Source organism: Silene latifolia, chromosome 7 (genome assembly GCF_048544455.1).
Source record: "Silene latifolia isolate original U9 population chromosome 7, ASM4854445v1, whole genome shotgun sequence".
NCBI lineage: Eukaryota > Viridiplantae > Streptophyta > Magnoliopsida > Caryophyllales > Caryophyllaceae > Silene > Silene latifolia.
The window spans coordinates 118,212,862-118,284,950 of record NC_133532.1 but is presented as its reverse complement, the minus strand read 5'-3'; the positions used below and the strand labels follow the sequence as shown (position 1 = coordinate 118,284,950).

At 37.4% G+C, this 72,089-nt stretch overlaps 6 protein-coding genes and 1 long non-coding RNA gene across 7 annotated transcripts; 2 read left to right on the top strand and 5 right to left on the bottom strand.

The window, feature by feature from the left end:
- Positions 1-47,735: 47,735 nt before the first annotated feature.
- Positions 47,736-48,702, bottom strand: LOC141590600 (F-box protein SKIP19-like). Its single transcript, XM_074411176.1, has 2 exons — positions 48,457-48,702; positions 47,736-48,047 (listed from the first exon to the last, which is right to left on the bottom strand). The coding sequence occupies exons 1-2, from the start codon at positions 48,700-48,702 to the stop codon at positions 47,736-47,738; spliced, it is 558 nt and encodes a 185-aa protein (XP_074267277.1).
- Positions 48,703-49,872: 1,170 nt separating this feature from the next.
- On the top strand, positions 49,873-50,563 carry LOC141590599 (uncharacterized). The gene is made up of 2 exons (XM_074411175.1): positions 49,873-49,886; positions 49,933-50,563. The coding sequence occupies exons 1-2, from the start codon at positions 49,873-49,875 to the stop codon at positions 50,561-50,563; spliced, it is 645 nt and encodes a 214-aa protein (XP_074267276.1).
- Positions 50,564-50,647: 84 nt separating this feature from the next.
- LOC141590598 (uncharacterized) lies at positions 50,648-51,037 on the top strand. Its single transcript, XM_074411173.1, has one exon. It carries the CDS (start codon positions 50,648-50,650, stop codon positions 51,035-51,037), a length of 390 nt encoding a protein of 129 aa, XP_074267274.1.
- Positions 51,038-51,116: 79 nt separating this feature from the next.
- LOC141591299 (uncharacterized) lies at positions 51,117-54,133 on the bottom strand. Its single transcript, XR_012520795.1, has 2 exons — positions 53,695-54,133; positions 51,117-51,764 (listed from the first exon to the last, which is right to left on the bottom strand). It is a non-coding gene; the product is annotated as an uncharacterized LOC141591299 (long non-coding RNA).
- A 3,812-nt stretch (positions 54,134-57,945) lies between these two features.
- On the bottom strand, positions 57,946-60,677 carry LOC141592726 (putative F-box/LRR-repeat protein 9). Its single transcript, XM_074413507.1, has 2 exons — positions 60,065-60,677; positions 57,946-58,815 (listed from the first exon to the last, which is right to left on the bottom strand). The coding sequence occupies exons 1-2, from the start codon at positions 60,487-60,489 to the stop codon at positions 58,290-58,292; spliced, it is 951 nt and encodes a 316-aa protein (XP_074269608.1). The 5' UTR covers positions 60,490-60,677; the 3' UTR covers positions 57,946-58,289.
- A 5,695-nt stretch (positions 60,678-66,372) lies between these two features.
- On the bottom strand, positions 66,373-67,763 carry LOC141590596 (putative F-box protein At4g05475). Its single transcript, XM_074411172.1, has 2 exons — positions 67,413-67,763; positions 66,373-66,723 (listed from the first exon to the last, which is right to left on the bottom strand). The coding sequence occupies exons 1-2, from the start codon at positions 67,761-67,763 to the stop codon at positions 66,373-66,375; spliced, it is 702 nt and encodes a 233-aa protein (XP_074267273.1).
- A 2,134-nt stretch (positions 67,764-69,897) lies between these two features.
- LOC141590595 (protein FAR1-RELATED SEQUENCE 5-like) lies at positions 69,898-70,554 on the bottom strand. The gene has a single exon (XM_074411171.1). It carries the CDS (start codon positions 70,552-70,554, stop codon positions 69,898-69,900), a length of 657 nt encoding a protein of 218 aa, XP_074267272.1.
- Positions 70,555-72,089: the final 1,535 nt, after the last annotated feature.

The following is a 72,089-nucleotide window of genomic DNA, read 5'->3' as shown; positions in this document are numbered from 1 at the left end:
TCGTCCAAGACCAAACCCAGACGAAGGATTCTCTCGTTTGAAATGGGCTGTGGACGAAGGAATCCTTCGTCTGGGCCTGGTCTGGGACGAAGAAATCCTTCGTCTGGCCCAATGTTCACGTTTTTTTTTTTTTTTCTTTTTTGTTTTAGAATTTCTCGATACTTTTTTTTTTTTTTGCAAATAATTTTTTTTTCCGTCTTGTTTTGTTATCGTTATAAAGTAATAAATTATTAATAATAATTCTCGTCCGTGCCGAAGTCGTTGTAAATATATATTATTTCCGTCTCGTTTTGTCGACGTAAAATATTAATTAATTATTACTAATAAACCCCTTTTGGGGATATTTTTTTTTTTTTTTTTAATTTACTTAAACTTATATTTATAAATTCTTTGTTTTATTAATTTAAGTAATCAAGTTGTTGTAAAAATATTTTTGTTGCGTCTCGTTTTGTTTACGTAAAATATTATTTAATTATTATTAATAAACCCCGTTCCGGGTTATTTTGTTTTTTGTTTAAATTTTTTATTTACTTAAACTTATATTTATAAATTCTTTGTTTTATTTTTTGAATAGATGGCCGGTGGAGGAAATGACCGTCACGTTCGAGCTCGAAAGGGGCTCCAGTTTGAGTCTGAGGTTGGAGATGGTAGTACCGATTCGTGGACCGATGAGCGGGTGGAGGAGGAGCCGGTTCGGTCCGGTGATGTGATAGGTGAGGAGGAGGCGGGTATTGAGCGAGTGCGTAGGGTGCCACGTAGACGGAATGAGGAGGGCGTTTCCGGCGGGAGGTCGGATGGTAGTTCTAGTAGTGTGGTGGCTCCGAAGAAGAAGTCGGGTAAGGATGTCTCTTGGTTGATCGATCATCGTGTTCCTGGTGGTCCGATGTTTCCCCACGTGATTCCTAGCTTTGGGGGCCACATTGCCAACACCGTATGGCCGACTCCTAATGAGGTCGGTCGACCAGTTTTGACGGGTTACCACCGGTTTGGTAAGACGAGGTTGTTGAGTTGTTGGCAACTCCCTCCGGGCGTTAAGGCTATTTATGACGGTACTGGTCTTTCTCACCTATTAGATTCCATGGCCGAGAATTATAACATGCCCCTTATTTCTGCTTTTGTTGAGAGATGGCAACCCGACACCAACAGTTTTCACATGCCTTTTGGGGAGATGTCCATACTCCTTCACGATGTTGCGCAGATCTTAGGTGTTCGGGTTGATGGTAACTGTTGTAAGGTGGAGAGTAATGACGGGAAGTTGGCGGATCCCCTTATGTATGTTTGTGGCTTCTTTGGGATTTCATCAGAGCAGTTGAGGTTGCCGTTAAACTCTAGTAAGAAGGTCCCTATTTACAAGAGTGGGGGTATATTGGTAGATGCAGTTTGTGAAACGGCGAGAGCTAATTGTGATGTTGTTTTTGCTCAGGGGTTTTTGGCTGTGGTGTTGGGGTTGACACTTTTTGTCGACAAATCAGGTGATAGGTTACGTCCTTAGTTGTTTCCTTTAGTGTATGATAGTGATGAAGTATACCACTACGCTTGGGGAGCCGGTGTACTAGCCTTCATGTACCGACAGTTGGGGGTGGCTTCACTTGCTGGTGTGAAGACTATTGGTGGTTGCTTGACTTTATTGCAATCGTGGATCTATGAGTATTTTCCTATGTTCAGACCCGGTCCACCTTTGGCAATTGACCCTACTCAGCCTCGGTCGTGTTCTTGGAGATCCGTTGGTCCCTTCGCTCAAAATGCGGAGAAATTGTTCGTCGATAATGTTTATAATGTTTTAGTTGTTTTTGTCAATTTGCAGACTGCACGTGCTTTAGTGTTTCAGTTTGCCGAGGCCAAAAGAATTGCCGATGACAAGAAACAGCTCTCCTTCTTCCGCAAGATGATGAAGAACATCGACCCATTGGTTGAGAGGGTCAGATATATCATACGTGAGCGAGGACCTCGTCAAACACCCGGTGATCGTGTTCAGCGTAGAGCAGATGGTGTGTACACTGATAGCGAGGAAGAGGATGATCAGTAGCAGGAGACTAGTTTTTTTTTTTTTTAATTTCATTTATGTTGTACGTTTTTGAAGACATTTTTTATGTTGGATGATTATGTTAGTTAACTATTTGAACCTTGTTTAATTCAAAAAACATGACGGTTTTAAATTCTGAAATTTCTTAAATTTCTTGATTACATAGCAACTGGTGCAAATTCATACATTTCTGGAAATACTCACTACTTCATGACAATGGCCAACATAATGAAAACAAACAAATACAAGATACACTTGAAATAAAACTTCATCATCCTTGCCATTTCCGAAATCTCCTTTTTTATACCTATCACTTGCTCTTTCATGACATTTCCACTTGATGCATCATCAGCTTCATCTTGACATGCTATATTCAACTTTTTTGTTATTGTTAAATGATCTTCAGTCAACCACGACACAAAATGATCGCAAGGTACGCACTTAAAAAACGCTTTCTTCGGATTAGTAGCTGAACCGGAAATCTTGATGATAGCGTTTCTTTGACAACGATTGCAAATTTGATTCTTAAAATCAAGGCCTTCAATTGGGCGGGTTCCCCACATTGAGGATGATGTTGACATAAGTAAAGATTTGAAGAAGAAAATGGAAGATGATGAAGATGATTGGAAAATAGAAAAGGTTGAAGATGAGTGCAGAATTACAACATTATGTAGATGTTTATAAGGGAAAAATGTTACCGTTGTAATTCAAAATAACCGTTACAATTCAAAAATAACCGTTACAATTCAAATGTTACCGTTATAATTCAAAATAGCCGTTATAATTCAAAATAACCGTTACAATTCAAAAATAACCGTTACAATTCAAATGTTACCGTTATAATTCAAAATAACCGTTATAATTCAAATGTTACCGTTATAATTCAAATGTTACCGTTACAATTCAAATGTTACCGTTATAATTCAAATGTTACCGTTACAATTAATAGCTTATAAATAGGCCATTCTATATCAGTTTCAATCACAACATCCAATCATATTCACTCACTACAATACTAATTATTCAATCACAACATCCAATCCTAAAATGGTTCTCACAAATGCTCAAAAAACCAGAGTTTATCAAATAAGAATCGATTTAATTGTTCAAAATTTACCAATTCTAATTGAGCGTCTTGAATCAGTGGTTCCTAGTGACACTGTATGGCACATGCTTGAAGAGCCTCCAATTGGTACCCTTTGTATAATTTTACAAGGAAACCCGGATCATGTTCTAACTCCAGCAGTTAGAGATGAGGTTGTTTCTGATGAAGTACTAAACGAGAAGATGTGGGAGTTTCGTAGGTTAAAAAGTGATATCTTTACATATTTTGAGCGCATTCTCACCGTGATCGATTACCCAAGACTATCAGACTTATGTGCTGGTAGAGTGTCGGGTCAAGGAATTCTTTATCTCTACTTGAATGATTTGTTGACTCAATATATGTCTACCCAACCTGAAGAAATTGAGATTCAAGATCATGAAAAAGATAAGGAATCGTCATCTTCATCATCAGAAGATAATTAAGTTCGGTAGTTATTTAATTATGTTATGTTTTAAGTAATAATCGTTTATGGTATGGGTTTGGGGTTTTGGGTTTGGGGTTTAGGGTTTGGGGTTTAGGGTTTAGGGTTTAGGGTTTGGGGTTTGGGGTTTGGGGTTTGGGGTTTAGGGTTTAGGGTTTGGGGTTTGGGGTTTAGGGTTTAGGGTTTGGTATTTGGGGTATGGTATGTTTTAATTATGTTTTTATTGGTTTATGTTTTAATTATGTCAAAACGCGTTTTAAGGAATGTTTTAATTAAAATATGTCAAATTATGTTTTAAGGATTGTTTTAATTAAATTACGTTTTAAGTCATTTAATCGGATGCAGAGGATAATAAACTACAATAATCGGATAAATAAAATAAAATATAAGGTACAATATTCGGATATATAAAATAAAAGGTACAATAATCGGACAAATAAAAGCTAAGATCAACTCGCGAAATCGCGCCATACACCAAGCTGATGTCGATACAGGCCATTATAATGAGCTACGCTTGCATCATGTACCCAACAAGGGGCTATTGGAGGCATAGGTGACAAGGGGCGTACCCGGAGCCGCAAATAGTGGTTTCCCGCATGTAATACCCATAAGACACCATATGGGGTACGTACTCCGCGGGGGGGGGGCCTCGTAAAGGAAATAAGTAAAACTACCATTCCAATGTCGCTGATCTTCTCGATCGTCAAATGCAGAAATACAACATATCACCCAATTGTACATCGTAGCATAACCATATAGATCGAAACCGTCGGAGTAGAACGGGGAGTAGACGACGGAGTAACAGGAACCGTCGGAGTAGAACGGGGGTTACTAGACGGAGTACGTTGGGAAGACGGATTACCTACGCGAACACGAACCCGTGCATGCTCAACGGCGGACGGATCTCTACGAGTTCCCCTACTCGGACGTCCTCTAGGGTTCTCGTTGACCCGAGGCTCGTTTACATCCTCCTGTTCTGGATGTATCTGAGAGTAAAGGGCATCGAACATGGATGATCTCATACTCGGATCTGCATTCCGAATTTCATCGAATAACTCCTCCAATCGATCATCGTCACAAGACGGCATTGCCTCCGAACCATCGTACTCCAACTTCCTCCAAAATGCATGTAACACATCAACAGGGACCCGAGATCCGTTTCTAGAAATGCGATGAAGTGAACAAGCACATAACAAACCAAGTGTAGTAGCCTTTACACAACCGCAATCGATCGTCAAGGCATCTTCCGTCATCTTGGCACCTCTTTCGAATTCTTCACGCAATTCACTGATGGCATTCTTTGATATTTTTAAAGAAAGTATGGAAAATAATCGCTGAATCCCCGTCAACCGCCTCGATCTAGATAACTCCAACGAGTGTCGGATCTCAACATGTTGCGTTTCCATCAAAGAATGAAACCGACTCCAGATGCTATCAACTGCCAGCCATTTCTATTCACCATCTTTTCAAATTCGCATGAGCCGACTCAACCCGGGATGTAGAAGTATTCCCAAAATGAGTTATCTTGTTCGTTCTATACTTGGCCCATTTTTCCAAGTGCGGGAACCATTGCCTCTCAATATAAGCCGCCACTCCCGCCCATTCCCTTGCCAATTTGCCCCACGCAACATTAAACTTATCTTCGGTCTCCGCCTCGACAACCGCAGTAAACAAGTTAAAAGTTACGTGCTTAGCCCAACTATCCGGTTTCGTGATATCAAGTGCTTTCGTCTCCACGTTAGAATATATATGCCAAAGACATAGCAAGTGAGACGAATCCGGAAAAACAATGGGAATCGCGTTCAACAAACCTCCCTCGCAATCAGTAACAATAGCATTAGGTTGAACGGCATCATTGAGCAGGGCCTTCAGTTTCCGTAGGACCCACATATATTTCTCCTCGGACTCATGCGTCACAAGAGCATACGCGATGACAAAGCTCTTCCCGACAGGTGTGACTCCAACCATCTTAACAAGTGGAAGACGGTATTCATTTGTCTTGTACGTGGAATCGATCTGTACCACATAATAGTATGATCGAAACATCTTAACCGCTTCTGGATGAGCCATGAACACGTGGGTTAGCTCATCGGTCTCCTGATCAGTTACCTAATAATGAACGTGCCTTATCTTTGAACCGCAAGTGCTAACATCTCATTGTCTGCGGTTTCTCCCATCTCTTTCCTCGGCCCTTACTTTACGAGAACGCGTTTGTAGATTTGTCGCCGATTAGGTCTTGACTTTTCCGGATTTCGCTGATGCAAACCCGCACTAATAATTGCCGGTCTAACGTGAGCTCTAACTTGGGCATCGATATAAGCCAACTCCTCGTCATCAAACTTTGCAAAGTATCTGCCGCCACAAATACAACGTTAAACCATGATTATGAAACCCGGATCTCATCACAAGCCGCCACTTATTCTCTTCTAATTCAACAACTTTCATTGAAAATTTGCAATTGCACCACGCGCGTAGCGTGTTACCCTCATTAGAGAATCGGCATCCTTATTTACGGGACCTTTTCCACCCATCCGACAAACAAAATAACGTTGTCTCAAATTCGTGTTACGACCAACTTTCTTGTTGCTTGCTTTTTTTTATACCAAACCAGGTCTGGACGAAAAAGTTCTTCGTCCAGGCCCAGTTCGTTTATTTTTTATTTTTTTTTTCAATTGCATTTTCAAATAAATCCGTCACAAATACTATCATAATTCCGTCTACATTCATGGCATCTATCCTAATTCGGGATTCAAACGATAATAAAACATAAATTTTTAACAAAACTAAATCGTAAACTAACCTCGTTACTAGCTTCATTGTTTGAATCGTTGTTAAAATCGTTCCCGTTCATGTTGTTAATATCAGCAACTACTAGATTGATTAATAATAATACTCCGTAATAATCTAAAAATTAAGAATTATTTCCGACTTGGCATTGATAATAACTAGTATAAGAATAATACTCTGTCCCATTGTATTTATTTACTCTCTTCAATGTACATGCCTTAATAATAGAGTAAGACTAAGGCCCTGTTCTTTTCTTTACGGCTTATTTTCACCCATTTCGATTCGACTCGCTCTCTTGATTCGATTCAGCTCGATTCGATTCGATTCACTCCATTCATTCGATTCACTCCATTCATTCAGATTCGATTCGATTCACTCTTTGATTGATTGATTGATTCACTCCATTAAGTTCACTCATTTCACTTTACTAATTTAAATAATAGTTATTATTAATTTTGTTAACAATAATACTATTTTTTTTAATATTAATATTATTTATTATTTATTATTATTATTATTATTATAATTATAGTTAATAATATTGTTAATAATAATGTTAATAATAATTTATTTATTATTATTATTATTATTATTATTATTATTATTATTATTATTATTATTATTATTATTATTATTATTATTATTATTATGATGATGATGATGATGATGATGATGATGATGATGATGATGAATATTATTATTAAAATGAATAATAATGTTATTAATGTTATTGTTGTTGTTGTTGTTGTTGTTGTTGTTTTTTTGTTGTTATTATTATTATTATTATTATTATTATTATTATTATTATTATTATTATTATTATTATTATTATTATTATTGTCGTTGTTATTATAATTATTATTGGTATTATTATTAAAATTCATAACATTTATTATTAATATTATTAATGAGGCACGCCCAACCGACTTGACTCACTTGCCAATACGGGGTCTTACAAGTCAACAAGCTTGCCAACATGGTTACAAATTAAGCTTGGTATCCTACGAATCACGAATCGTTAAAAGCGAATTCTATCAAGTGGATTACTTAAAATACATGTAACACATTTTCTATAAGCGAATCGCGAATCGGTAAGGCATATTCATAGCGAATATGGTAACCGTGCTTGCCAAACCATCATTTGAGGTACACATAGAAACCTATAAATATCTCACTATTCACCAATCAATGGTAAAAACTTGTCACCAACAACTTCCTCTCTCTAGAAGTAAGACTACTCGAGCTACTACAAGAGGGCACAGAGACCTTAGCTTCAAGCAAGGTCCCGACTATCCACCAAGATCTGTAAGGCATCGAGAAGGACCTTTGGCGTACCCTCTGAGGCCTTTGTTACGCGTGAAAGAGTCATCCGAAGAGAGCAAGCATAGGCTCGAGGTGCCATCTGAGAGGAGGGTGTTGACTCGACCTGAATTCGAGCAACGATTACTTGAGTGTTTTTATTCTAAACAATTATTTTACTAATATCATTATTAATATGACATTATTATTTATTATTGTTATTAAAAATATTATTAGTAAAAATATTAATAATTATAGTTGATAATAACAATAATATTTAATAATATTATTATTATTATTAATATGATTATTTCAGTTCAATTCATTTCAATTGACTTTATTGATTGATTCGATTGATTCGATTGATTTAGCTCTATTGATTCGATTGATTGATTCATTTCATTCATTCGATTGATTCGATTCACTCCATTCGATTCGATTCAGCTCGATTGATTCGATTCACTCCATTCGATTCGATTCATTTAGTTCAAATTTCTAAAAAGCGGAAAAAACAGGCTAGAATGACTTTGTAGCATTAGTTGCGGAGTTATGGGGGGAGAAGGTCAACTAAAGTTGAAAATTCCAGGCTGTACATGAATTGGCACCACGTCTTGCTGCCAAATTAAGACGGAAATAAAATGATAGAAAATGTAGTTGTTCAAATATAAAATTCGATAATTAACAACCCATCTAGTAGATGGGTAGCTTTCAAAAAATATAAAATTCGATAGGCTACAAGAGTAGAACTGTAATGGAAAATTCCACCTGGGTTCTAAATGGGTGAGTGTTCTCACAATTTGTTCATAAATTCATTTATTGATTGATTATTACACATGAACTAATGCCTTTATATAGCCTATAATGATTTGGGGAATAAGAAACAAAGGCAAAATTGCTAGACTACCACTCACTAATGTTTCGGCGGTGTGTATCAATATACTCCGTACTAAACAGTAAACAACGAAGACCCCGATTTTCAGTGAGAATCATCAGAGTTAAATCGCCCGCTAATTCTGACCAGTTTCGGTAATTTTTAGCTGAATCGAAAATTACTACGGTTTCTGTAGTAGTAGTAACTTAATTCGGGTTTTGATTTAACAAACATATTTCTACTTTCTATTTGTACTGGAACAAATTTGATGAGAGAACTTGCCCAACTTTATAGGACCAATTCTTGTTTACAACCTCTTAATTTAAGACGGCTCTCACAACCGATTAAAATAAAGTTGAAAATAAAAAGAGTTTGTGTACTAGTCACTTGTAGCAAAATATCTAGAAACAAGCAAGATCAATTAATTTTATAGTGTAATAATTTTAGGCCGGATTCTAGGCTGTTGTACTAGTCACTTGTAGCAAAATATCTAACCAAATGTGTTTGGTGTGGTGGTTGCTCACCTCATCCCTTAACTATGAGGTCAGGGGTTCGATCCCTGCCAATGGGAATGGAGCAAACTCTTTGGCCAGCCGTTTACCTCTTCGTGAGAGTACGCGCGGCGAGGGGATTATACACTGTTGACGACGGTGGACACCTCGGTTTACACCAAAATTCCATTTTCTACAATTAATTTCGAAGCGATCAACAATACTAACTGTTGTGCGAAAGCGTGCGTGTTAGGTTTCTGCTGCATCCTCGTGTGTAGGTCAAGTCGAATCTTGGGCTCTGATACCACTTATTATGCAGAAGCGTAAATACCTCGTGTTGAGCCTCTGCTGTATCTGTGTGCTTAACCCATAATAGTACGATATTGTCCGTTTTGGGCCAAGCTCTCCCGACTGAACTCGAAACCGACTCGAAAATTTGAGTTTGTGATCAGTATCAGTTCGGAATTCTCCGAGCAACAAATATTATTGCTCTAAACCGGTTTGGATTAGGCTCGAGTTTAACTCGATCTCGGTTACTAAATTATAATTTCTTTAATTTCTTTAACTTTTAAGACAAATTAAAAATAAATATAAAGTTTAAGCTAAATGCAAATATAAAACACTTATCAAATACGGAGTATAATAAAAAATATAATCATCAATACTAAAATAACATTTTATTAAGAACAAAAAAAATTGTAAAATGTCAGAAATAATGATAAAAAAAATAAAATGAGCGTATATGAGCTTTCAATACGATGCTCTACTAAGCTCGGAATCTGCTCGGATTTGGTCAACCACGACTCTGAAGCGGTTTTGACCGATTTCGAGTTGAGCTTTGACCGATCTGATTCCAATATCCCTACGAGCCAGCTCAGATCATTGACAACTCTAATTATGACTTTTAGCAACAATCCGTTGAATGATCCGATAAGAAATATGTTTAATTAATATTCAAATAAGACGAAAATTGACATTTGTTGTGAAAATATTTTACCTCGGAAGCTAGGTAAATGAGATCAAAGTTGACACCAACACATTTATGTATTTTTTCGTACCCATTTTTCGAACAATGAAGGATACCATTGAGAAAACAGAAAAAAAGTTGAGGGATACCATTAAGGGGGATTTGGATCCTCTCCATTTCCTTTCTCTCCATTTCCTCTCACAATCTTTTTTAATAATAATTACCCCTTTCACTCCCATTTTTCCTTTACTTTTATGCGTAATTATCATCGTAACTGTAACCAGCTGTGGTTGGATTGTTTGAAGATGTTTGATCATCTTCATGATGTTGGTGAGATTGATTATGATATGTAATTAGAAAGAGGGAACGAGAGAATTGAGAGAGAAAATTATATGAGAGATTGAATGTATGATTGTATTGATATTATGAATGATGCAGTTACATATGATCAATGAGACATATCTATTTATACTTAAGATACACCGACTTTCCTCTATGATTTAACTAACTATGGTTGTTAGACTATGGTCTAACTAACCTATAACTAACTCAACTAACTTTCTATTCCAACACCCCCCCCTCAAGTTGGAGGGTGTGATGAACAGACCCAACTTGTCTTGCAATGAATTGTGCTGAGGACCAGTCAGAGCTTTAGTGAACAAGTCTGCTGGTTGCTGTTTAGTTGGAATGTAGGACAAGCTTATCAGTCCATCCATCAGTTTTTCCCTGACAAAGTGGCAATCTAAGTCAATATGCTTAGTTCGTTCGTGGAAGACAGGATTTTTAGCAATGTGAATGGCAGCTTGACTGTCACATTTGACAGGTATTGGAGCCAGATGTGGAACTTCCATTTCAGAAAGCAATCTGCTCAACCAAGCTAACTCTGCAGTAAGCCTTCGGAGAGATCTGTACTCAGCCTCTGCCGTGGATAAAGAAACTGTCTGCTGTTTCTTAGACTTCCAAGATAACAAGCTGCCTCCCAGAAAAATAACAAAACCACTGACTGACTTTCTTGAATGTGAGCATGATGCCCAGTCTGCATCACAGTATCCCTCTAAAGAGTAAACTTGTTTGCTATTGAATAGAATACCCTGTGAAATGTCCTTTGCAATATATCGCAGGACATGTGTTGCAGCTGTCCAATGTTGTTGTCTTGGAAAAGCCATGAATTGGCTTAGTAGTTGTGTGGCAAAAGCGATGTCAGGCCTGGAGTTGGTAAGGTAATTCAATTTCCCAACTAACTTTCTATATTCTGATGGATTGTCAATGAGGTTACCAGATTCTTGATCAAGTTTAATGCTACTATCCAGAGGACTGTTGACAGTCCTGCATTTGTCATATCCAAATTCTGAGAGTAGTTCCTTTGTAAATTTGGCCTGGTGCATGGCCAAGCCTGCTGAAGTTTGTACAAACTGCATACCCAGGAAGTAGTTCAGGCTTCCCAGATCCTTGATTCTGAATGTTGCATCTAGAAACTGCTTGAGAACTGTGATTTCATGTTCATTGTCACCCACAACTAATATATCATCCACATAGACTGCCAAAAATACGACCTTGCCATCTGTCTTTTTAATGAAAAGAGAGTAATCATTTAAAGATTGCTTGTATCCTCTTGATCTTAAAGCATGTGTCAACTTAGCATTCCATTGCCTTGACGCCTGTTTTAATCCATAGAGTGACTTCTCCAATTTGCAGACTAACTTCTTGTCTTTGACATGTAAACCCGGAGGAACCCTCATGTAAACCTCCTCATCTAGGTCTCCATGCAAAAATGCATTGTTGACATCCAACTGAGTCATAGGCCAACCTTTCTTTGTTGCTACTGCTACAAGACTTCTTATTGTTGTCATTTTTACCACAGGTGAGAAGGTCTCATTATAATCAATTCCCTCTTTTTGTGTGTATCCCTTGACAACCAATCTTGCCTTGTACCTTTCTATTGAACCATCTGATTTATGTTTAATCTTGAACACCCATTTGCAGGAGATGGTCTTCTTGCCAGTTGGTAAAGGAACCAGTGACCAAGTCTTATTGGCATCAAGGGCTTCAAACTCTGCAGCTATTGCTGCTTGCCATTCAGGAGAGGCAGCTGCCTCATCATAATTTTGTGGCTCCTGTGGCTGGCTCATAGCAGTAGCAGCCAACAGAGGAGAAACAGGAACAACAGAACAGCAGATGGAAGAAGCAGGTGTCTCACAGAGTGATGTTAAAGTATTACAACAAATTACAGCATTGCAGTTTTTGTTTTTAGAAGTACAAACATAATGTTGTAAATAAGATGGTGGCTTAGAAGCTCGAGTAGATTGCCTAATTGTTGTATTATTTGTAGTAGTAGTATTAATGGGATTTGGAACATCTGATGTATTAGAATTTTGAGTAATAGAAATATCATTATTATCTGTATGAACACTGTTATTAATAGGAACTTCAGTATAATTAAAATGAAGATCATCAGTAGGACCTACAGTTGGAGACAAAGATACATCTTCTATAGGGACAGGCAAATAACTAGAAGCAGTTTGATGCAAATAAGGAAAAATGCTCTCATGAAAAACAACATCCCGAGAATTAATTATCTTATGACTGTCAATAGTAAGTAGTTTATAGGCTTTCTTGCCATAAGGGTAGCCTAGAAAAATGCAAGGAATAGCTCTAGGACTGAACTTATCTCTTCCAGGCTTTGATGTACATGCATATACTAGACAGCCAAAAGACCTTAAATGAGACAAATCAGGAGACTTGCCAAAAAGTATTTGAAAAGGAGATAAATTCTGTAATTTTCTGGAAGGGAGTCTATTAACAATGTAAGTGGCAGTAAGGACACATTCTCCCCAGTACTTAGTTGGTAAATTAGATTGAAATTTCAGAGCCCTAGCTGTCTCTAACAAATGTTTATGTTTTCTCTCAACTACACCATTTTGTTGTGGTGTATGAAAGCAAGAAGTCTGATGGATGATACCATTATCTAATAGAAATTTAGAAGTGATGTCACTTGAACCAAGTTCAAAAGCATTATCAGATCGTATGATCTTAACCTTCTTATTAAATTGTGTAGCAACCATACTTATAAAAGTTCGAATGAAATCAAAGGCATTACTCTTACAGGAAAGTAAATGAGTCCATGTGCACCGAGTAAAGTCATCAACAATTGTCAGAAAGTATTTGTAGCCATTGTAAGTTGGGGTATGATAAGGTCCCCAAAGATCTATATGAATGAGTTCAAAAGGATGCAAAGAAACAGACTCACTGACAGGAAAAGACAGCCTATGTTGCCTGGCTTTTGCACAAATAGAACAAGCATTGATTTCATTATTACAAGTAGAACTTGAATTATTCAGCTTTAAGAGCTTTAGCTTATACATTGGTAAATGTCCTAGCCTAGTGTGCCACACTGTTTCAGCAACACTTGCAGCTATTACAGGAATAGAACTATCATCATCCTTATTATTATGTGTGTTATTACATGAAGAATTTCCAGCAGTTTGTAATTGCAGCAGATACAAGTCATTGAAGTTTTTACCAAGGACCAAGGGCTTCTTGGAAAAACCCTGCAAGTAGCAAGTACTAGGTGTAAAGCTAACTACTGAGTTTAGTTGCTTGTTAAGTTTACTAACAGAGAGCAAATTAAATTGAAAACAAGGCACATATAGCACATTTGTCAAGAAGAAATCAGGGGAAAAGTGAACTGTTCCAACAGTGTTAATAGCAACAAGCTGACCATTTGGTAAGGTCACAGAATATGGTTTAGATATATGATGCATATCAGTAAATAGGGCTTTATTAGAACAGAAATGATTACTAGCACCAGAATCTAAAATCCAAGAATTCAAAAAAGCATTAGAACTTGGAAATGAATTAGTGAAGGAGTTGTTATCTGCAAAATTAGCACCAGAAACAGCAGGTGTATCAGCAGTATTTAGAAAACCACCCTGCTGATCAGAAGAAGAACCTGAAGCTTGCCCATTGTTGTCTTCAGTGAAAACATTCCCAGCAAAGCACCTATTTCGATTCTGCAGGTGATGACAATTTTGGACAGTGTGACCTCCTTTCTTGCAGTATTTGCAGAAATTTGGTTTGAAGTTGGTGTTTTGACCTTGAGATTGAAAATTAGGATTTTGTCCCTGAGAAGAGAAATTAGTATTCTGACCCTGTGAATTGAAGTTGTTGCTGGACTGTCCAACAGACTGGTTAGTACCAAAATTCCTGGTATTCTGAGAAAAATTCCGATCATTTCCCTGATAACCCTTGTTGTTGTGATGATTGCCCGAAGAATTATTGGAATCAGATTGAAAAGTAGACTGACTATAGATCTCCCTTTGTCTTTCTTCTTGAATAAGACTGTTGTAAATGATAGCAAGCTTGGGCAAAGGATTTTGCATCAAAAGAGTTCCTCTGATGACATTGTAGGAGTCGTTCAAACCCATTAAGAACTGAATGATCTTCTGATTTTCTTGAAATTTAGCCTGTTTTTCCCTAGCTCCACAATCACAGTCACAAATGCATCTGGGATTCATGCCCATGCCTTCAACTTCGTCCCAAATAGCCTTTAACTTGGTGAAATACGTGACAATGCCATCATTCCCCTGACCAAAATTATTAAGCTTCTTTTGGATTCCATAAAGCTGAGCTCCGTTGGATTGACCGTATCTTTCTTCCAATTCTTCCCAAGCAGCCTGAGCAGAAGTACTATATAGAATTGAATCTGCAATTTCGCTAGAGACAGAATGAAGAATCCAAGAAAACACGATGTCATTACATCGCTGCCAATTCTTGGAAGTAACAGAAGTAGCAGACGGCTTTGGAATGGTACCATCAATAAAACCCAACTTATTTTTCCCTGAAAGCGCAATCAACATTGACCTCTTCCAATTTCCATAACCAGATCCTTCAAAAGGTTTCGCAACAAGTTTTACACCTGAAAGATCTGTGTTATGGATATAGTGAGGATCATCAACTCCAATGACGGTTTCTGTTTCTGGCATGGTGACGTAGCCTGATTATATTGATAGAGATAAATTTTGTAGAAAGAAACGATGAAGATGATCAAACTAAAAAAAAAAAAAAACAAAACCAAAGAAATGATGTGCGGAAGCGTAAACTAATCACGAGACAGAATCAAGAAGCTGATCCTGCTCTGATACCATGAAGATGTTTGATCATCTTCATGATGTTGGTGAGATTGATTATGATATGTAATTAGAAAGAGGGAACGAGAGAATTGAGAGAGAAAATTATATGAGAGATTGAATGTATGATTGTATTGATATTATGAATGATTCAGTTACATATGATCAATGAGACATATCTATTTATACTTAAGATACACCGACTTTCCTCTATGATTTAACTAACTATGGTTGTTAGACTATGGTCTAACTAACCTATAACTAACTCAACTAACTTTCTATTCCAACATTGTTATAGTCCTCAGTTGAGTCATTTGGATGTCGCAAGTCCTTAATCTGTTCTGATAATCTCTTCCCTAAATCTCCTACAAGATACAAAAAGTAGCACGCGCGTAGGTCAAGGGATTGAAGACGAGGGAAGGCATCGAGGATTGCTGTTAGACCAACATTTGTCATATTATTTCCGATAGCTGATGGTGGCGCAGTTGAGGCATGCTTGCTGCGATTGCAAATGCCGCCTCATCATTTTTCAAAAATGGACTTTTTGAACCTCGATTGTTGAATCTGAATATAGTGAGGAAGGGAAAAGACTTAATGACAAAAAATGCTCCTTTGTTTCGTAAGTTGATGCATAACGTAAGTTCTAGTTCTTTTAAGGAAGATAGCTTTGCAAGTTCTACCCAGGCCTTTTTAGATATACCGTCACATTTAGCAAGCCGGAGGCGTTTAAGTTGGCTCGATCTGCAGTAAAAATTGAGTTTGTTCAGTTCATTGAATCAACTAATGTAATTATGTAAATTCAAGTTCTGACATATACATATAAAGATTGTATGTTCTGCTTCAAAATCTTAACCCAAAAATAATTTGGGATCGACAAATATGATAAAAGTTTTCACACGATAACAACTACTGAAATCAAAAGACAACAAAACAACATTATTTCAATAACTAAAGTGCAAACACATACTGAGATGCAAGGTAAGAGCAAAGCCTATCAGATCCAAAACCCTCGATACTGAGATCAATCAAACCACCAGCACTGCGACAAACAGCATTAAACATCATTTTCTCGTGTCCAAAACTCTTAAATGGTTTATCAATGTTCCGGGTATTGATGACATAATTTGTACTGTGAAGATTTGATGAGATAATGGTCTCCTTATTTATAGGAGTAATTTGCATATCTAAATTTTAAAAGCTAAACAATTGTGCACACGCTTTGGAAATGCATAATTCTAATGCAACAGAAAATCTAGGGACTAGGATGTTTTAATTAATTCACTTTCATGCATTTATCCCACATTTCATATTCACTTTTTCTGAATGGTCACAACAATCACATTAATTCATGGAATACAAACAAGCAAGTAGGTTGGAACCATTTTTTTCTTTTTTGAAGTCTTTAACGAAACAAAAGCATGGTATTGGCAGTAAATTTCAAGCTTGTAAGTTGTGACTGTGATATACTGTTTACGATACGTTTAAGAAAAATTCAGACTTGAAAGTGTGACCACTCTTTTATTTCATACGTATTTTAAACGAAGCAGCCAGGGAAACAAAAAACACGGCGTAATAAAATGAGAAGATGCGTAATACTGTAGGAGTTGGGACTTGTCACATACAAATAAATACTCTGATTCTCTGAAAACAGTTCTGGAACAAGGCAGGTAGTCCGAAAATACGAAGATGAAACATCGGTCGATGCACAACAACCAACATTTTAACATGCACAACAGTTTGAAACATCAGCTACCAAGTTAAAGATGCCTTTACGCAACCAGCTAAACATCCTCTCTGTGCCGTTTTTTGGTGTTTTGATAGGCCTTTTCCCCAATTCAGTAACAGATGAAACGTAACCTACACGAGTCACGCCGCCTCTTTTTCTTGGGCTTCGTAATGGACTTCTCAGCGGCCTCTTCAGACATATCATCATTATGGATTGGGCTGCCATTGTCGATGGAGTTGCGAGAAGTGTTGGCAGTCTCATCTTGGATTGGAGAGCGGAGATCAGAATGGCGAGGGCTGTTAGGGCTGCAGCACCTCTCTACTAATTGTCTCTTGTTCCATATAGCGAGCTCATTATTATAATGCTTTGAAAGGTTAGGGCCGCTCTTCCCCCTATTAGCCTTAAACTTGATCAATTTAAGATCATCTCCGACCCCATCCAAATTCAACCCCTCGAATGCCTTAAATTGTCTAGCTAAACGATGTGGAAGATGATGTTCCACAAAGTTATAACAGAACAAAGGCGATAGACGAGTTCTATAAGGAATCTGGTCATGGAGCTGAGCAGGCAGCATTTCCGCGGTATATGGGTGCCAATCCATGTCCTGTTTTATACAAAAATGAAATAATTACAAAACAGTTAAACTAAAAAATGATCAGCTTGCAAATTATTACCGTGTCCTGGAGATTATCTAAAACGGAAACCGTTTTCTGCTCATATGTTGCATAATGGTCTAGGCCTATCTTATGTAAGGCCTCCACAACTGAAAACAAGGGGGCTGGCGGTTGCGCTTGCTTGAGGTTAATATCAAGCTCTTCCCGCAGTTTCGGGATGTGGTATACGAAAAATCCCTGTATAAAAGAAAATTAAAAATATCAACAAACTGGAGTCATGGTCTATGTTACTCAGACACGAATTTAGGTGCGGGTACACGTCTTTTTGATGGAAATAAACGTATGAATCTTAATATTTCGAAATCCCCTTTTTTATTTACTAGTAAGAGAATAAAAATTCTCAAAAGTTTTCCCTCCAAATTCCATCAACTTATATAAGGAAAGAAGTGAGATTTTCCCATTAAACTATTATCTTTACGCATGATTTTTTCATTAAATTATAAATTATAGTTACAATGTCTTAATCAAATAAAATAAAAGGGGTTTAAAATTATAAAATTCAAAATTGTTAATGTTTCTTAGAAAATAACTTGATGCATATTTACATCGTTTAAAACAATAAAATAAATTAATATTATTAACTTCGTGAAACATACTTGTATTCATTAAGAAAAGTTATAAAATGAAATCGTTAACTTTGTGATAAAAAAAAAAGATTTCATAACATAAGTTTTTTTATTAGTTTGCATTTTAATTTCTTTCTCATATCAGAATACATGGGTGCGGGTACATGTCTTTTAAATGAAAGTAAATATATGAATCTTAATTTTTCGGAATGTTACTTACCAACAGAACCCACATGTTGCCGTCGCACGTTTTCTTCCCTCTTTTAGCGTAATGCTTCATCCCATAGTAGAGGAATGAAAGCAATGCAGCGCCCCACGCATAGCTATTTACATCGTCCAAATTCTCGATGAATTGGACGTATGAAGGGCGACACAAATGTCCATCTCCTGATGGTACTATCATGCAAGTTATGACCATCAATAACAGCGCATAAATCTTAGTTTTGGTTGGCGACTGTCCAAGTGCAATCTCTTTTAATGTACAAAGACTAAGGGTTGTTTCATCCATCCCGAATAATCTCAAAAATGCACCCTCGTCTCGGGTACAAGCTGGGAAAACGGGTTTCCCATCAATGGGTAACCCGGTCAAAAAAAGAACGTCTTCAAGGGTGATATTCATGCATTGGTCATTAATATAAAAGGAATAGAAATCCAACTCTTGGACGTTGATTTGGTATTTTTCCATCAAAATTTGGCATAAACGGGTTGGAATACCATTTCTTTTCTGCCCTACCTTCAGTAAGCGGAGCAAGCAACTAGCTTGACCATTTGAGGCTATTGTATCCTCAATTAACCCCTTTACATGATCATCCAATCTATCATATGTATCTGCTAATGTATCCAACTTCCCGTAACCTTTAAAAGCCATACCTACAATATCGAAATAAGCAAAATTCAAAACAGTTAGAATCCAAGGATATAATAAACATATTTTGTAGTATGAATTATGAAAATTGGATGACACAGTCTCCTCATTTAAAGGAGAACTTCGTGTATCTGCATTATAAACGACTGTGCTTGCTTTGGAAATGCATTAAACTACTGAACCAAAAAAAAAATATAGTTTGTACCCACGAGCACTTAGATCAACTGACAAGGGATTGTTTTAGTTTAACCAAAGGTCTCGTATTCGAGCCCTGGAAATGCAGCAGTGTTAAAACTCATGAGGGAGAGCTTTATCGCCCTAATGGTCCTACCCGGCTCAAATCCGAATTAAACCGGATGGTTTACACCAAAAAAAAATAGTTTGTCCTTAGTTTGTAACTTTGTATAAATACCAATGCCCTGTATCATTGTTTTAATTGTGAATAAAATCCTAAACATTCAATCATTGTTAAAACATATTTAGTTACACATTTTCCATTTTCATACCCTTCATCGGAATTCGGAAAATGCCGTAAACTTAATAATCTCAATTTCTACAGTTCTACCAATACCTCAAAAATTGTTCGCAATTTTCAATAGAATTGTGATTTTTCACATACGGATTTTACTCTTTTACATACATTTTTTTTTTTTACCATTTTATCTTTATCATTTGTTCTCATCTCACTCACTCAAAATCAATTACCCATAATTTCAATGTCAAACAAGAGTGACACGTTAGACGTTAGTTACCCATAACTAGAAAATTGACCACAAGAAAACAAAAGAAAGACAGAGGATTACCTTTGCAAATGGAACAAGTTCTTTTGGAATACAAGTAGTGTTTTTTTTTGTGCGTGTAAATTGTTTTTGAAAGACAAATATATATAATTGGTTGTGGAATACAAAAAGTTATTTTTATTAGACTAGTTTATGAAAATTTGACGCAATCTTTTTATTTATAGGAGTAGTTTGTATATCTTAGTATTCTAAGGAGACTGTGTTTGCTTTCGAAATGCATTATACTGAACCAAAAAATATTGGGACTAGGGAGAGTTTTAATCACTCCACTTTTCAAGCATTTATCTCACCTTTCAAAATACACAAATTATTCTTTTAAGACGGATGTATATTGTTCAGAGTACATGGGACCACGTCAATACTAGGTTAAAACATAAATAAAAAAAAAAAAGAAAAGAAAAAAAAACACAATGTCACTCCGATACAAAAGAAAAGGATTTGAGATACGACATAATTTTCACGGACCACGTCACCATACATGGGAGCTTTAAAACGACAACTTCACCCAAAGGTTGTTTCCGAAATCAGACTATTAATATGAAAATAGCCAAATTGATATTCACATGAATCATCATCAGACTTGTAGCCTTGTAGGCAGTGTCGAATCTAAGTGATACAATTCTAGTTGTTAATAGCAAAAAGGAGAGTCGAACTCGGGTCTCCTCAATAGACAAGCAAATCACAACATAGGAGTCCTAATCATACTAGATAAATGAGTCGAGTAGTCGGGTTCGACTAGGATGCAAGTTAGCTTGCGGTAGTTAGTTAATTAAAATAAAGATGATTTCCATCATCCGTAGGAGTACTTGATTAAAATAATGACGATTTCTATCGTCAGTAGAATTGCCTTAAGCGTAGGACAGTAGGAGTATTATTTCCATTAGAACTATTCATTATTATTAGTATAAATAGCTTACGTTGTATAGGAATTAATTCATTGAAGTTTAGAATAAAATTCAGAAAATCGATCAAGGTTGATCACCAATTTCCAGGTTTGAACGGTTAATTTCAAATCTCGTTTTGAATAAAGATTGGCGTCTTTATTCCAAACACCCATTGACTCGGATCGAGGCGGATTTTAGTCAAATATCCCTCGAGATACAACTCTGTCCCTTCGTGAATCAAGGTGCGGGTTCGATTCTCGCCACAAGCAACGTTTGTTGCTCTTAATCGCTTCCGTACTCAGATCATCAGTGGTATCAGAGCTTCGGCTCCTGATCCTCTGTCACTATGGACGGTTACGACGAAGATAATCTAGTCAATAGAATTCGAAAAGTGTTGCGAACTCTACCCGAGGGTGCTGGACGAATGCAGCCTCGCCGTGTGTTGCAGCAAGACAAATTCAAGGTCACCGAATTACCTGAATTCGGAGGAAGCACAGATCCGGAGGACTATCTCGACTGGGAAAGTAAAATCGAACGGATGTTCGAATTTAAAGAGATAGATGACGAAAAGAGGTGCAAATATGCGATTCTCAGTAGAAACGCATCCTTATGGTACGAGAATCTTAAGGCGGATCGTGCTCGGGGAGGCAAAGAAAAGATGAATTCTTGGGAGTCACTCAAGCGCAAACTACGCAAGAGGTATATCCCAAACAATTATAGGATTGATTTATTCCGTAAATCAGCATAATTAATGCAAGGGAGTATGAGTATTGCGGAGTATATTACAGAATTCGAAAAGCTTGCTATGTTGTGTGAAGTCAATGAAATAGAAGAACAGAAGATGGCGCGATTCTGTCGAGATTTAAACCGTTCTATTACTAATGTTGTCGATTTGCAGAACTACTCATCCTTTGATATGCTTTGTAATTTAAGTTTGAGAGTTGAAGCCCAATCAAAGAACAGCAGTAACCAGTCCAGCAACACTCCGCAATTTCTTCCGTGGAACAGACTTGAAGCACCAGAAATTACAACTGGTTCCAGTAGTACGAACTCGAAATCTTCAATTAATCCAAATCCTCCGCCGAAAGACAAACAGGTTGCCGTGTCCCAGGAGCAAAATTTATCCAAAGTGTGTTGCTTTAAGTGCCAGGGATTCGGTCATTTCAAGCATTCTTGTCCGAATAAGAGAATCGTCACGGTAAGGGAGCCTAATTCTTATCGAAATGAATTGAGTGATGAGCATGTCGGAGAAGAAGGCATTTTGCACAAATGAAGAAAACATCCAGGAGAATAATGAGGTTATTTTCAATGCCCCTGTTTATGGCACTACACTTGTCTAGCGTCGTACTTTGCAGGCCAAAACCAAGCCTATTGTGACCGAGCAGAGGGACCAACTCTTTCACACCAAGTGTCAAGTCGAGGATAAATGGTGCAGCGTGATTGTTGATGGTGGAAGTTGTAATACTCCGTATTTATAAGTCTTGGGGTACTCTATCGAGTAGCCCTTACTCTGTCGAGTAAGGGTAAGCTGCGAGATAAAATAGTTTCTGACCTGTTGGGTACTCGATCGAGTATCTGGGGTACTCGATCGAGTAGGGGGGTACTCGATCGAGTGCCTTGGGTACTCGATCGAGTGTCCGGTTTTACGGGGGAGTTTTCTCGGGTTTTGTTAATTACGCGATTAAGGTATTTAAACATATTCGTAATTGTTTTAAATCACTTTTTACAAAACCTAAAACCTGTTTAAGAGAGAAAGCAACTAGTCTTCTTCCTAATCGCGTTCTTGACAACTCCCGGAGTTCAGACGGTCGGTTCGTATCGTAGTTCGTGTCGTTGGATTCCTTGCGTCGAGGGTAAGCTTTTAATATAATTTCTATAATGTTTTGTTAAGATTAGTGAAACCCTAATTTAGGAATTGGGGGTTTTTATGAATAGTAATTGAATAGTAGTATCTATGTGTTGTATGGTAGGAGGAGAGTTCATAGAAGAGGCGTTTTGAGACAAATTTGTAGATACCGTCTGCGTGTTGTGCTTTCCAGGTAGGATTTCCTACTCAGTATTAGTCCCATAATGGGATATTGGTGATGTGCTGTAGTTAGTTGTGTGATATGATGATTGTGTTTGTAATTGTGCTTGTGGTTGTGTTGTTGATGGTTCTCGAGATGCGTTCTCGGCTGAGTGGGATCACTTGCGGGAGTGATCTCACGCCCTAGTTTCGCCCTTCGTGGAACCCGCCACGGAAGGGGATGTGCACATTAATGGACAGGGTTATCGCTCGGTATGATGAGCGGGGCTTAGGTGGGAACGGCTGCGGTCCCCCACTGGCAGGGCTGGTCCAGTGGACAGTCAGTATTGAGGTGATGGGAGTTGGTGGTGTGTGTGTGTGTGTGTGTGACAGCTCAGCTGTCTGTTTATCTTATCGTTGATATATGTATTGAATTGTGTGATTAGTACTGACCCCGTTTAAATGTTTTAAAAACTGTGGTGATCCATTCGGGGGTGGTGAGCAGTTATTGAGCAGGTGTGATATGACGCGTATGGGATAGCTGGGATGAGTCATCACGTGGCAGTTAGAAGTCTTCCGCTGTGTCAGACGATGTCTAGTAGCTTTGATAGTTTAGCTGTAGACCGTATGAGAAGCTTGTAATTCCTTTTATTAGTTTTGGTTATAACATGTAATCGCTTAATCTATAATTACTTTAAAAAGTACGTTTCTTTATTGTCTTATGATATTCAGTACCTCGGGCAACCGAGATGGTGGCATCCTTATACCTGGGTGGTCCTGGTAAGGCACTTGGAGTATGGGGGTGTTACAAATGGTATCAGAGCGACGATTTTGGAACCTGTAACAAATGAACATAATGAACATAGGGAGTCTAATAAAATGAACCTGGTGTATGTGTAATGGGAGCCCCAGCTGATGCTAGGTTTTGGGTGAGTAGGCGCCCTCACTTCAAAATCTTGGCCCCATGATACTTAAGCCAGTCACATGGTATGGGAACGTGGAGTCCGTGTGTATATGTGCGACGTGTATGTTAATTGTGCTGTATATGGTTTGTCGAAAGCATGTTGCATGATAGTTGGTTGACATGTTGGTTGGAATCGTTGGAAAAGTATATGAGAATGATGAATGATATGGTAGAAAAAGAAAGTAGTTCGTATATGATGATGTGTGATGAAGTGGATTTGTAATGTTGTTGTGTTAGCAACATGGGAATAGGATTTTTAGTGTGTGGGTGTGGTTTGTGTTATGAAAAGTTATGAAAATTTAAAACATGCGGGTAATACATGATTGAAAGTTGAATGTTATATGAGCATGATAGATGGTAATGTTTGGCTTTTGGTGAGTAGTAACATGAAGAATAGAGGTTCAATGATATGTGTTTTGTATAACGAATTGGATGAAAAGCATGATGGTTGTTTATAACGTGGCACTTGATAACACGAAGTAGATTATTTTGTTAATTGTATGAGAAGTCACGCAGATTTGAGTGCGTAGTTGTAATCATAATGTTGAAATAATAATGAATGCATAGTACGTTAGGGTATGTGAGATAACATTCGGGTAGTATTCACGAGTCTGCATGACTCGATCGAGTGGGTTTGATTCGATCGAGTGGGTACTTGTCGTTATTTTGACCAGAATCGTGTTTTTGGGCACTCGATCGAGTACCTCGGGCGCTCGATCGAGTATGGGGTCACTCGATCGAGTAGCCGCTACTCGGTCGAGTAAGTCGAGATCGAAGGTCCGTTTGGGTTCGAGTCGGGCACTCGATCGAGCATGATTGGGCACTCGATCGAGTAGCCTCAACTCGATCGAGTAGGTTCTCGTACTCGATCGAGCGGGGTCCGTGCAGTCATATGCGTAATTCGGGTCATATGTTTGTCTTTTGACATTCGTTGCATATTATGTTTAATTCAAAGGTGTTGTATTACTTCTTTATGCATTGTTTTACGTATGTGTTGGTCCTAAAGCGTAAGTTACCCAAGCTTATGATGTAAAGGGTGGCACTATGATGAGTATGAGTTCGGTGGGGAGGACATGAGTTATATGTGATTAAGATAGATGGTGGAAAAAGAAAAGGAAGATTGGTATAGTTTATTGAGGCATGGCGCACGTTTTGCGAGACGGGATGAGTGATATGATTGTGTGTTGAGTAATGTAAAAATAAGTGAATATAGGCAAGGGATGATGTGAGTATAATGAACGTGAGAATGAAAAGATTGAAAGTAAGAATGTGGATAGTGGCAGCTTGAGATGTGTAAAGAGTTATGGAGGGAAATGGTTAGGAGTCGTGTGGGTTATGGATTTATGTAGTGAAAGTTCGTTTAAAGGGGTTGAGAAGAGTAATATATAGTGAAATTTGTGGAGACATGTCGCGAGGTGTATTTGTAGGCAGTGAGTGAGTTTGGGAGGTTTGGTTTATTAAAAGATGAAACTACCGTGTGATTTCCTTGGGTAATTAACGGTATTAAATGAATTCTGATTTCTAGAGATGTAAAAGGGGGGATGCAATTGTTTGAACATTAAATGTTGGTTCTATGGATAGATTAGTGGCAAGTATGAGTGATAGCATAATAAGAGAAGATCCATGGTAAGAAAGAGTGAGATGATGTCGGTAGAAAATAAAGGAATTTGAGTTTTGGAGCAACGAAGGGGTAACTGGATTTCTAAAGAGTTAGCTAGAAGGAATAAGGAGTTGAACTATTAATTGGTATTATTGAGTGTAAAGAGAAAAGAAGGGTAAAAGTAAGCTGGGAAAATATTCATCGGAGTTATGTGATATAAAGGTAAGGAATCATTGAAATGTGTGATGGTATCACGAGGATGTTAGCTAAAGGTTATATAGGAGTTTCAGGACAACATGATTGATAATGAGTTTCGAGGAATTAAGGGAGCAAGAAGTTGGTGGAGTATTGGCACGATACGAGGTATTTGGTGGAGAGTTGGATGACAATACAAATAAGATAATATTGGGAATAATGTTGAGGTAATTTTGTGGATGAGTTTGATGTTCGTTATTTGGAATGATAACCAAAGATAGGAGAAAAACCGTGTTATTTTGATATGAGTGTAAGAGATTTGATATACGAGCGGTGGTGGTATTGTGGTGTTGTCACTAGAGGTTGAGAGTGATGGAATATTAGAAAGGTAGCAATTCTAAAGAGGTTGATTTGGTAGGGACCTGATTGTTGTGTAGGAGTGTAAGAGGGTATAAGATGTGGTTAGAGGAGGCGGACGCTATTAGTTGAATAGTGAAGGTGTGATTATATTTGGCAGGAAATGATGGTTGTGCGACTGGAGGAATATGTTATGAGAGGCATATGAGTTAAACTCGGGCGGCAGGTAACCTTTTTCGAGTGGTGACTTACGTGGTCAGGATTGACTAGTTGGTTGTGATTACGGGTCTATGATATGTGTAAATGTTTGTGTGAGGTTCTGACCTCGCAAGAAGTGGTATGATGTGATAATTATAAAGTTGTTTTATGAATGCTCTGTAATATATATGTTGGACACGGTAATTTAATTGAATGATATCCAAAAAGGTAATAACTTGATTAATTTGACATAGCTAGTTATAATTTTATGTGTATTGATAACACATGTGTATTCCGGGAAATGATAGAGATGATGTTCATGAGATGTTATCTGTTTTACTGCTTATCCATATAATATGTTGCGTTGTGATTGAGTAAAGTGGATTTGAGTAAGTTTTCTTGTCCGAAAGGTTATTTCCGAGTCAGTATTTATGGAATTGTATGTAGTTGTGATGTCAATCGATGTGGTTGTGGTGCCTTGGGTGGTGATCCGGGCACGATATTTAGTGTTGTGATGCGGGTATTTTCGCACTACGGTGTGGCTGTTGGTGGCGGTGTTGTGATGCCGTCACCGGTTGTGGTGGAGTAGGCGGGATGATTATGATTCGAGTTTCGGAAGTACATACCAGTTATACATAGATTGTTGTTTTGTTTGATGTTGCTCTCTGCGAGTTTCAGTTTGTGCTGATAGACAGTTGTCTTGTTTATTCATGTTTTCTTTACCAGGTTAAGTTGGGAATGAGGTAGAGTATGATGTGAAATAGAGTTGTATATGTTTCGTTGTTGTCATGGGATAGTGATAATCTGTTGATGGGACACGGTTGTGAGAGGTTGTTACGGTAATTTTGATCTTGTTTTCAGATGAGACATCGGTAGACATGGTAATGGAAAATGATTCGTGGAACATGTGTTGTAATGAGCTGAAAGCGGCAAGTAGTTCATAATATTTTGTTGAGACAGTGAGTGTAGGGTGTTGGGGAAATTAGTGTCATGTTAAGTTGTGTATGAATTTTGCGGTAATGAAAGAAAGAATTTGAGGATCTAGTGTGCGTGTACGTAACGAGTGCGGACCGTGAGTTATGCTTCTGGGAGATAAGTGCCTTACGTAGAGAGGTATATTGTTTGGCAAAGAATAATGAAGAGTGGGTATGGTGATTTGCTACGAGTTTATGGTATAGGTTAGGTGCGCTGCCGAATGAGTTGAGGAATGGGAAATGTTTATGTATGGGAGCCTTGGATATAAGAATGGTGAGTGTTTGGTTTATAGACGGTTATCTTTGACATGTGGTGGTACAGAGGGTAATGAGATATAGATATGGTTTGGTATTAGTGAGTTACGAGGACGTAACATTTGTCTTAAGAGGAGTAGGATGCGATAAAACAGATTTTGATGGTTGTACATATGGTAATATATTCGGAAGTTGAGTCTTGATGTAGAATAAAAGATCGATTCGTGTTGTGGGTGATTTTATTAAAGGTCATGACCGTGCTTGGAGTAGCGTGATGTTTAGGAGTGTGAGAATATTTCGCTAGTATTGACAGTTGGATGATGAGGTTACGAGTGTGAGTAAACTTCGAGGACGAAGTTCCTTTTAAGGGTGGTAGAATGTAACATTCCGTTTGATGTCTATGAGTGTCTTGATTTTGGATTTGATAGTGGATGATATTATGGAGCTAGCAGCATTAGAGGATGGTAGTTGGTTATGTATGGAGTTGGTATCGTGAGAGATATATATGTGGTAGATACGGTAGAGTGAGTCATGTTGTGGAAGTAAACATAGTTGGTGGAGTGAGTGTTAAGGGTTCATGTTCTATGTTCGGTCGAGTTCTTGAGTCCTTAGCTAAGTTGTTGTGTCTTGGTCGAGTCTGTATGGTTGTTCTTTTATGTATGGGTTGAACTTCGGGGACGAAGTTCCTTTTAAGGAGGGAAGACTGTAATACTCCGTATTTATAAGTCTTGGGGTACTCTATCGAGTAGCCCTTACTCTGTCGAGTAAGGGTAAGCTGCGAGATAAAATAGTTTCTGACCTGTTGGGTACTCGATCGAGTATCTGGGGTACTCGATCGAGTAGGGGGGTACTCGATCGAGTGCCTTGGGTACTCGATCGAGTGTCCGGTTTTACGGGGGAGTTTTCTCGGGTTTTGTTAATTACGCGATTAAGGTATTTAAACATATTCGTAATTGTTTTAAATCACTTTTTACAAAACCTAAAACCTGTTTAAGAGAGAAAGCAACTAGTCTTCTTCCTAATCGCGTTCTTGACAACTCCCGGAGTTCAGACGGTCGGTTCGTATCGTAGTTCGTGTCGTTGGATTCCTTGCGTCGAGGGTAAGCTTTTAATATAATTTCTATAATGTTTTGTTAAGATTAGTGAAACCCTAATTTAGGAATTGGGGGTTTTTATGAATAGTAATTGAATAGTAGTATCTATGTGTTGTATGGTAGGAGGAGAGTTCATAGAAGAGGCGTTTTGAGACAGCTGTAGATACCGTCTGCGTGTTGTGCTTTCCAGGTAGGATTTCCTACTCAGTATTAGTCCCATAATGGGATATTGGTGATGTGCTGTAGTTAGTTGTGTGATATGATGATTGTGTTTGTAATTGTGCTTGTGGTTGTGTTGTTGATGGTTCTCGAGATGCGTTCTCGGCTGAGTGGGGTCACTTGCGGGAGTGATCTCACGCTCTAGTTTCGCCCTTCGTGGAACCCGCCACGGAAGGGGATGTGCACATTAATGGACAGGGTTATCGCTCGGTATGATGAGCGGGGCTTAGGTGGGAACGGCCGCGGTCCCCCACGGGCAGCGTAGGTCCAAGGACAACGAGATTGAGGTGATGGGAGTTGGTGGTGTGTGTGTGTGTGTGTGTGTGACAGCTCAGCTGTCTGTTTATCTTATCGTTGATATATGTATTGAATTGTGTGATTAGTACTGACCCCGTTTAAATGTTTTAAAAACTGTGGTGATCCATTCGGGGGTGGTGAGCAGTTATTGAGCAGGTGTGATATGACGCGTATGGGATAGCTGGGATGAGTCATCACGTGGCAGTTAGAAGTCTTCCGCTGTGTCAGACGATGTCTAGTAGCTTTGATAGTTTAGCTGTAGACCGTATGAGAAGCTTGTAATTCCTTTTATTAGTTTTGGTTATAACATGTAATCGCTTAATCTATAATTACTTTAAAAAGTACGTTTCTTTATTGTCTTATGATATTCAGTACCTCGGGCAACCGAGATGGTGGCATCCTTATACCTGGGTGGTCCTGGTAAGGCACTTGGAGTATGGGGGTGTTACAGAAGTTGTACAAATGCAGCTTCTAGTGAGATGGTTTCGAAGCTATCATTGCCAACCACAGCTCATCCCGAGCCTTATGCATTGCATTGGTTAAACGATGGTAAGAAGGTGCAAGTTTCAAAGCAGGTTCGTGTGTGCTTTGCGATGGGTCCTTATGAAGACAAAGTCTTATGTGATGTGGTTCCCATGGATGCTTGTCACATTCTTTTGGGGCGTCCTTGGCAGTATGATCGAGATGTGGTGCATAGAGGAATGAGCAATGATTACGAATTGCTGGATGGGGAAAAGGATCGTTCTAAAGCCTATGTCATTCGAGGCTACAAATACTATGCGTTCTGGTGGTAAGAAAAACTCGAGTCTCACCATGTTAGCAATGGAAAGCAAGCTTGAAAAGGATCTTGGCAAGGATGAGTTATGGAGCAGCTACATTGATTCTTCAATTGATTTCAATCGACCGCCTATCTTTGACGACTATGGAGTTGAGGAAACGGCGGAGACTGATTCAAAGGCACTCTGTTGCTCACCAGCTCTTGGTGTCAGGTTAGGACTTCTTGGTTATGGCTATGAATACCTGGTTAATCCTAAGAAATTTCAAGAACATTCACATTCTCATTTGTTCGATTGAGCAGCAGCTAAGGAGGAATCATCGTGTTCATTTTGTTTGATCGACAATGAAGTTCGTGATAAATTATCTATGCTTGTGCACGAAGGGTGGTGGGGTGGTTGGCACAAGAGGATTCTGAAATCGAAAAAAAGGAACGAGGCGTGGCTTGGCATCAAGGGTGATTCGTTCTTATATGCGGATTTGTTGCTAGTGTTCGCTTGTTTACTGGTTGTATTAGTAGTCTTTGATCCCGGTGGGTTGAGTCTCCAAGAATTGAGGACAATTCCTTCTCAAGAGGGAGGGGATGATACAATTCTAGTTGTTAATAGCAAGAAGCAGAGTCGAACTCGGGTCTTCTCAATAGACAAGCAAATCACAGCATAGGAGTCCTAATCATACTAGATAAATGAGTCGAGTAGTCGGGTTCGACTAGGATGCAAGTTAGCTTGCTGTAGTTAGTTAATTAAAATAAAGATAATTTCCATCATCCGTACGAGTACTTGATTAAAATAATGACGATTTCTATCGTCAGTAGAATTGCCTTAAGCGTAGGACAGTAGGAGTATTATTTCCATTAGAACTATTCATTATTATTAGTATAAATACCTTACGTTGTATTAGGAATTAATTCATTGAAGTTTAGAATAAAATTCAGAAAATCGATCAAGGTTGATCACCAATTTCCAGGTTTGAACGGTTAATTTCAAATCTCGTTTTGAATAAAGATTGGCGTCTTTATTCCAAACACCCATTGACTCGGATCTAGGCGGTTTTTAGTCAAATATCCCTCGAGATACAACTCTGTCCCTTCGTGAATCAAAGTGCGGGTTCGATTCTCACCACAAGCAACGTTTGTTGCTCTTAATCGCTTCCGTACTCAGATCACTAAGATTTATGGAATGGGGGTGTTTAGTAAAAGTTACAGCATAAAAAAACGCTAAAACTCAAACTAGGGTCGTCCCTAACATTTCGGGGCGGTAGCAAGGCTCACCAAAGTACTTAATTAATGCTATTGTTAGGGTTTGAACTCAGGTTGTCTAGAAGATGGGTGAATGTTTCTACCACTACACCACTATAGTTAATTAGAATATAAGCACACAATTATATATATATATATCTTTTATTTTCAGGATTAATGGGGTGAGGGTTCACCCCCATCGATCACCCCCTATAAATCCGCCCCTGCTTGTAGGTCATGTGTTAAGATTGTAGAGGGAAGGCGATAATAAGGGAGAATTGTATTATTGAGTTGTCATTCTAACTGAATATATGGGTGTATATATAATACATCTACTAGCATAAACCCTAGACGATAGCCGACCCTAATGGGCGTAATATCTTAATACCCTCCCGCAATCATAAAGGCAGTACATGGTACGAACTTTACGATTGGGAAAATACAAAGAAAAAAGAACATAAGAAAATGAATTCTTCAATCTTCATCTTCTTCAATCTTCATTAATTCTCTTCATCTCCGCAAGGTTGGTTGGTAAGATAAACGAGTATAAGACTCGCTAGAAATTTTTTTTTCGAACAAGAACGTTAATTTTTTCGGACTTGTCGAAAGTATGAGTTAATTTGCAGGAACCCTAATCAAACCTGACAAATATCAATAAAACGGAAATTATTCGTCAATTTCAAGATCTGGAGAACGTCAAACTTTTCGAACTCCAAATAAATCAATTTAGGTACCACCTTGAGCAAATTTTGAAGAATTTTAATTAAAATTTCAAAGAGAAAGAAATTAGATTTCTTCACTTTAACAAGAGACTTGATTACTCTTGTAACCAGAATCAATATATAAAAGGTTTAAATCTCAACCCACATAGAAACTAGAGGAATTGGAAATAGCTTCCTTATGGCATTTCCCACGGCAACTAGCCAATAACTCAACTTTTTTTTTTTTTTTTGAAGAAAGAAAGATTATTGTGAATTTTCTAAATGATTGGAGATCCTACCGGTGGGCACCATGAATTATTACCCATCTCATAAGGTGGTACGATAAACGAGTATAAGACTCGTTAAAAAAACAAAATTACTCGAACAAGAACATTAAGTTTTTCGGACTTGTCGAATATCAAATAATTTGTTAGGAACAGTAATCGAACCTATACAAATTTTAGCAAAACGGAAAATTATCTGTCAATTTCAATATTTGGAGAACGCAAAGTTTTTGAACTCCAAACAAATTTAGACCACCGTCATGGTGATTATGGTTGCGTAACTCGGCAGTCATTTATTACCACCTTGATCAAAATTGTAAAAGTTTCTTTGGAAGTTTTAAAAATAGAAGTTATGTGATCCATGAAAGTTGGGGAACGGAAGCATTGGTGATTTTTTTTTCTCTTTTTTTTGGAATTTTGAATTTGTTATTCAAAGATGTGAAAAGATTTGTGTTTGGATTTATCCTCTCCTCTTTATAAATTGCTACTACCGTAAGCAACTTGGGAGGGATATGACCAACTTCCTTGATATTATAATTCATCCTTGATATTCATAATTTATTCATGGCTAATGCCGAACATTATAGGTAGTATTTTTTTTTCTTTCTTTTTTTTTTGGAAAAACCCCACCGGTGAGCATGATAGGTAATTGTCCACCGGCAAGAGAGCGGAAGCGTGTTGAGAGACCTCAAGATAGAGGCTCTGATACCATATTAAGATTGTAGAGGGAAGACAATAATAAGGGAGAATTGTATTATTGGGTTGTCATTCTAACTGAATACATGGGTGTATATATAATACACCTACTAGCATAAACCCTAGACGATAGCCGGTCCTAATGGGCCTAATATCTTAATATCATGTTGTCAAATTCATATATAAATAACCAAATTTATTTTTATTTTATTTATAAGTAACAATATCAAAGGTGGTCATATATAAATAAATTATATTATTTTTCTTCAATTAAAATAATAAAATTTTAAAATAAACTGCGCGAATTGCGGGAAACTACCTAGTATTAAGGATATTTCATATTATAGTTGCATCATACGTTTGTGCAAGCCTTCAAAGGCTAGAACGGAAAGAGCAGAAAGCATACTCCAAAATGTCAGCACCAAATAGATAACAATTTATAATGTTTACTAGTTTTAACCCGTGCAAAATTGCACGGGATTGCTTGTTAAACTTGTTTTAGATACTGTTTGACTAAATTGCAAAAATTTAAAAACGGAATTCCATAAAATTATATTCTAAAGTTATAGTTTGTTATATAATTCCATATACACAAATTCTCATTGAAAACGGGTACTATCCGTCACAAGCTGAAATCGGATAGTGCCCTCTCACAATATGCAAGTGACACTATCCATGAGATTCTTGTTTAGCAAATCTTTTACTTTTTTTAATAATTTTTTTAAAGAATTTTCTGTGGTGTATTAATTTATGTGGTGTTTAAATTATTAATTTAAAAGAATAATTTGATGAATGAGTTTGATCAAATTAATATTCTCTTTAATGTGCGATTTCTTTCTCCAGCATATGATATCGCTCAAACGGAATTCATCATAGTTGTTTGTCAAATATTAATTTTTTTAATTGTTTCACATTATGTAGTTAAATTGAAATTTTGTGTGATTAATTGGATAAGTGAGATTATTTTTCTGATCAATTTGTCGGCTTAATTGTTTAACACTAAGCTAGATTAGTCCGCGTTTTTGGTTGCATAGATCTGAGCACTTGCGGTATAATTCATTATAAAAAAAATTATTGTACTTTATTATTATTGTTGTTATTGTAATTTATTATTGTGTAAAAATTAAGACGGAACTATTCTTGAGTTACGTATAAAACCTAAGCGTAAATATTTACGTACAAAATGATTTTTTTAGAAATTAATCCACATTCTTTGCGGTGGGTCCCACTTTTATTGTTTTTTTTTTTTTAAAAAAGGTTGAATGTGGTGATGTGGATGAAGGAGGAGGGGTTAAATGTTCTTCTATTTATTAAGATAAGATTATTACATAAACCAAACAAAAACGCCCTTCTAGAGACGGAACAAAATTAAAAAACCCAAGCATTCAGTTTTTCAATGTTTAAGACACATGTATACATATATATTGGAAGGAAACTTAGCATCACCAACAACTTATTGAGTTTTCAAGCATCAACAATGGAACATCTCCTGCTTAAAGAGCTCTGATTCCTACAAAAAGAAACAGCTTTAATATTAATCACAACTTTAATGAGTGACATTGTGCAAAGATACGAGTTAAAGAGGCAAATAGATGATATCGTAGATGCTGGTGGCAGAAGGAATGTCGAACTCCTGGTAATCAATTGCAGTGAGTTTTAAGTGAGTGTCACTGGTACGCTTGACTCGGAACCTGAGGAATTGAACAGATGAACCACATATCCCACTTGCCAAACACATCAACCCCTTATTGGACAAACTGAAGATGGCATGATACACAGTTAGAATTTTAATTTTAACAATGTTGCTGAAATCCCATACAATACGCAACCAGGTAGAGGTGTTCAAGTCATAGGCAAGAAGAAGAGAGCGATGATCATAAACATCCTCGGGATGGAAAAACATGATGTTATCTGCAATAGCAGCAGCAATACAATTCCATGTATTAAAATTGGAGACGAGTAGTTTCCATTTACCAGCATCCTCCTTTTCATCCTCGGGATAGAAAGCATAGAGCATAGACAAAAGAGGTAAGTGGAAAATAATACGCTTATTTAAAGGATCGGGAAGCACCGGAAAAGACACATGTGTTTGAACAAGATTGTCAGGCAAAAGCATGGTTTTCCAGAGGTTGGATTGTTTGGGGTTATAAACCTGAGGACGAAATAATGGGAACCCGAAGGAATAAATTTTGTCGGATAATACTGCAGGATTGAGCATAACTTGTTTGGTGTCAGGACTAACAAAGGGCTCCCAAACCGAACATTGGGATGGAGAAATGAGAGATGCACCCGTGTGTTTGTAGATGGGGAGGTTGTCCATATCGTGGTTGTGCTGGATCAGTGGCTGGGGTTTGTCTCCGAGTATGAAGATTTCACGATTTTTAAACGATAACATAGTCCCAGTTCCGATGCAGTTAATAATTGAAGGCAAGTAATCTGGGAAGGTATATTTCAAAACCAGATCAATATAGTGGAAATCTTCTTGATGACAATGGCGTCCATGGTTGATGGAGGAGGTTGGTATAGTTTTTGAGGTATTTGCGCGAACCAAGAAAAAACAACCATCAAACAAATCACCTTCCTCCTCCCTCATTTTCAACATACACCAATCAAACAAATCAAGTTTCTCCATCTCCTTCTCCTTCTCATCCACCGTCACCGTCTCCGTATTTTTTCTTCTGTTCTTTCCTCTCCCTTTGCCACCCATCTCTTCTTTTCCCTAATTTAATTACTAAAATCAATCAATCTCTCTTCTAGGGTTTTCTAAACTGTTTTGGGTTTTCTAATTGTGAAAGGGGAAACATTAATGCCGCCAGGACCAGATTTTCGATTTTTGATGCCTTTTTCAAACGGGGATGTAGCAAATTACCCCCATTACTTTCATACTATGTGCAAATTAATCCCTTAAGTTTCACTTGTAATAATTTGTATTGCCTAGGAAGTCATAAAACACGTGAATTTGGAATTCATGTGAATTGCAAAAAAATGTTTGGTTGCAATGGAGGAAGTGCAATTCATGTAGGCATTCTAACTTACATTGGGGGCCTAGGTAAGCAACTTCCTCCATTGTGGAGGAATTGGAATTCATGGGAATTTGAAATGGGGTAACCAAATAACATACCCATTTTGCAATTCACATGAATTTAAGTTTCTGCATTATTTAGTGGGTAACCAAACGACCCCTAAGTTTCCAAAAATGTGTAATTAAGCACAAATTAAATACTCTACCATTTTTTTAACTAAAATTAATATTTTTTATTAAAAAAATGATTTTAAATATATCTTTTAAAATTAAATATAATATATTTCTACATATTCAGCAAAAAATGAAAACCAAATCCCCCTACTACTAAGAGAATAAAAACTCTTAGTAGTTTTCCCGCCTAAAAAAATAACCTCTCAAAATTATATATGGAAACAATATTACATTTATATTTACCTATTTTACAAGAAATAATTATTATCCCTAATTTATTAGTATACAATCATTTCCACAAATGTTATCCTTCACCAGTTACACTCTAAAATTACCGAAATCTTCTTTTTATAGTACTATCTTTCATCAGTTAGACTCTAAATATGGTTTTCTAAATGACGTAACAAACTTTTATGTATTTTCTTTATTAAAAATAAAAAATAAAAATAAAAAATATTAGTTAATTATTTGTAAATTGTCTTTTTAAATGAGTAGTATACTGTTTTTACCTATTTCCGTTATAAGGTAATATGCATTTTAATTAGATCTTACATTGCTTAATTTTATTTTATGTCATATTATATAACGTGTTCCGGGTGTAATTCTAGAGCAAGTATTGTTACCACCCGTGGCTTGTAGAATGATGTCTTGAGTTGGATTCCTCACGTCCCTATCGTTCCTCTCGGCCTCTCCTGCAACAATGAACGAACTGAGGGCTTGGCTTTGTGCCAAGCGTACTCACTCCGACGCTCAAGTCAGTGAACTTAGTGGGATAAGTTGCTATTACTTGGCTAAGGATATATTGTAGAGAGATAAGGGAGATATTACCAGATGAATAGTGATTCTTAGGTTAATTTCTGGATCCTTTCCTCAATGAAGGTTGAGGAGTATTTATAGGCTTTCACCTTTTGTCACGTAGTGGCCAAGTGGCCAAGTGGCTAGCAGGTGGAAAGACTGATCTACCCCTCGGCCGAGGGACCTATGGCAGGCCGGCGGGCCCTGTTGACTCACCGCCGAGGGGTCTTGGATATGAGTACGCGGTATGTGTCCCGGCTGGCAGGTTGCCATGCCGAGACCCAGGCTGACAGGCCGATGGGCTGCATCGGCTAGACGGTCTAAGTCGTTGACTTGCTGTGGATATCTTTGACCTTGCTCAATATGTTGACTCGATCAGCGGTGCAGAATATGCCCCATCATAACGATATAACATTATAGTGTTATTTTTAACAGTAAAGTAAAAAAACAGTTTCAGATAAAAATAACTCAACTTAAAGTGTCTTTTGATGGTAATAAACTTTTATTTTCTACCTCTTACTAAGATTATACAGTATTTAGTACTCCATACATTATAACATTAAACTCCAAGTATAGTTAATTTATACAATTAATTTAATAAGAAATTTTTTTTATAAAACAAATCTAAAAAATACCGTGCTGTAGCACGGGAACTATACTAGTTTAATTTAAACAAAAATTTGGTCATGTAATTTTGTAACTTCACTTAAATTCTCATATTGTGAACATCTTTTCACCAAAATAAAAAAATAAATATTGTAAAAATATATTTGAACAGGTTTTTTTTATAATTAGGAATTTTAGAATTTATATTTGATTAAATATTTGGACTTTCAATAATAGTAAAATAATTAATTTAGTAAATTTTATCTTAAAAATAAGATTTGTGGTTAATTACACATTGGGAGAAACTCATGGGGTAATTTGCTACATTTATAAGTTAGGGGGCTTAATTGCACCTAGTATTAAACTTATGGGGGTGATTTGTGTTCCGGGTGTAATTCCAGAGCAAGTATTGTTACCACCCGTGGCTTGTAGAATGATGTCTTGAGTTGGATTTCTCACGTCCCTATCGTTCCTCTCGGCCTCTCCTGCAACAATGAACGAACTGAGGGCTTGACTTTGTGCCAAGCGTACTCACTCCGACGCTCAAGTGAGTGAACTTAGTGGGATAAGTTGCTATTACTTGGCTAAGGATATATTGTAGAGAGATAAGGGAGATATTACCAGATGAATAGTGATTCTTAGGTTAATTTCTGGATCCTTTCCTCAATGAGAGTTGAGGAGTATTTATAGACTTTCACCTTTTGTCACGTAGTGGCCAAGTGGCCAAGTGGCTAGCAGGTGGAAAGACTGATCTACCCTCGGCCGAGGGACCCATGGTAGGCCGGCGGGCCCCGTTGACTCGCCGAGGGGTCTTGGATATGAGTTCGCGGATGTGTGCCCCGTACCCGGCTAGTTGCCCGGCCGGGACCCAAGAGACAGCCGACGAGTGCGTCGGTAAGGTCAGTTGTCTAAGTCGTTGACTTGCTTGTGGATATCTCGACCTTGCTCGATATTGACTTGTCGGCGGTGCGAGAATATGCCCCATCAATTTGCCCCCAGCGTAGTCTATGCCGTGGTATGGGCTCCGATGTATGTTGAGCGTATATTCTGCGTAAGTAATTTGCAAAACTTTTCTGCATCGGCTTCTTCTACTGCATCGGCTTCATCTACCTCGGCCTGGTTCTGATTAGGCCGTACCATATCCCCCCTCCACATGGATGTGTAATGGACATCCGATGTGGAAAAGAGAGAGACGTTGACCGAGACCAGGGTTGAGAGTGGACCGTTTGGCAAGTAGATACCAAGGAGCGTGTTGAAGAAGATACGTCGATTGGCATTCTGTCAAGGTGCGTGTCCCACCCGCCGCTGTAAACATGTTAGCGTATCGGTCGTTGTGGCCCCGCTGCTTCCCGGCCTTGGCCGAGGGAGTCGGGGTTACTGGCGACGACAGCGTCGTATCTATAGACCATTATTGATTGCGTCCTCGTTCACGCTCGGTCTTAATTCGCCGAGGTGTCAGATTTGCGTCTCAACGGTACTTATACATTCTTAAGCTCGGTCTTAATTAGCCGAGGGCAAGTCGTGGTTCCCTCGTCACTCTCGGTCTTAGTTAGCCGCGGTGATCGAGTTTACGTTCTGACTGCCGTTGTAAATATCTAGGCATATCGGCTCGTTCCCCCGTCACTCCCGGCTTTGGCCGAGGTGATCGAGGTTTTGGCTCGATTGCATCTTTCGGCTCGTTCCCCAGTCACTCCCGGCTTTGGCCGAGTTGATCGAGGTTTTGGCTCGATTGCATTTTCGGCTGTTCCCCGTCACTCCCGGCTTTGGCCGAGGTGATCGAGGTTTTGGCTCGATTGCATCTTTCGGCTCGTTCCCCCGTCACTCCCGGCTTTGGCCGAGGTGATCGAGGTTTTGGCTCGATTGCATCTTTCGGCTCGTTCCCCCGTCACTCCCGGCTTTGGCCGAGGTGATCGAGGTTTTGGCTCGATTGCATCTTACGGCTCGTTCCCCGTCACTCCCGGCTTTGGACGAGGTGATCGAGGTTTTGGCTCGATTGCATCTTTCGGCTCGTTCCCTCGTCACTCCCGGCTTTGGCCGAGGTGATCGAGGTTTTGGCTCGATTGCATCTTTCGGCTCGTTCCCCCGTCACTCCCGGCTTTGGCCGAGGTGATCGAGGTTTTGGCTCGATTGCATCTTTCGGCTCGTTCCCCCGTCACTCCCGGCTTTGGCCGAGGTGATCGAGGTTTTGGCTCGATTCCATCTTTCGGCTCGTTCCCCCGTCACTTCCGGCTTTAGCCGAGGTGATCGAGGTTTTGGCTCGATTGCATCTTTCGGCTCGTTCCCCCGTCACTCCCGGCTTGGAGGTCTTTCCCACTTCTGACCCTCGCTCTTGCTCAGGGTGAAAATCTCGGCAGCAGAGACTCGAAGGCCTCGGCATGGTCGCTTGGCATGTGACCATACCGACATGTGAGACTCGAGGGCCTCGGCATGGTCGCTTGGGTCACCTTCTCCTAGTGCTCCGTTCAAATTTCTCGGAGTCACATTTTGGGCCCTGGTCTCCTGGACGGTTTCCGCCGCTCTTGTCGGCGTGAGAGTGTGAGCCGGCGTACTACCAATTAGGTCCAGGAGCACCTTCAGCTTTGCTGCATCAACCACATGCCCCATGATGGTGACCTGGTCGGCAGGCAGCGGTGTGTCTGGTATTATTGGCATCCCGTACTCCGGTTGAATTACTTGGCCGGCAGAGGGTTGCACAACTCTAGATTTGTGGATGGTATCATCTTGGTAGAATTCGGTTTCGTCAGTTACGAATACCTCTTGTTGTTTCGACATCTTCTTAGCTTTTTGGGTGGGTTTTTGTTTTGAGTTTCTTTTTTGTTTGGGAATGAATGTGACTAGCTTCTAGTATCTTCTTCCCCACAGACGGCGCCAATTGTTCCGGGTGTAATTCCAGAGCAAGTATCGTTACCACCCGTGGCTCGTAGAATGATGTCTTGAGTTGGATTCCTCACGTCCCTATCGTTCCTCTCGGCCTCTCCTGCAACAATGAACGAACTGAGGGCTTGGCTTTGTGCCAAGCGTACTCACTCCGACGCTCAAGTCAGTGAACTTAGTGGGATAAGTTGCTATTACTTGGCTAAGGATATATTGTAGAGAGATAAGGGAGATATTACCAGATGAATAGTGTATTTAGGTTAGGTTGTGGATCCTTTCCTCAATGAGAGTTGAGGAGTATTTATAGACTTTCACCTTTTGTCACGTAGTGGCCAAGTGGCCAAGTGGCTAGCAGGTGGAAAGACTGATCTACCCTCGGCCGAGGGACCCATGGTAGGCCGGCGGGCCCTGTTGACTCGCCGCCGAGGGGTCTTGGATATGAGTTCGCGGATGTGTGCCCCGGCTGGCTAGTTGCCCCGGCCGGGACCCAAGAGACAGGCCGACAGAGTGCGTCGGTAAGGCTGTCTAAGTCGTTGACTTGCTTGTGGATATCTCTGACCTTGCTCAGTATATTGACTTGGTCAGCGGTGCAGAATATGCCCCATCAATTTGTTATATTTCCCCTTTTTCAAAGTTGAAAATGGTACCTAAATACGGAGACTTAATTAGAGGGAAATTAAAAGGATGGGGACTTCTATCATTTCGTTAGTGAGTTTGGAGGTATTTTTTTTCAAAATGGGTCGAGTATAAAATTAATTGTCGAAAATGGGTACACGTAGGCTTGGTATTGACGAAGCTAGTGTGAGGGATCAAGTCGAAGTCATATTTCCCGCATCCTCTCTCCTTCCCACAAAGGAATTTGCCAAGGGAGCTAAAGACCATCAGACCAAAACGCCATGATGGGTGGCGACTTTTTTAGGAGTGCATTAATCTACTGCACCAGCACACCTTGGACTAGGAAGTTTTAATCAATCCACTTTTCATGCATTTAACCTTTCAGAATTACTTTCTCTCAATGGTCACAAGAATCACATCTATATATATATATAAAAGAGAGTTTTTTCGAGCGATCTGAGAGCGTCCACATCATCAAAAATCAATTTAGGAAAGTATAATTTTTGATGTAAAAAATAAAGTAGAGAATCTTTTAATTATTATAATATGTATATTTCCTAAATTATATTCAAGTGATATTTCTAATTTTTATATCAAACTTTTACATTTCATTTGGTAAAAAAATATCGTTAAAAAAATTATGAAAATAATATAATTAGCTTTGTGGTAAAAAATGCTATCATTAGAGTATAAATTTCATACTACTTGCACATATTAAAGATGGTATACTTCTTAACATGTAAAATTGTGTACTTTTTAGTATGTTTTGTCCCACATTGGAAAATAAATAATATTACATATAAATAGTAGAATTGTCCCACATCGAAAGATTAGTATAAGGTAGTGTGATACTATGATTATAAATAGGAGACATATTTGGAACTTATGTATCAACCTAAAATTTTTTGAGTCTCATAAATATTGTTTTTAAAGAGCTCTCTTAAGATTTTCTATTATTATCTCTACGATATGATATAAAAAATAAAGTGGAGATTGATGATAACTACTCGGAAAAGAGTTAAGAACATGAACAAGAGAAGCAAAAATCACTTAATATTGGTGTCACATAGGCAACCTATAATGAACAACATTACAACATACACAAAGTTAAAGCACAATACAAAACAAAGAGTTTTACTAATGGTTGTCTCCTAACATAGTACAAAACTAAAGATTTTACTAATGGTTGTCTCCTGAATGCACTAATAGAGCGTTAATGTGTCGTTGTATGTACGATATAGAGATCCCTATCTAATGATCGTCGATCGAGACTAAGTGGTTTTACCTCCAAAGAAAAATAATACGTATACAATAATGATTTTTTAAGAAGAGACATTTACTTCTTGGTATGTTATATCTTTCACATTGAAAAATAATGTAGGCATGATGAACATATTACGTCTAAATAATTAAATTAAGTATCTCACATCGAAAGAATAGTATATAAAAAATATGTACTTTTTAGTAGGGTGAAATTTAAATAGGAGGCATCCTTGAAACTTAGGTATTAACACAAAAAAATTATATATAAAAGATATGTACTTTTTAGTACGTTATATGTCCCGCATTGAAAAGTAATGTAGGTGTGGTGAATATATTATGTATAAATAATAGAATTGTCTCTTATATATACATTTTCTATATTATATTAAAGTGATGTTTATAATTTTGAAATAAAAACTTTATATTTCATTGACAAAAAAGTATCGTATGAAAATTATATAATTAGATGGTGACAAAAAAATGCTATCATTAGAGTGTAGATTCTATTGTATTTTCTCATTATTAAATCGAGTTGATGTCAAAGTAGGTGCGAAAAAAATGGTGTACTTAGTATGTTATTTGTCCTACATTAAAAAGTAATGTAAGTGTGGTGAATATACTGTGTATATATATATTAGAATTGTCCCACATCGGAAGATTACCATAAGGCAGGGCGATCTTATGATTATAAATAGAAGGCATAGCCCAAAATCTTTTGAGTTTGTTAAGTATTGTCTTGGAGAGCTTTTAAAAGTTTAGATCATTATTTTCTACCTATGGATTTTATATGTCCCACATTGAAAAATAATGTAGGTGTGGTAAATATACTACGTTTAAATAATATAATTAGAATTGTATTTAAAAAAATTCTATTATTAGAGTATAGGTTCATATAATTTGCATATATTTTAATTATGATAAAAAAAATAGAATACAAACGTATGAATATTAATAGATAATATAGTATTTGCTTATTATTAAATCGGGTTGGATGTCGAATTAGGTTTAAAAAATATGGTGTACTTTTAAATATGTTATTCGTCTCACATCAAAAAATAATGTAGGTGTGATAAATATATACTATATATAAATAGTTGAATTGTCCCACATTAGAAGATTATCATAAGGTGAGGTGATCCCATGATTATAAATAGGATTTATCCTTGGAACTTAGGTATCACCCCAAATATATTGAATCTCTCAAAGTATACTTATTATATAAGAGACTTTAAACATAATCTTGAATTAAATGTTAAATTTTTAAAGTTGTAACATTTTTTTATGTGGGAGAAAGAGCGATAAAATGGTAAATATTATAACGGAAATTTTTCATTGTACCCTCGAATTTTGGTAGATTACACATAATACCCCTAACTTTAAGTTTCTACATATAATACCCTGGTGTTTAATTTTTTCATAATGTCGTTACTCCTATGAGTAACTAGATGATGAAGTGTTTGTGTAATAGATAACAAAAGAAAAAGGAGTCACAAGGCATAGGAGTAATGACGAAAGTTGTCAAATGGTATTCTGGGAAAGAAAAATGTGAACACAGGGGTACCATTTGAAAAAACTTAACATTAGGGGTACCATGTGTAATCTATCAAAGTTCAAAGTTATCATGAGAAATTTCCAATATTATAATAATATAGTTAATTAAATTTTCATTTAAAAGAGAGAGATATCCGTACCAATAAAACAATAAAGGGGATATTATTCTTTAATTGTTATTTTATTGTCATGCCATCAAACTTAACGTCCATTTAACAGCCTTTACATTAGGGTGTAACATAGGCAAAAAAATGGAACCTTAAGGGTAGCATATGCAGATTCTTAAAAGTAGGGGTAACATGGAAAATCTAATATAACAAAATTAAGGGGTACCACGGGACATTTTCGTATCTCAATTATGATAAAAAAAAATGAAGAAAAACAATGTACAAATATTAATGTAGAGTACTTGATCAAATTATTAAATTTAAATATAACTATTATATATAATGAGTAGCAATTGTCCGTATTCGGTATTCGGAATTTGGTTGGATGTCGAACTAAGTGCAAAAAAGATAGTCTAATTCTGAGTATGTTATTTGTCCCACATTGAAAAATAATGCAGGTTTGATGAATATATACTACGTATAAATAGTTAAATTGTCCCACATCAGAAATATAATCCAAGTTTGGTGAATATATTACTTATAAATAGTAGAATTGTCCCATATCGAAAGATTAGTATAAGGTGGGATGATTATATGATTATAAATAAAAGTTAACCCACGTATACATTAATCTTTTATTTTCTTTTAAAGAGATATTTTAATAACATGTAAACAAATCATTAGACATAGAATGTAAATATTAAACTCTTATAACATTTTTTTTCATTATAAATAAGTTAATTAACCCGTTGCAACGCACGGGCATTCAAACTAGTTAATTCATGGAATACAGATTCTTAGGGAATGCCTAGAGAATAATACAAATTCACATTAAAACGGATCAAATAAATGAAAGAGACAAATAGCCGGGAATGAAAATGACAAACTTTTGTCTCATCAACCTATATAGAAGAGCTCATGACTTGGTTAGACGGGCCATGAGTTTGCAATAGGAATCTTTTTTATCAGCTGCCAAAAAAAAAAACTATATAGAATAGTAGTAGTATTTTTACCCGTTTTACACTTAAATGGAGGCTCTTTTAAGGGAGACTGCTAGAGGTTGTTTGCGGAGTCCGAATGCTAACCAAAGTCGTCAAGTTCATATTCCAGATCATTATCATCACATTCATCAGACATATAGGCTTAATATGATTCCTATGGATAAGCCTCATCATCAGTATCGGTTATATTATCATATCTGGTAATATAGTTATAGTCATCAGTGGAGTCATATGGACGCCGAAAATCCTTAATTTGCTCCAATAATCTCTTCCCTAGATTTCCCACCAGTTCAATGTGGAAACATGCACGCAGGTCAAGTGACTGAAGATGTGGACAACCATCAAGGATTGCTCTAAGACCATCATCTGTCAAGCCATTACCAATAAGCTGAAGGTAACGTAATTCAGGCATGTTTCCTGCAATTGCCAGTGCCTCGTAATCACATGCAGTATCAGGACATTTTGAACTCTGCTGGTTGAATTTAAAAGTTGTGAGGGAGGGACATGATTTAATAATAGGAACTGTTTCTTCGTCTTGTAAGTCACAGAGAGTAAGTTCAAGTTCCTCCAAAGAAGATAGGCTTTCAAGTGCTTCAATTATTCAATGATGATGCAACATTACCCCTGCAACAAGGATGCAACATTACCCCTGCAACTCAGCGCAGCCACAAAGAGGCGAACAAGCTACACATTACTAATATGAGTTCCAAAACTATTGCAAATCCTCTGACAAAAAAAAAAAAAAAAAAAAAAAAAAAAAAAAAAAAAAAAAAAAAAAACTACTGCAAATCCCATGTATTCTTCAGTTAAGGCTCACCAAATTAAAAAATTTCAACCTCAAAATCCAGTGATGCATAAGATTAAAACTTCAGATCATAGACTGCTACCAAATTAAAACGCCCAATTGAACGTAGCTATTACCCCTCTGTCCCAATCATTTGTTTACTTTTTTTTTATTCTTTAATAGGTGTTTAAAATAAAAAGAATTCACTGCCGGTCCCAATCCTGGAGAAATCCCTCCATCAGTAGCAGAAGGTACAAAGACAACCACATGGAGGAAGGTACAAAGAGAACGATTTTCCAAAATAGGCGATTTTCCCAATTAATTATCAAAATGGGTCGAGTCTCAAATTAATTGTCGAAAATGGATCCACGTAGGCTTGCTATTGACGAAGCTAGAATGAGGGGTCAAGTCGCCATGGCGGGTGGCGACTTGTGACGAAGTCATATTTGGACAAAGAAGGAAGTCTCCAAGAAGAAAGACCATCAGACCAAAACGCCAAGGGGTTGGCGACTTTGAGCTTGGTCGCCGACCGAGAGGACGACTTAGATACAAACCTAGCTTCGGATATGACGTGGACCCATTTTGGGTAATTAATTTGAGATTCGACCCATTTTGTTAAATAATTTGTAAAAATCGCCTATTTTGGAAAAAAAATTCGTACAAAGACAACCACATGTTTGACATTTCCCTGCCGAAAGCCATATTCTACAAAAATAGAGTTGACAAGCCAGATATATCCTCAAATCAAAGCAAATGTACAGAAAATGGAGGAAGAGCAATAAACAGGGCGAAAGTGCGAAACAATGCTGTTACCAAACCACATACATACAGATTGTCATTTTTTGTAGCAAAACTACAGCGAACTGCAAATCACATGAGTAATTATTGAAAAAATCATCACAATAAGTATCACAATTGAAATGCTCCTGGTAACCCAACTAATCAACAGTACTGAAATTATCTTTATATTTCAATGCCGATCTTCAACAGTAGAAACAGGATAAATGATGAATGATATAAGAGCAGATCTATCATTTGACCAAATTTCGATACCGAATACTGCAAATTAAACAAGAGCTACAATGATGCAACATTACCCCTGAAACTCATATTAAAACTACTGCCAAATCCCATGTATTCTTCAGTCAAGGCTCGCCAAATTAAAAAATTTCAACCTCAAAATCCAGTGATGCAGAAGATTAAAACTTCAGATCATAGACTATTAAGTACTACCAAATTAAAATGCCCAATCCTCTCCGTACCTATTACCTCTCCGTCTCAATCATTTGTTTACGTTTATTCTTTAAAAGGGGTTTAAAATAAAGAGAATTCATTGCCAGTCCCAATCCTGGATAAATAAAGGGGCAAAGTTGCAGCGTTTGTGGCAATTAGCGTAAAAATCACCATCAAATACTTTATCGACACGAATCTCTCACACACATAATCAAAAGCCAATTACTCGAATAAATAAAGAAAAACAAACTAATAAAACAACAAATATATACCGAGGCGCAAAATAGGAAAAATGCTCATCAGAACCAAAACCCTCGATATTGAGATCAATTAAACCACCAGCACTGCGATCAACTGCGTTGACCATCATCTTCTCGAGTTTAGGCTCCGGGATTAGTTCATCGAGGCCGTTGATATGGATAGTATGCCAAATGGAGGGTTCTTTGCACAAATTGTACCATATTTTGCACACGAATTGAACCGATTCAAGTATTTCCACTGTTCCTAACTTCATCAGAATCATCAGAATAACGTCGCCTGGTAATTCGGACCAGTTTCTGTGATTTTCCGAGGGTAAAACGGAGATTTCCATGGATTTCACTTAATGAAGCATAAAGTGAAATAGATTTAGGCCAAGAGTCATTGAATACTTTAACTAATTGTTTAATTTGGCAGTTCAAAAAGCAAAATAATTTGGTAATTTATATTTGTTTATGCCAATTGCCAAGTGATGAATATTTTAAAATTCTTTACCAAAAGAGAACGAATATCGAGTAATGGATGAATTGCAAAAGACGGAGGTATCCTGGATAATAGGTCTCAGGTTCGATATATGGTTTTCAGGAAAGACGATCTCTCACCAGTTTTTGTGTACAGGAAATTCATTTCAAACGAGGCAAGTTACCGAATATGTCTCAGTGTAGTGGTAGAGACGGAGGTAACCTGGATAATAGGTCTCAGGTTCGATTCCCCCCTCCCTCTCTGAAGATGAAACACTGATCAATCAGTATGCAAAACAACCGCAATAACCAATATCAAATTATGCATAACCGTTAAAACTTCAGATAGCTAAGTTTAGAGGCACCTTAAACATTCTTCAAGTTTTCACGCAAGCGTTCTGCGTTTACATAGCTTCATATTCAGTACAAAACAAAAACAAAAAAGATCAGAAGCACAAAATCTACTCCGAAATAGTAAATAGTACGGAGTAATATGACAACTTCGCCACCAAAAGGTTGTTTATGGAATTAGACAATTAATAGAAGTAGTCAAGTTCAGATTCCAGATCATCATCAGACATCAGAGAGATGAGTCTCTTCACATAGTCAGATTCATAGGTATAATCGTCATCAGAAGAATCACTAGAATTATAAAATCTCGTGCGATAGTTATAGTCATCAGTGGAGTCATATGGACGCCGAAAATCCTTAATCTGTTCCAATAATCTCTTCCCTAGATTTCCCACCAGTTCAATGTGGAAACATGCGCGAAGGTCAAGTGATTGAAGACGTGGACACCCATCAAGGATTGCAGTAAGACCAACATCCGTCAAGCTATTTCCAATAATCTGAAGGTGCCGTAGTTCCTTAATAGGGCCATAATTAATTTGATATCTCTACAATTTCTTGTTTTTTGGGAATCCTGGTTTGTTCATTTAAGAACAAACTTTATTTTGCAATGGGACAAACTTTTTCTAAAAGTTCTTATTTACAAACTAAGGCAAAAAAGTTCCCATTGCAATTACTTAGACGACAATATCCGCTTTACTTGGGAAAACAAATACAAATAGACTAAAAGTTTCCAATCTCTACAATTACTCAAACACGAGAAAAGCGACCAGTTTTGACTATTGCTTTTGGAAGTCAAATTTGAAAATCCTCGGTACCATGATGCAGTGTAGGATAAAAGATCTTGAGAGCAAAATCCTTGATACCGAGATTGAACAAATCAGTATCGTTGCGATCAACAATACTAACCATTATACCAGTATACTTCTCTTCCTCGAACTGTAAATCCGACTCTGATTCGCCGAAGTCATATAAACGGATAGTGTTCCGCACGAAGGGTTCTTTGCACAAAACGTACCACGATTTGCATACAAATTGAGCGGATTTAAGTATTTCCGAGACTTCTAATTTCTTCAGAATCGTTAAAGTTACGTCGCACGGTAAATCTAACCAGTTTCTTTGGTTTTTGATGGGTGAACTTGAAATAATGTCCATGGATGTAAATTCGTTAGGATTTTAATTATAAACCGTCTCACACAAGACAAATTGTTTTATTTATGACGATGTTGTCTGTCTTCATCCTTTTATAGTACTCGCCTTGTGGAGGTGTTTGTGGTCATTGTGGATTGCAAATCACATCTACTCGTGCAATGTATTGTGTAATATCCCTATGTAAATTGAAATAATTCAATGTTCATCTAGTTTGGTAATTCTTGAAAACTGGTAACAGTAAATATGGTAAAAAGAGATACAATCACTTGGCTACTGCAGTCCCCGAAGGGGTGGCTTACATGGTCCATGTGATGGTGCGAGAATGCATGGGCCCGGGTGAAACTCAGCCCCCTCGTCATCAAAAAAAAAAAAAAAAAAAAAAGATACAACTCACTTGGTAAAAGTTAGGTGTTGACAACTTTTAACATTAACAACAGATGATCATTGGAAAATGAAATTCGCATTTATTAATTCACTAAAACTTGGGAGAAATCATTCTTCCGTATTCTTTTATTTGTATTTCGTGATCCCTTTTGTTGTTGATCGTGACATAGTAATTTCGTACCTATTTACATGATAAATATACTCATTTCATCTTTAATCGTGATTTATACTTATTTTATTACCTTTAGTAGCACTTTTTCTTAAAATTATAAAATAGTCTCCCAATACGCTTATTGAGAGACGGTCTCTCATGAGACCGGAGAGACCTACTCAATACAACTACTTGAATAAATTTGTAACAATCTCACTTACTATGACTCTTACCGTGCTAAAAAGTCGATACTTTAAGTGGCGGTTTTTTCTTTTGTTTTTTTTTCATTAATTTGGAGTCGTTTGGTTGATCAAGGAACTTCAACTTCCTAGGAACTTGCAATTCATAGGAATTAAGTTCCATCATCTAATTCGGGCGAATTTGGCAAAGTTGTTTGGTTGCCCATGTAGGAATTAAATTCCACAAGAATTTTCAATGACCAAGGGGGAGTAGGTAAGCCACTTTCTACATCATGTAGGCATTGGAAGTTCCTGGGAAGTTCCAATTCCTATATTCTGCCCAAAAAATGGCAACCAAACAACCTTGTTTTTTTAAAATCATGGGATTTTCTAATGCCTGTGTATTTGAAGTGGTAACCAAATAACCCCTGACTAGAAGTTTAAAAAAAAAATACTTCTATGAGCACATTCAGGTATCATTTGTGCTTCTCAATCACGAGATGAAATTTTCTGGCCCAGAACTAGCAGCGGCATTTACACTGTTAAGAGTGGATATGGCATTAGCTTCCACGATTACTTCAATGAGCATGGATCTAAAAAGGATAAAGAACGGCTCCACGGGAACTGGAAACTCTTTTGTAGGAAAAGATTGTGGAATCTGCCAGGTCCTCAACCTTGGAAGATTCTTCTATGGAAAATCATGACAAGTTCCCTTCCGGTTGGGAGTGAGTTTGCAAAAAGGGACTTAAACTGGGCTCCCTCTTGTTCTATGTGCAACAACGCAGGCGATTCCGTAGAGTCTCTTGATCACCTTTTCCGCGATTGTCCTCTTAGCTCCAGGATTTGGGCTGGATCGGAGCTGGGAATTAATGTCAGTCATCTTCCTACACTGGATGTTCGTGACTGGATTATTAACTGGGTTCTTTATCTATCTGGTCTTGAGGATGGGGTTAATCTTGTCTTAAGCTTTCTCGCTATTTTGGTTAGCCTCTGGTCTTTAAGAAATAACATCCGCTTCAGGGGTGAAGCCTTTAACCCGAACGTCTTCTTCAACAAGACACGACAACTGATTAAAGACGTTCTTCAAGCAAATGATAAGGGTAACAATGCTCCTTTACATCCGCCTGGTTTTGAGAACGGTGCCCCATGATCTTCTTCTGATAATGATATTGACTTCCAGATGCTCCGTGTGGGCAGACCTTTTTATTGTATCGGAAGTTTCTCTCCTTGCGCTATGATACGTATTTATGTTGATGCAAGTTGGAAAAAACCGTGTCTTGCGGGGTTTGGATGGATTGCTTTTGGGCCTGAAGGGGAATCTATATATGAAGGTTATTTATGTGGTCGGGCTGAATCTCCCCTTCAAGCTGAAGCTCTAGGAGTGAAGGAGGCCATCGCTTGGGCACGTCAGGAAGGCTTTCTTCACATTGAAATTTCTTCTGACTGCCTCTCGCTACTGACGCAATGGATGGGAAATCAGACGAAGCATCATCTCATTAAGGGCATTCTCCAAGACATTTCTCTTATTTCATCTGTTTTTCATTGTTTGTGTTTTAGTTATGTTCGCAGAGACTGTAACTTCAAAGCTCATGCCTTAGCGAAAAAGGCTATGAGTTTATTTTAGGAACCTTTCTTTTCAGCTGCCAAAAAATAAAAAAAAAAATAAAAAAAAAAAATGTTCATTACTAGGGACAACGATAAGAAACACAAACCGAACAGAATTACCAAAATACTTAAAATTAAAGAGAACTCATTCCTACGTACATGCAAATGACAACACGGTACAGCTACCGGAAACACAATTAGATTTCACCTATCATGGTGGCTATTTGACAAATAAAAGCCTCGTCAATTTCAATATCATTAGGATATTCAAAATCAGGATTAATTGCGGTTGGATAGTTGTAGTCCTCAGTCGAGTCACATGGACGCCGTAAATCCTTCATCTGTTCTAATAATCTCTTCCCTAAATCTCCTGCGAGATCCAAACGGAAGCAAGCACGCAGGTCGAGGGATTGAAGATGACGACAACCATCAAGGATTGACGTTAGACCAATATTTGTCATGTTATTGCCAATCAGCTGTAGATGGCAAAATTGAGGCATGCTTGCTGCAATTGCCAATGCCGCCTCATCATTTTCCCAAAACGGACTTTTTGAACCTATATTGTTGAATCGGAATGTAGTGAGGGAGGGACAAGACTTAATGATAGAAGAGCTTCTCCGTTTTCAAAGTCGCAGAGAGTAAGTTCTAGTTCTTCCAGGGAAGATAGCTTTTCAAGTGCTTCTACCAATGCCTTTTCAGATATACCGTCACATTTTGCAAGCCGGAGGCGTTTTAGTTGGCTCTACCTGCAGCAAGAATAGAGTTATAGTTCAGTGCATCTAACTCATGTAGATTCAAGTTTGACAAAGAACACTAACAGTATAAACACATATATACCCTCCGTCCCATTCATTTGTTTACATTTTTTATTCTTTGTCAAGATGTATTTTAATCAAAAAGGTAAACCACTGATTGTGACGGAGGGAGTACAAGACTACAAGGTAATTTCACTAATTAATGATTATTCCAAAAGCAGCAGTGCAAAAAAAAAAGGAAGAATTGACGGGAATAATCTGACCTTTATGACATCTTCCAAGAATAATCCCACCTTTCAATAATCCGAAAATACTCCCATCTTTTGACCTCATCTTCTCTAAACAATCCCTCCATAAAAATGACTTGTTATAGTAGGTAATGTGAGTGTCTTCAAATTGTTATTTAGTTATTTTACTTCACATAACCATTTCTCTCTCCTTCATGATAAACAAATATTATAAGACAAAATATCTACAACTTAACATGTTCACTGTCTAATGTACCGATGCAAGTAATTTATGAACAACAAAGCGTCTTGCTTGTGACGGGCTAATCCCGTCACAAGCTGAAGACCTCTCACAAAAAGGGAGAGAGGATAAGGTGGGGCATCCCCCATGTGCTTCCCCACTTGCCTCTCATGGATATTTTGTGAAAGGAAATGGTATCCGTCTTCAACTTGTGACGGATATCGCCGTCTTCAATACACCCAATTTAGACATATGCAAAATTGAATCTAAACATATGCAAAATTGAATGTAATTGCTGCACGGAGGTAGCATAGTATTGACTGAATACACCCAATTTAGACAAGAAACGGAGTGAACAAAGGACGCAATAACTAGTTTCTATGGTTAGCAAAATTTTCCCCCGCTTTTGCATTAATTCAAGTGTGAGATCAACACTTTTTGAGTACTTTTTCCTGTGAATGAAGGAGTATGGTGAAATAGGATTTTAATGGCAATATGTACAACTTATTTAACAATGAAGGAGTATGGTGAAATAAGATTTTAATTGATCGGAAGTTTTTGCTTATGTTAACAATTGAAGAGTATGGTGATTTAATTCACCTATGTACTGCTTTTGATTGAAATTTTTTTATTACTTGATTTTGGCCGATGAAATGAGTTCATTAATGGTGTTCTTTTATCGTTCATCTTTTCTGAAGTTTGTTTAGATTAATTTATGTGGGTTTAGAGAGTGGGAGATGAAGGAATGAAATAATTATAAAAATAAGTAAGAGACTTGAAACCTTTTAATCAGGTAATAGGTAAAAGAGAGTGTTTAGAGAAGACGCGGTTAAAAGGTGAGATTATTTTCGGATTATTGAAAGGTCGGATTGTTCTTGGAAGATGACACAAAGGTCGGATTATTCCCGACAATTCTTCCAAAAAAAAAATGATGCCATGTATTGGGGAGATCAGATGCACAAAGCCTTATCCGCCTTACCCTATGTAAGGCGAAGTTAAATAACTTTAATAACAAAAGGGATATACTATGTGGTAATCCCGTTTTTTTTCATTTTCTACATGGTAACTTTATTTTCACCAAAACGCCTTTGACCGGTCATAACTAACGGTTATGAGTTCCGAAAGCGACAATTATTTTTTCAAATCAAAGATATCATTAACCGCGGTCAATTTGAGAAAAAAATTGTAGCATTCGGAACACGCTACACAGAGGTACGGTCAGTCAAAGTTTAAAGTTTGACTGGCCGTAATTCTTGCCACGAGTTCAGAAACTGAAATCATTTTTGTCCTGATCAAAGATCTGGTAAAGCCGGTCTATTTGAAATAAAAAAAATCGCCGCCACTTTCAGAAGTTTGATCGTGAATTATGGCCAGTCAAACGAGGTTACCATGTAGAAAATTAAAAAATACGAGAAATAATTCAAAGAGCAACACACTGAAAGAAACAACATACTGAGATGCAACATGGGTGAAAAGCCCATCAGACCCAAAACCTTCGATACGGAGATCAATTAAACCACCAGAACTACGATCGACAGCATTGACCATCATCCTCTTGTACTGATGCATCCTTTCTGGTTTGTCGAGGGTCTGAATATGGATAGTGCGCCACAAAGCGGGTTTCTTGCAGAAATTGTGCCACAATTTGCATCAAGTCACACGGTAACTTTAACCAATTTCCGACTTCTTCAAACGGTGAATCGGGATTCTCCATGGGTGTTATTTCATTATTACTGCTTAAATTTGACGACATAATTTGTTGTAGTAGACTAGTTGTATGAAAATTTGATGACACAGTCTCCTTTTTATAGGAGCAATTTGTATATCTGCATTTCAAAAGACTACCGCACCAAAAAATATTGGGACAGATCGTCAAATGAATGAATAAATAAATAAATCGGTACTAGGGAAAGTTTTGATTCCTCCGCGTTTCATGCATAAAGAAAGGAATCTAGAAGTATTTTATATTGGATAATTTGGTGGAACGAAATTTTTATTTTTACTTTTAAAAGCTCCGTGTCACTACGATACAAAAGAGAAGTATTTGAAGTTCACAAATTCTTAAGAGAGACGGTATTTCATTAAAGTTACTAAGAGACCTCTCTCATGAGATTTGAAGTTTGGCACATTGTTCAGAGTACATTCATCTTAGATACGAGTATTGGGTTAACTTCAAAAATACAGTGTTATTCAATTATTCCGATACAAAAGAAAAGGATTTGAGGTACGACATATTCTTCACCGACCACCGTACATGGGAGGTTCGGGAAAAAAACAGACAAAATAATAAAATGAGAAGATGCGTGGGAGCTGTTAGTTTTATCTATATGATGTGTTTGTGTTTTGTTAACCGTAAATGGCAAGGTGAGAGTGGAGAGTGGTTTGCTTAATGTGAATTTTTTTATTGATTTGTGTTGTATGAATTGCTTCATGTATACATAATGGATTACAAGTATGCTTATTTATAGGCTTTGTATGTCGGTGCACCATGCTCCAACATTCTACATGATTTTTCTAGATGCTTTTGCTAATTACAAATTCTAGACCATTCCCTCTTCTAATCTTATTGCTAATCTCGGTGACCTTGCCTGAGTTGAGCCTTGTGTTTCTGGATGGAGTGTCTTCTATTATTCTTGCTCTTGTATCCCTGTTTCTGACCCATAGCTTTCTTATCTTCAAGCTCCCAAGTCTTGTCCTTAATCTTTGTGTTTTCTTTGTTCACGACTTCAAATATTTTTCCTGTTTTAGCTTTAGTTGTTTCTTGAGATCTTGACGATTCCTAAGCTGTGAGTACCATAATTGCTTAGCCACATTCATAATCTTTTTCACGTATGGGTCTTGGTGATTTTTGGTAATTTGATTGTGGGTGATAGATGAACCAACTCAACCAAAACCTTAAGGTGATGGTTGAGGCCCAACTATTATACTTATTCCTATTACGCCCCCTCACTCAAATGTCCGTTGGGCTTGAATAGTGGTTAGTTGTGCACCGGCTCCCCCGTACCGCGTGCTGGGTTTCCACTTCGAGTTTTTGAGGGGTTTTGAGGTTGCCATGATTTGAACCCGTGACCTTCGGTCACACGGACTCTGATACCATGATAGATGAACCAACTCAACCAAAACCTTAAGGTGATGGTTGAGGCCCAACTATTATACTTATTCCTATTAGTGGGGTAAATGTTTTTGTTTTTGAGGAGTTTGAAATGTTTGATATTTGAAGTGTTTGTTTTTGTGTAATTGATTTTTGTGTGTTTAAGGGCATTTTTAATGGAAAAGTCTTATTTGCGGTCATGTATACGGAAGCTATTAGTTGGCCATTTTTCTTATCGTAAATGAGGCATTTGTTGTTGTCAAATTTTACCATATATCCTCTTCTTATCAGTTGTCCAACGCTCAGTAAATTTTGTGCTAGGCCCGGGACATATAAGACTTCATGAATGAATTTAGTGAAGCCGTTTTTAGTTTTAACGGCTACAATTCCCTTACCCGCAACTTCTTGGATTCTCCCGTCGCCAAGAGTAATTTGAGATTTTATACTTTCATTTAAACTGACAAATGCATTCTTGTTGCCAATCATATGGTTGGAGCAACCACTGTCAATATACCATATGTCCGTGGACTTTTCCTCCGCATTTAAGCAAGAGTAAAATAATTGTCCACTAGATTCATTTTCTTCAATGAAATTTGCCTCATCATTTTTATGGAACCAACAATCTTTTTCAAAGTGGGTGTGTCTTATACACCTCTTACATTTATACCAACAATTTTCGGTATTATGATTATTTTTCTTACATAGGTGACAATATAACTCTTTATGGTTATATGGTTGGTTCCCTTGATTGTTATAATTACCTCTCCTCCCAGCTTGATAATTTGAATTTCCGTTCCTTTGATAATTTTTATTATTGCTTGGGCCATTAAATTTTAATTTGGCCTGAAATGCTTGTTCTAGTGGCTCGTCAGAAAATCTTTTCATTCTTTCTTCGTGAGCTTGTAGTGAGCTCATTAATTCAGTTATTGTAAGTTCTTTTAAATCTTTTGACTCTTCTATGGCGGCCACTATGTGTTCAAATTTTTTCGGAAGACTTCTTACTATTTTTGGAGTAATTTTTGTGTCTTCAATCGTATCACCGTATGAACGAATTTGATTAACAATGTTAGTGGTACGATTAAAGAATGTTTCTATATTCTCGTCTTCCGACATTTGTAAATTTTCAAAATCTTTCCATAAAGTTTGGAGTTTAATAGTAATTACCTTGCCATAGCCCTTGTATATATTTTCCAGGATCGTCCAAGCCTCCTTTGATGATGCAGCGGAAATGACTCGTGGGAGTATTGTCTCGTCGAGTCCTCGATAAATCAAAGAAAAGGCATAGTGATCCCTCTTTTGATTTTCGATATATAAATTTTTCTTTGTAGCATCCCATGATGCTTCCTCGACGGTATTTTTGGTTCATACCCAGTTTGGACTAAGTCCCATAGTCCTTGTGAGATAAATATTGACTTCATTTGGATACTCCAAAGGTCGTATTTCTCGCCTTTGAATGTTGGTACCCAATTTACTTGTAATGTGTTTGACATGGTTTTTGTTGTGTGATTTTATTTGGGACTAGTTTTTATTTGTGAATGTTTATTTTTTTTGCTTTTTATTTAGAATACTTGGATAGTCGGAGTTTTCCAGTGGCTCTGATACCAGTTTTATCTATATGATGTGTTTGTGTTTTGTTAACCGTAAATGGCAAGGTGAGAGTGGAGAGTGGTTTGCTTAATGTGAATTTTTTTATTGATTTGTGTTGTATGAATTGCTTCATGTATACATAATGGATTACAAGCATGCTTATTTATAGGCTTTGTATGTCGGTGCACCATGCTCCAACATTCTACATGATTTTTCTAGATGCTTTTGCTAATTACAAATTCTAGACCATTCCCTCTTCTAATCTTATTGCTAAGTAGATGTTTCTTATTGTTTTGGTCTAGATTTCTCTAGATTAGTTATTTAACAGGAGCTTTTTATATCAACGATTAACATACAAATAATTAGTCTGATTCTCTATAAACAGTTCTGAAATACGACGATAAAACACAGATCAATCAGTAAATAACAAGTTCAGAGGCGTTAAGCAACCTGCTACACGACATTCTATCACTCTTCTTACGCTCAGTAACCGAACTTCCCCTTCATCACGGAACAAAACCTAAAATAAAAAATACAGTCAGTAACACAGCAAAGTAAAGTACGACAACTCATTGTTTCTAGAAACTCAGACTATTAATCAAAATAGCCAAATTCATATTCACCATCAGAATTCAGACATATAGGCCATGTTGTCAAATTTATATTCATAATCCTCACCATCAGAGTCATCCTTAGATTTGTTCTAATAATCTCTTCCCTAAAATTGCCCACCAGTCGATGTGGGATCATCATCTGACATATCGGTCATGTAGTCAGGGTTATATCGATAAACCTCGTCATCAGAGTCACTAATCTCAGATGTAATGACCGGATAGTTATAGTCATCGGTGGAGTCAAATGGACGCCTAACGTCTTTAATTTGTTCTAGCAATTTGCAATTTGCTAGAACAAATTAAAGAACAGTGTTAGCTCAGGCAAAGCAAAATTTAAAACACTCATGGCAATGCTATAATTTAAACTGCAATAGAATATCAATATTATCTCAATGGCTCAAGAGCTCCCTTATATGCAACGAAACAACAAAACTGATACATCGTACGCTCTTGACAGTATTGCACAACAATCAACATTTAGTATGCATAACAGTTGAAACATCAGGTAACTAAAACTAACTTCAGAAACCTTTAAGCAACCTGTTAAACGATATTCTCTCGGTCTTCACTCCTGTGTTTACAGAGCTTCAAATTAAAAAAAAAAAAAAAAAAAAAACAGGAACGCAATCTGTTGCCAACATAGCCAAGTGAAGTATGAAAACATCACCCAGAGGTTGTTTTTGGAATCTGACAATTATTTAATATATCGTCAAGTTCATATTCCGCATCATCGTCACATTCGTCAGACATATAGGTTTAGTCAGATCCAAGTGGATGGTCATAAACCTCATAATCATCAGTATCGGTTATACTATCATATATGGTAATATAGTTACAGTCATCAGTGGAGTCATATGGACGCCGAAAATCCTTAATTTGCTCCAATAATCTCTTCTCTAGATTTCCCACCAGTTCAATGTGGAAACATGCACGCAGGTCAAGAGACTGTAGATGTGGACATCCATCAAGGATTGCTCTAAGACCATCATTTGTCAAGCCATTACGAAAAAGCTGAAGGTGGCGTAATTCAGGCATGTTTCCTGCAATTGCCAGTGCCTCGTTATCACATGCATTATAATGAAATTTTGAACCATGCGGGTTGAATTTAAAAGTTGTGAGGGAGGGACACGAATTAATAATAGGAATGGCTGCTTCGTCTTGAAAGTCGCAGAGAGTAAGTTCAAGTTCCTCCAAAGAAGTTAGGCTTTCAAGAGCTCCAATTATTACTTTGTCAGAAATGTAGTCGCAGCAGACAAGCCGAAGGCGTTTTAGTTGGGTCGACCTGCAATAACAATAGACTTAAATTCTATTTAAAAAATTGATATAAATTCAATGATGATGCAACATTACCCCTGCAAAAATGATGCAACATTACCCCTGCAAGGGATGCAACAATGATGTAACATTACCCATGCAACTGAGCGCAGCCACAAAGAGCCGAACAAGCTACACATGACTAATAATCTAATATGAGTCCCAAAACTACTGCAAATCCCATGTATTCTTCAGTCAAGGCTCGCCAACAACAACAACAACAACAACATCAGAGCCTTAATCCCAAAATGATTTGGGGTCGGCTGACATGAATCATCCTTTAGAACTGTCCATGGGTGAACGCACACCTCAAAATGCGAATAGAAAAGGGTAAATGGAAAAATTTCAACGCACACCTCAATGCTCGCCATATTAAAAAATTTCAACCTCAAAATCCAGTGATGCAGAAGATTAAAACTTCAGATCATAGACTACTACAAAATTAAAACACCCATTCGAAAGTAGCTGTTACCCCTCCGTCCCAATCATTTGTTTACTTTTTTTTTATTCTTTAAAACGGGTATTTAAAATAAAAATTCACTGCCGGTCCCAAACCTGGATAAATACAGGGGCAAAGTTGCAGCAGGTTTGTGGCAATCAGCGTAAAAATCACCGTCAAAAACCTTAACGACATGAATCTCTCACACACATAATCAAAAGCCAATTATTCGAATAAATAAAGAATGGAAAATTGACGTTAAACTTTGCCATTTTACAGGTGATATTCAATTTTTTAAATTTGTACACATGATATCCTTGATATTTGATTTTCAAACACAACTAACTATTTTTTATCATTTTTACAATTTTCAATTGAACATAAATCATAGATCAGAAATTGGAATTCAAATAAATTACCTTTTCGAATCTATAAATTGATAAAACGAAAATGGTCATTCAGAACTGATCGAAGATATTGTTAATTTGAGATTTTCGTTAAAAAAACCGTATAAAATATCAACCGGCAATTTTTTTTCTTTTTCCTCAAATTGTAGATTATGACGAGATAATCATTTTAGAAAAAAATTGGCCGATTCTGAATTGAGTTTTATTTATAGCAACAAAAATGGCATATTGTGCATGAAAATCAAACACGGGTATTATATGTATACAAACTTAAAATATTGGATACCATATTGCAAAATGGTAAATTTTAGGGATAAGACATGAATTTTCCGAATAAAGAAAAACAAACTAATAAAACAACAAATATATACCGAGAGGCAAAGTAGGAACAAAGCTCATCAGAACCAAAACCCTCGATATTGAGATCAATTAAACCACCAGCACTGCGATCGACTGCGTTGACCAACATCTTTTCGAGTTTAAGCTCCGGGATTGGTTCATCGAGGCCGTTGATATGGATAGTATGCCAAATGGAGGGTTCTTTGCACAAATTGTACCACATTTTGCACACAAATTGAACAGATTCAAGTATTTCAACTGTTCCTAACTTCATCAGAATCATCAGAATAACGTCACATGGTATTTCGGACCAGTTTCTGTGATTTTCCGGGGATGAATCGGAGATCTCCATGAATTTAGGTACTTGAATGACTTGATTAGGCAAATCTGTTATTGAATAGTTTAAGTAATTGTTTAGTTTAGCAGTACAAAAGTGAAATAATTCGGTAATGCGCATATTTGTTTATGCGTAGTGAATGGATATTTTAGAATTCTTTACGAAAAGAGAATATATCGAGCAATGGATGACTGACAGGCTAGGCGAAGCTTTTGATTGTCATCCTTTCACTACCACGCACTTTACAGCACACGAAGCTTTTGATTGTCTTACTTAGCGGCTTCACTCTCGACTAACTGAGGGACCTGACAGGCTGATGAAGTACAGACTGCTCCGTATAATAATTCTTTATAAGAGAAAAAGTTCCAAAAAGGGGAGGGGTACTGTTTTACAGGAAATTCATTTCAAACAGTAGGCAAGTGAAAACCTTTGTGGTGAAACTGTCCGAAAGATCAGGACAAACGAAACAGCATACGAGTAAAATAAAAATACGAAGATGTGGCGTGGGAGTTTTCTTTATATCGGCGAGTAACATCTAACTGACTAATCAGTATACGTTCAACCACCGTCAATATGTAAGCCTGCATAACCGTTGAAACTTCATCAGAAGAATCACTAGAATTATAAAATCACGTGCGATAGTTATAGTCATCAGTGGAGTCATATGGACGCCGAAAATCCTTAATCTGTTCCAATAATCTCATCCCTAGATTTCCCACCAGTTCAATGTGGAAACTGTAGCGAATTAGAGTGTATTTTATACGGAAGCGTAATGAAAAATATTATGTGAAAAGAGTAAGACGATAATAATAAATTGCACTGTTACAATAATTTTATTATCACTCAAATAAATTGGAAATATGCCAATTACAAATAAACACTCACACTCTTAACTCACTAATATTATTGACTCACTAAACTTCTACGTACAAACTTTCTAATTGTTTGTTTTGCTTGTGAGTTCTGAGTACAATACCCAGCATAAAACTATCCTATTTATACTACACAATACACTATTGAAATAGTGGCTTTCCCACATACAAACACTATGCTGCATATGAACAACTTGCCATCTAAAGCTAGGTAGCCTGCAAAACTAGAAAAGCTAGGCAAAATGTTTTACCACTTATTTTCCACGAGCCTATTAGTGATAGGCAAGCCATTAATATTGACTAGCATGAATATCTAGCAAGTCATGGATGGAGAGGAGAGTAGTAATTGAATTTTAACACCCCCCTTCAATGACTACTCTCACCTAGAATTAGTCGAGGAATCATACCCAGTTGTTCTCGAAACTTCTCGAACTTTGGTCCACTCAGCCCTTTTGTAAAGATATCCGCTACTTGATCATCGGTCTTAACATATTCAAGATTAATCTCACCTCTTAGGATCTTTTCTCGTACAAAATGATAATGTACTTCAACATGTTTTGTCCTAGCATAAAAAACTGGATTTTCTGCTAATCTCATTGCTGACATGTTGTCACAATAGACCTTCACTCCTGAATCAACTGGTTGATATAGATCCTTCAAGAGTTGTGTTAGCCACACACACTCTTGTGCTGCCATCGCCGATGCTCTATACTCGCCTCTGTACTCGACAATGATACAAAGAGGGTTGCCTCTTACTACACCACGAAACAAAGACCGGAACCAAGACTAAACATATACCCTGGTAGTTGCTCGGCGTGTGTCATGATCACCGCATAATCGGATCACGGTGCCCGTGAATTTCAGACAACTCACCACTTGGGTACAATATTCCATAGTCAACTGTTCCTTTAATATACCTCAGTATACGTCGTATTGCTTCCAAATGAGACTTCTTTGGATTTTGCATGAAACGACTAACCACACTTACCGCGTAAACGACATCAGGTCGAGTCAATGTGAGATATATAAGACTTCCCACGAGTTGTCTATACATCGTCACATCCTCTAAATCTTTTCCCTCTGTAGAACACAGTCTAACATTAATCTCGGTTGGAGTCGACACTGGTTTGCAATCGGGCATTCCGTACTTCTCCAAAATATCCTGGGCGTATTTCTATTGACAAAGAAATATCCCATCTTTGGTTCTGTCTACCTCTAGACCAAGAAAATGCTTTAGCTCTCCAAGCTCTTTCATATGAAACCTTATTGAGAGATTTGATCTTATTTGATGAATCTCTCTATCATCATCTCCAGTGATGATAAGATCATCCACATAAACAAGGACCACTGATAACTTTCCATCTCGAGCTTTTACAAACAAGCTCGAATCTGCAGGAGCAACTGAATAACCACTTTGCAATAAGAATTCAGCTATCTTACCGTACCATGCTCGTGGCGCCTGCTTCAATCCATAAAGAGCTTTCTTCAACTTACATACATAATGTTGATCAGAACTCTCAAACCCTTTTGGTTGATCCATGTATATGTCTCTATCAAGCTCGCCATGAAGAAATGCATTCTTCACGTCCATCTGCCACAATTTCCATAAATTACTAGCTGCAAGTGCTAGTAAAACACGTACCGTGGTAATCTTTGCAACCAGACTAAATGTTTCATCATAATCTAGCCCATATTGCTGAGAGAATCCTCGAGCTACTAGTCGTGCCTTGTACCTTTCAATAGAACCATATGGCTTGGTCTTCACTTTATACACCCATTTGCATGAAATGGGTTTAACATCGGTTGGCTTTGGCACTAACTCCCAAGTTTCATTTTGATGAAGTGCTTGGATTTCCTCTTCCATAGCCTTCATCCAATCTTTGCTACGAGCGGCCTCATCGTAACTACTTGGCTCTTTCACGGTGTTCTCCACCATTGCTGCATTTGCATATTTAGGATTTGGCTTGTGTGGCCGGCTAGTTCTCCTCACTTGTTGCTGACTATCCTTATCTTAGATAATGACATCTTCAACCTGACTCGGTCTTAATTCCTCAAGAGTTTTGTGGTGTACCCCTGTTGTCCAAGGACTTTTCTCTTTTGCTGGTGAAGATTGAGATTCTTCACTTTTTTATTCACCATCACTCTCGCTTAACTGATCATCTATCTTATCCTTGTGTTTTTCTTCAATCTCCTTTGAGTCTGGCAGTAACACGGCTTGTGGTGACCACCAAGATGATGCTTCATCAAACACCACATTTCTTGACACATGATACTTGTCAGTAGTTGGATCACAGCATTTCCAACCCTTCCTTTGATCATCGTACCCAAGAAAGATACAACGAATTGTCTTCTTGTCAAATTTGGTACGAAGATGATCTGGAACGAAGACATAACATACACACCCGAAAACTCGAAAATGACTCACAGCAGGTTTTAGCTTCCACACCTTCTGAAATGGAGAGACATATTCTAGTCTCGCTTGTGGTAGCCTATTTATCACATGTGCAGCTGTCTTCATGCATTCAGCCCAGTAACGTGGGGGTACATTTTTGGCATGTACCATACTTCGGCATGTCTCAGCGAGATGCCGATTCTTCCTCTCTGCCACTTCATTCTGTTGTGGAGTGTTTGGACACGTCAACTGACATTTGATCTTACAATCTTGTAGATATCGTGTGAATTATGTGGATGTGAACTCTCCCCCATTGTCTGTACGTAGACATTGAATCTTTCTGCCAACTTCTTTTTCCACTTTTTCTTTGAAAGTTTTGAACTTGTCAAAGGCTTCTGATTTTTCCTTTAAAAAATCAACCCACACATATCTTGAGAAATCATCAATGAAAGTGATCATGTAACGATAACCACTAACTGATGGTTGCTTCACCGGACCAAATAGGTCAGAGTGAATTAACTCTAGAGGTGTCTCCGCCTTGAACTTTGACTCCTCATATGGTAGCTGATGTGCTTTGCCAAATTGACACCCAACACAAACTACATCTTCTTTCACATCAAGTTGAGGAAGGCCATTGCGCATTGATTTACTCATCATGACTTTCAGCTTGGTGTAGCTTACATGCCCCAGGCGTGCATGCCATAAATCAGCCGTCTCATTTTTCCTAGCTTTGTCTACATATGCCGTTTGAGCGGACATTACGTAGACAGATTTCAAGCGTCGCCCTTCCATGATAGGAGATGAATTTTCCTCCAAACTTGGATACACTTTCACATCATTAGGCCCAAAAACCACATGATTTCCCGAAGCTGCGTGTTGTGACACCGATATTAGATTCTTCGTCATACCTGATACATGATAGACATTATCAAGATGAACTTGCTTCTTACTATATCTTGGGATAACCATGGCTTTGCCAATATGAGTGATTGGCAACTCTGAGTTATTTGCAGTCACAACAACTCGTCCACGCTTGTACTCTAACATGCTTAGAAAATTCTCTTTGTCTCCCGTCATGTGATTCGAACAACCTGAATCAATTATCCAATCATCTTTATAATTGATTAAGTTGTCACTTTCCGCGACTAATGCCATTGATTCGTGCACTGTCGACTTCTTGCTTGAACCTTCTTGTTCAACTGAATATGAAGCTTGAACATCCCATTCAACTTCATTATTTTTGTGCTCGTTTGATGTTGCGACATTTCCTTCTGCCGATTTTGACCAACAATCTCGAGCATAATGTCCCTTTTTACTACACTTGTAGCAAACAACATCTGGGCGCACCTGACCTCTTTGCTGGTCTGGTTGTCGATCTTGACGAGCTCCCCCTCGTTGGAAGCCTCTTCTTCCTTGGCCTTTTCTGAATCCTCCTGGTTTTCTATTTGAACCGCCTTGAGAACTCGACTCAGAATTTCCCTTGTCACCTCCTTGGTATGACTTTTTATTACCAAAGAGAGCCTTTTCTTCTTCCTTGATGGATGCTCTAGACATTTGCTTATCTAGAGGTTCTTGGTTGGCTAACATATTTTCAAACTCAATAAGAGTTGGTTGTGTAGCCCAACCTCGAATTGCTGCAACAAGAGTACTGAAACCTGGCCTTAAACCGAAGATAATAATTCTTCGCATCCTGGTATCCGTGATTGGATTTTCAGGATCCAACTTTGTGATTTGCTCACACAAATTTTTGACTTTGGTAAACCACTCGTTTACCGACATGGTATTCTGTCGAACCGACATTAGCTCATTCTCGAGCAACTGGAGTTGAGAATCATTCTTCTTTGAGAACAACTCTTTTAAAGTGTCCCATGCCTCCTTTGGTGTTTCTGCATCTTTGATGCGGTATAGCATATCGTCCCCGACGGTTGCTTTGTTAACGTACATAGCCTTTCCGGCTTTGACCATCCACTTCTTCAGCTCTTCTCCTCTAGCTGGTTTGGCGGTTTCACCACCGCCAGCGATGCTCCAAAGATCTTGTCCCAACAGATAAAATTGCATACGTGTGCTCCACGTACTGTAATTTCCACTGTTTAACTTCTCAATACCACTGGCTGAAAAGTTGATATCTCCCATGGTGACTTGATGACGCTCGGCTCAATCAAGTAAGCTTGATCCCCGACCAATTTGCTTCACAGTCCCAGTGCAAACTAAGATAATATTGATCCCGGATCAATATTTGGACAAGATAAATAACACTCCGCCCCATCACGGCTCGATGCGCTTGTAGCGAATTAGAGTGTATTTTATACGGAAGCGTAATGAAAAATATTATGTGAAAAGAGTAAGACGATAATAATAAATTGCACTGTTACAATAATTTTATTCTCACTCAAATAAATTGGAAATATACCAATTACAAATAAACACTCACACTCTTAACTCACTAATATTATTGACTCACTAAACTCTTACGTACAAACTTTCTAATTGTTTGTTTTGCTTGTGAGCTCTGAGTACAATACCCAGCATAAAACTATCTTATTTATACTACACAATACACTATTGAAATAGTGGCTTTCCCACATACAAACACTATGCTGCATATGACTAACTTGCCATCTAAAGCTAGGTAGCCTGCAAAACTAGAAAAGCTAGGCAAAATGTTTTACCACTTATTTTCCATGAGCCTATTAGTGATAGGCAAGTCATTAATATTGACTAGCATGAATATCTAGCAAGTCATGGACGGAGAGGAGAGTAGTAATTGAATTTTAATAGAAACATGCACGCAGACTGGAGATGTGGACACCCATCAAGGATTGCTCTAAGACCAACATCCGTCAAGCTATTTCCAATAATCTGAAGGTGGCGTAGTTCAGGCATGTTTTTTGAAATTGCCAGTGCCTCGTCATTACATGCCATATCAGGACATTTTGAACCCAGCTGGTTGAATTTAAAAGAATTATCAGTTATATCACGCGGTAATTCTGACCAGTTTCTGTTATTTTTTGGAGGTGAATCGGAAACTACCTCAGTTTCTGTAGTAGTAACTTTATTAGGGTTTGGATTTAACGGCATGGTTACTAATTTCTAAGACCAATAGCAATAGAAGAACTCTACATAAAGTTCTTATCTTGTCATGTCACATTTCATTAATTCCAATGTTTAAGAATATATATTCACAATAGATGACATTTTTATAAAGTTCTTAAATGGAAAATAGTAAATATGTAATTGGTATTCACAATTTTCAAAGTCATGTTTATTGGTCCTCAAATTCCCATGTATAATCAACTAAGTTCTTATTTTAGAACTTAATTCTTAAAACTAAGAACAACCTTATAGTTGCAATAGAAGAACTTTTTATTTTGGGTTCTTATTGATAACCCCAAGAATAAGAACCAATATTGTTTTTGCTCTAATTGTACTAAAGAAATTTGACAACAGAACTTTGCCCAATTTTATAAAGTACTGCTTTATAGGGAAAACATCTGGAGACCGCCAAAAATTATGGGGCTGTTCTGCTTGCATTGGGAAGGAAATTAATCGGTTGCAGCAAAATATCTGGAGACCGCCAAAATTATTTACTCCTCCTGCTCGAAAATTGGAGTATTGGAAATTAATTGGGTATCACAAAATTCCTACTTAGACGACAATATCCGCTTTATAGGGAAAACACATACAAGTAGACTAAACGTTTCCAATCTCTACGATTACTCAAACACGAGAAAAACACGAGAAAAGCGACTAGTTTTGACAATCGCTTTTGGATGTCAAACTTGAAAATCCTTGGTACCATGATGCAGTGTAGGATAAAAGATCTTGAGAGCAAAATCCTTGATACCGAGATTGAACAAATCAGTATCGTTGCTATCAACAATACTAACCATCATACCCGTATACTTATTCTCCTCGAACTGTAAATCCGACTCTGATTCGCCGAAGTCATATAAACGGATAGTGTTCCGCACGGAGGGTTCTTTGCACAAAACGTACCACGATTTGCATACAAATTGAGCCGATTTAAGTATTTCCGTGACTTCTAATTTTTTCAGAATCGTTAAAGTTAAGTCACGCGGTAAATCTAGCCAGTTTCTTTGGTTTTCGAGGGGTGAGATTGAGATCTCCATTATCATAATTTCGTTAGGATTTTAATTATAAACTGTCTCACAGAAGACCAATTGTTTTAAAGGTAATGCTAAATACATATTTAAGTATTAAATATCTTCTAATTTAGGTATTAATTTAAAAATTAAGAACTAAATTACACATTAACCAATACAATTAATGCATATATTAAAAATTTATTTCCTCTTTTGATTTTTCAAAATCATTAGCCTTGTTTTAATTACGAGGACGTAGTCGTCATCTTTTTATAGCACTTCCCTTGGGAAGGCGTTAATGAATCGCACTTCACATTTAATCGTGCAATGTATAGTGAATTATGTAAATTGAAATAAGGATATAATTAAATGTTCATGGAAGATGGTAGAGTTACACCAGGTGTATGAGGCCCTCATACACCACCAATAATGACGCGCCACTTGTCCAATTCAAAGAATCTTTTTTAATCTAATTAATCCCTTGATTCCTTCATTAATTGCCCCCCCTAATTAATGTTCTCGGTTTTGCCACATATTTTATTAATTAAAAAAAACTTCTCTCCTAATTTATATTTAAGTCTTATTTATTACTAATACCTTTTATTATTTTTAGTATTTATGTATACAGTATATACCTTTAATATTTCGTATATTTATGTATACCTCTAATATACGTACACAGTCCTGTATACGCTACGGTTAATTGATACGTATTGTATCAATTTCTTTATACGGTATGATTATTCCTTATATGTATGTTTATGTATTTACGTTAATTTTTTTTTTTAATTTTTTTTTTCAATTAATATTTTTTCATATAATACCTTTTCTTTTGTGTTATATTATTTTAAATTATACCTAAATTTCGTTGTAATTTATTTTTTTGCGTAATGTTTTGTTTTATACACACTGTTTTTAATATTTAATTTCTTGAAATTAATTTTTTTTTAAAAAATTTAAAATTAAATTTATTTTATGATTAATTTTCATTGTACTTTTTTTTTTTTTGCTTATGTGGGTATGAGTAAGTTATGTCTTTTTTTATACACATTATTTTAAAATTTTAATTAAATTGATAAATATTTTATTTGCTAATATCCATGACCGGAAGTTAAAAAGACCTTATATATATATAGGACTGGACATATGACAAAGATAAGTTAGTGGGTGCAGTGGTTTCCTTACTTAGTTCATGCTTTCCAAGTGTCTCGTGTTCGAATCCTCTTGTGGGTTTTTCTTTTTGTTTTTGGCATAATTTTGCACAAGTTAACCGTATGCTATTCTAATACTTGAAGACATATACTCAATACTGTGAAAATGAATTAAGGAAAATAGTCATTGATTTTGATTGATCATACATTATTTGTTTAAAGAAGTCAAATGATATACAAAAAAAAAATCATACTTCCTATTTACAACCTATGACTATAATTTGTATATTGAGAATATTGAGAATTTGAATATTGTGACCTAAATTGCGATTGGGAGAACGTCGGAGTATTTTGTGACGGTGTAAAACGTGGAGTATTTTGTGTACCACTAAAGCCACTCATAAAGGATGAAGCATCATCGTTTGGAACATGTCGGGTTGGGTTCGTATTTGGGGGGAGCGTAGTGGTTGTCGGATCCTCATCATTTGTCTTTCTCCTTCTCTTTGTCTGTTTGACAATACGTCTTCTGCCATTCCCTCGCTTGTCGGGGGGGTCTCTAATGTCACCTTCTTGTTGAGGTGTGTTTATGATAGTCTCCCTAGGTCGTAGTCTCCTACGACCCCACATTTTTGAGGAAACTCCACCGCCGCAAATGAATCTATAGATCGTATCCCAAAGATGAGCCTCTAACTCTTTGATTAGTTCATCGGTTCTGCTATTATAAATGGCAGAAGACCCTTCACTTTGCATAGCCAACCTCTTAATGTAATCATTTTTTACCGTTATCTCAAGAGACCTTTTAACACGTTCGACTCATCCGGTTGTAGTACCCAACCCGAATATTTTCGTATCCTCTAACCAAATCCTTGCGCCAGCGTTCGATTATGTATTTGTCAGGATAGCTTTTACGTCCAACACATCAAGACACTTCATGATATGGCGACATAAGATCCCTCTAAATTCAAACATCTTACAACCACATTTATACTCACCTGTGATTGTGTCAATACTCACTTCAAAACTTCTTCGATCTTTCTTCCAAAATGCTTCATCACTTTTGATGTGGCCCTAAACCTCTTGATGAAACCCAAACTATTTGGAAGAGTTTCGACATTGGTGCTTATACAACCATATACCTCTGTTTTCACCTCTCCGAATTTACTGTTTGTGTAGACCTTACTAAAGATATCCTCGAATAATATCATGGGATCCCATTTAAGTGGGCTCTTAATGTCTTTGGCGTTATTGACTTTCTCGTCCTCCACCTTTTTCTCTATGGCATCCTCGTACTGCTCCATGAATTGCATCAGGCCGGTTTCTATGCTCATGTACGTTTTAATAAACCTGTTTGTTTGTTCACTCCTCTGAGTAGAAGACATACCCGCACAGAAAGTGTCTTTCCAAAAAACAGGCATCCACCGCTGTCTCATATCCCATGCACCCCTCAACCATTTGTTGCGTCGCAAGTTGTATTTTTCCATGAAATCGTCCCACATATCTTGCAGTTCCTCCTCGGTGATACTCTCGTGTACAAGCGTACGCAAATCTCTGTCAATCTGAGAAAATTGTGGGTGGTCTTTTAGATTCTTATCCGCGTTTTGAAGAATATGCCAAAGGCATAATCTATGTTTAGTCTCCGGGAACACTTTCTTGATTGCCCCTTCCATTGCTTTACATTGATCAGTTAGTAAGACGGTTGGAGCTCTACCCATACATTCTATCCACTTCTCAAACACCCACTCGAATGACTCTGTGTCTTCGTATGAAATTAAAGCCGCTGCATATAATATTGTACTTCCATGATGATTAACTCCAACGAATGGACAGAAAGGCATCCGTACTGTTGCTTAGGAATGTACTATCGAACGACGATGGGTCACCAAAAGCCTTGTACATGGCACGACATCGTGCATCGACCAGAAAATGTTCAACGACTTATTATCCGCGTCCCTTTCAACAACGTAGTAAAAATCGGATTCTCGCTCTTTTAAGCCCTCAAAATAATTTAAGACCTCTTTAGCGTCACCACGAAACCTACTTTTGCGACGTTCGCTGTTGATGAAGTTTCTCGCGTCCTGCCCATTGAAATGTAGATTATGAATCCCTCCAACCTCCCTAACTAATGTGTTGAAGTTCCGGGTAATTGGTATGCCAGCTCTGTCGTTCAACACCAACCTGGCCTTGAAATATTCGCTTATGTGCCTATAATTGACTACATGCCTAGGCTAACCTCGGATTCAAATCGTGATTATGTACCAAATCACAAGTACAGATTACAAATTTCCCACTGTCGTGATTTAATTTCCCAAATACATACATTTTACATGGTGTTACACACGAGCTTTTCTTCGTCGTATTGCCCTCTGAACACATAAACCTAATCTTGTTCATCATGTGGAATCGTGGTTCTTTATCCCCAACTCCGTTTCGACGTACCCCCTGCTCCTTGAAGGGAGCCAAAAGTTGGCTACTACGAACATGAAGTTCAAACCCCGTCTTATAAGCGTAAGTATAACAGAAAGCAGCAAACTGTTCACCTGATTCAAATTCCGCACCAATCGTAGGCTCAATAGCTGGTTGATTGTCTTCATTGCCTTCCAGAACATGTGCTGCATGCCGTAACAATTCAGTGGCTGTTTCATTCTCGTCAATGACTTCGTTTTCTCCCTCCTCCTCGATATACAAAGCATTTAAATCAAAACTATTCGACATTTTTAAATGATGAAGGTTGTTTTGAGAAGATGAAGGTGATGGAGTTGATGAACTTAGAGTTTGCTGTGTTGAACTACTTTGACTGTGGAAGTTGAAAGGTTAATCTCAATTTACTTTTAATTATTTTTATTTTTTTCTCATATTTTATTTTTAATTTTAAAAATAAAACCTACTATTTACGGTGGGTGGAAGTTGGAAGGTTTTCTCCCTAATTTTCTTTTAATTATTTTTAATTTCTTACTCATATTTTATTTTTAATTATTTATAATTTTAAAAATAAAACCTAATATTTACGGTGGAAGTTGGAAGGTTTTCTTCCTCATTTTCTTTTAATTAGTTTGATGAAAAATTCCCGCCTAATTCTCCCGCCAACCTAATCCTACCATTATCCACACTCCCTATAAATCCCTATGATTTAGTCATATAGGACTTTTTTTTTTTCAACTACAAAATCTTTCAAATATTAAGATTATGGGTGTCTTGCCGTCAC

Coding starts and splice junctions, on each gene's coding strand:
- LOC141590600 (XM_074411176.1), bottom strand. CDS start 48,702: ATGGACATTATTTCAAGTTCACCCATCAAAAACCAAAGAAACTGGTTA. Junction 48,048..48,456: donor AGAAGTATACTGGTATAATG/GTTAGTATTGTT, acceptor CGGCACCTTCAG/ATTATTGGAAATAGCTTGAC.
- LOC141590598 (XM_074411173.1), top strand. CDS start 50,648: ATGATACGTATTTATGTTGATGCAAGTTGGAAAAAACCGTGTCTTGCG.
- LOC141592726 (XM_074413507.1), bottom strand. CDS start 60,489: ATGCGCATTACCGAATTATTTCACTTTTGTACTGCTAAACTAAACAAT. Junction 58,816..60,064: donor TGTTCCTACTTTGCCTCTCG/GTATATATTTGT, acceptor TTGTTATTGCAG/GTCGACCCAACTAAAACGCC.
- LOC141590596 (XM_074411172.1), bottom strand. CDS start 67,763: ATGGAGATCTCAATCTCACCCCTCGAAAACCAAAGAAACTGGCTAGAT. Junction 66,724..67,412: donor ATGGTACCAAGGATTTTCAA/GTTTGACATCCA, acceptor TATTGGTCTTAG/AAATTAGTAACCATGCCGTT.
- LOC141590595 (XM_074411171.1), bottom strand. CDS start 70,554: ATGGAAGGGGCAATCAAGAAAGTGTTCCCGGAGACTAAACATAGATTA.